This window comes from Lonchura striata, chromosome 37, assembly GCF_050655825.1.
Source record: "Lonchura striata isolate lonStrDom1 chromosome 37, ASM5065582v1, whole genome shotgun sequence".
Classification (NCBI taxonomy): Eukaryota; Metazoa; Chordata; class Aves; order Passeriformes; family Estrildidae; genus Lonchura; species Lonchura striata.
The window spans coordinates 3689264-3759662 of NC_140739.1; positions in this window are offsets into that span (position 1 = coordinate 3689264).

Consider the following 70399-nt stretch of genomic DNA (forward strand, 5'->3'; position numbering starts at 1 on the left):
CTACAAATCACTTGGAATAAAAGTAATCTTTGATATTTCTTGTTGGTTGCATTGTGGTGGGTTTTTTTTCACTTTGTTTTAGTTTTCACATGTTGTCCACAAAGAAAAGCCATTACTCGTGCCATTTCTCATTTTGTTTCTGTCCACCTTCCCTGTGCCCACAGAATGTGTCAAGGAGGGTCTGTGCTCTTGGTGGCTTTAAAGGAAATAAAGGATCTCCCAGCAAAGTTTTTCTCCAGAGTTACCCCTTTTGTTGCCTTCTCTGGAGCTGCAGCAGCAATGTCTGTGTGCAGAGCTGGGGCAGATCAGTGCTGGCACAGCAGCTGTGCCCAGGAGCAGCAGCACTTGGTGCTGCCAGTGCTGCTCCTGTGCCACTGCCCCACTGCCCTGGTGGCCCTGGTGTTGCTGCAGGGCCTGAGTGCTCTTGGGGCCGGGCACAGTCCTGGGGGTGGCAGTGCCGGGGCTGCAGCAGGGACAGGCCATGGGCACTGCTGGGGCAGTGCTGATGCCTCAAGCCAGGGCCTGGGGGCTCCAGGCTCCTTGCCCAGGCTCTCACAAGAACATGGCCAGGCCAATGCTCTGCACAGCAAACCCCTGTGAGCAGCCCCAGGGTGGCTGTTGGCAGGCTGTGGCCAAACAGCATGGCTGGTGCTCTGCAGGGTCCCTGAGGGAGATGGGAAGGAACAGAAGATCAGGGGCTGATCCATCCCCAGTGCACTGGACAGCCCAGGGCACCATGCCAGAGCATCCTCATGGATCTGTCAACAATAACCACCCTCTGCAGCCCTGGCATCTCCCCCAGCTCACACAGGTGCTTTGTCCTTGCAGGCACAGACACGGCAGGACAGGCTCAGCAGCCCCTGTTTGCATTGCACACAGCAGGTGGAAGCATCCCCACGGTGTCGGTGTAGGGACTTGAACCTGAGGCAGCACAAATGCCATCAGCCCCAGGGGTCAGGAAGGGCTGGGGCATGGCAGGGAAACCACTCAGCTTTGTCATGGCCTCTGCAGTCAGCCAGAAAGTTTGTTCCCATCAGCTGGGAGTTTCCTGTCCCACTGCAGACGCTGCTGCTCAGAGCCAGGGCTGCCTGGCAGCCACCCCCAAACTGCCCTGAGCATTTCCTTGGCTTCACCTTTGCTTTCTTTATTCCTCCTGCTACAAATTTCTTCCTGTTGCCCACTGCTTTTCCCTCTCTTGCAGGCAGCCCATCCCTGTTTGCCCTTTCCACTTTGGCCTCACTCCCAAAATTGGCACCATGGGAATGTCCCCTGGGGAACAGGATCATCCTACAAATGCTTCAGGAATTGTCTGGAGGCTCCTGCATGCCTCATGCTGCTCTCTTGCCAGAGGCACCACAGACCAGGGGGGCACATCTGGGCTGCTGTGTCTGGCTGTGGGGCTCCCGGTTCTGGGCAATCCTGCAACTGCTCCAAGGGTGGTTTCAGAGAATAACACAACCAGCAAGGTTGGAAAAAACCTTGGACATCAAAAGTCCAACCTAGTCCCTGACACCGCCTTGTCTCCTCTGAGCCTCCTCTTCCTCAGGTTAAACAACAAGAGATCCCTCAGCCACTCCTCACATGAATTGTGTTCCACACACCTCAGCAGCCTTGTTACCCTTCTCTGGACATGCTCCACCCCTCCATGTCCTTCCTAAATTGGTGGCCCAGAACTGGACACAGCACTCGAGGTGCTGGCCAACCTGTGCTGAGCACACAGGAAGAATCACTGCCCTGCTCCTCCTGGCCACACCATTTCTGATCCAGCCCAGGAACCATTGGCCTTCTTGACCACCTGGGCACACTGCTGGCTCATGTCCAGCCTGCTGTCCATCAGTCCCCCCAGGTCCCTTTCTGCCTGGCCGCTGTCCAGCCCCTTTGTCCCCAGCCTGTAATGCTGCAGGGGATGTTGTGGTCAAAAAAGCCCACAAAATATTCTTGACTAAAGAAGAGTAAGAACTACTGATAAGATTGGAGGCTCAGTTTGAGGGGAACAAAAACATCAATAAACTCATTGCAGAACACACATCACAACCAAAATGGCTAAATAAATCAGGGACAAAATAAGATTTCTGCCGAAGAAACCAGCTGAACATGTAGATAAGAAACCTGGGATGAGGCATGAAACCAGGAGAGCCTCTTTGGGCCTGAGAAGGGACTTGGACATTGATCTTGAGAGGAGTCAGATGCCTGGGAGACCAGTGACTGGAAGGAAAACAGATCCCAAGATCAGTCACCATTCTGATAAGGATAACAACAGCTGGGAAACACTAAGGGACAGAGAGAGGGGCACCTGCAGGCCCATTATCTCAGAACCCTCAGTGAAATGCTATCAGCTGGGACAATTCACATGTTCCTGAAGACATTCAAGCACTTATTAGGTACCCACAGCAGCCTTGGGGCTCTGTGCCCCATGGCCTCCCTGCTGGGCAGCCTCTGCCAGCTCCTGCAGAGCCCGTGGCACCTGTGGGGCTGCACAGACAGCCCTGCCCGGGCTCTGCCGGCCTCTGGGCCAGCAGAGAGGCAGCCAGGGCTGGCCACGGCCGGGAACAGGCCCTGAGCCCCGCAGGAGGATGGAGCTGGGCCACAGCCAAACTCAGCCCAGGGTAGAGCTGGGCTCAGCAGCCAGGGCTGCCAAGGGCTGGCACAGACAGAGGCTGGCGCTGACAAATATCCTGGGCCCCCTCCCTGCTCTGTCCATGCCCCCAAGGGCACAGAGCAGCCTCCTCTCTTGGGCACTTGCCTGTTTTCAATCCCTTGCATAGGCAAAAGGATGCTCCCTGGATGCCTGGATTATGGACAAATTCAATTGGGGAGGCCAATTACAGATAAATCAACTAACAAGAATTTATTAAGCAAGCAGTATTAAGCAAAAAAGGCAGCTCTGGGTGGCCGGGGAGTCTCCTCTCCACCATGGCACGCACCCTCCCCCTTTGACGTTTTTGTTTTTATAGTCCTTTTTTTCTTTTTCTTTTTTTTTTTTTTTATGGTAGAGATATTTTTTTCTCAATGCACTCTGTGCCAGTGCAATTAGTTGCTAGGAGGTCTTTTTTTTTCTGCCCTTGGTGGTCATAGGAATGAAGGCTCCTCATCTGTGGGAACTCAAAATGTCTCTCAGACATTTTTAGAGGCTCCAGGCCTTTGTCAGAGGCACTCTAGACCCCAGCAGGCAGCTGGAATCAGCTGTGATTTTGAGTTTGAGCCATGGAATGAACTACCAACTTTGAAGGTGGAACAAACAGTCAGAAAGGGTTAGATAGTATAGTAAAAGTAGTTACAAAGTAGAGGGGAAATTTTTTTAGTATTGTACAGAGGGGTTTTAGCACATGTACAGGGGCGGGGTTTTCTATTGTACATGGGGGTCAGAAGTTCTAAGATGGAGGAAAGTGGGCTGATCCCATTCTTCCTCTTTCTTCTTCCTTACCTCCATGTTCTTGGTGATGTTGGCACTCACAGATTGGTTTAGAGTAGAAAAGCACCTGGTAATATAGGAGTAGGTATTGGGGAATAATTGTAAACATGCTATGCGTAATATATCTTATAAAAGATAGCAGCAGCCCTGGGCTGGTAGAGAGAAGAAGACACCGGACAGTCAGGGTGTCAGGAGTGTGTGCATCTCTGCCCGGGCCGCTGATCAAACAGCCGCAGCCCGAGAACATAATCTGTTAGATAACTAGCAATAAATCGTCTTTAGACCGAATAACAAGAGACTGCGGAGTTTTTCTTTGGACGCACGGGTTGGAGGAGAAGCTTTACCACCACACGAGACCCCAAACCAAACCTGGGGTTCTCACATCTGGCGTCCCTTTGCGGGCATCGGCAAGAAGACCGAAAAGAAACATCAAACAACCTCCAACCTGCATCAGCGGAGAAGAAAAAAAAGAGAAGAGCAGAGCACACACACTCGCAGCAAATTCCAAGAAGAGAGGGAGCAGACAGCTCGAGATAAGAACCTGACCTTCACTGAAACAAGTCATCTCGGGGACTTTCCAGGGAGGAGACGACCCAGAAGCGCACCTGGGATCTCTCACCTGTGACCTGCTGGACGGTGATCAGTGCCATCTCCGGACTGACCTCGAGCCGACACAGCTTTTGGTGAGAACGGTCAAAATTAAGAACATGGTGGGGGAATTCTCCCAAGAGGAAAAAGAAATAGTATCTGCCTTCCAGGGCATCATCTCTGCCCATCCGGTGGAGATTGCTCAAAAGGAGATGAAAGATTTATTATTGTGGGTGAGGTGTAACTTCCCACACTCAGATCCAGATTTATCGTTTGAGCCAAATTTTTGGCAGGAAATTAATAAGCAATTATATTATCAGGCTATAAGAAATAATAAGCTTGCCGCAAAACTTTTATCTTCAGCAAGAACAGTTTTAGAGTCACTCTCACAACGCGGCAGCTCAAGCCAGGCAGCTACGGCTCCTGGTGACAAACAGAGTGGGGGACAGTCCAGCCAGCAGCTCAGGACATCCCCTCTCACCACAGACACAGGACAGGCAGGATTGCTTCCTGTGGAACATCAGGGAGATGATACCCCATCGCGTCCCGTGTCCCCGGGTTCTCACTGTTCCTCAGTTTCCCAAGAGTCCCTAAGCTCCTCCGATGCAGAAATTCCCCAGACAGAGGCGGGCGAGCCAGGCACAGCCGCCACCCTCGGTGGGAGGAAGACATTGCCCAAGTCCAAACTCATGGCAGGGGTGGCAGCGGTGGCGGCTCCGGTGGGGGAAGGTGCGAACGTGAGTGCAGAGCAGGGGGAGGAGGGAGAGGAAAGCGCCTCCACATCTGCGCAGGCTGGGAGTTCAAAACAGCCCGCGCAGAAAGCGAGGCCGGGGAGAGCGGCGGGGGCGGGACGGATCGGGGCAAAAGCGGGGAGTGCGAGTGCGGCGGTGGTACGCTTGGAGCGCCCGGTGACACGTTCAATGTCGGGAATCTGTGAGGCCGCAGAAGCGGCCGCCCAAAGGGTGCGGGAATTTGGCTCCCTGACCGCGGCAGCCCGGGCTGCTGAGAAAGCGGCAGAGGGACAGCAGGAGGCGTTCCTCACTGCAGCTCAGGCGGCGGGCACGTGTGTGAAGGTCGAGCAAAACCCGACAGCCACGGGTGGAGGGGATTTCTCACATTTCGAACGCGCGGGACGGGCACACAGGGGGCAGAGCTGGCGCGCGCGGGCTGTGGGTGCTGGCATGGAGCCAGGAGACGGGAAAAGTGAGACGGAGACATCAGGGCTGGAATGGGAACAAGAGGGAGGTTGCGTCAGCCTTGTGGGGGACGGCAGTGGCTCTGATTCGGAGGCGGTGCGGGGCGGAGCGAGGCCAAAGCATAGCCAGGGTCGGAGCAGGAGCGATCACTCCCCTGAGATGATGCAGGCAGGGATGGGGCGTGGCCAGGAGGTAAACATTCCTCAGGGCACCGCTCCATCACAGTTCCCATGGCAACAGACAGCCCAAGCCCACGGCCAATCCCTGTCGGCTTCTGACATGACCAAATTGGAACAGTTATTGCAACAAGAGTCAGTTTCACCAAATGCAAGGATTGCAAACGTGAATCAGTTATTAGGAGAAATGCTCAAAGGTTTATCAGGAATTATTGCGGGATTTGCAAATGTAAATCAATTGTCAGAAGAAATGCTCAGATGTTTATCGGAAGTGCAGATTGAAGAGCAGAGTGCGGTTCCCACCTCAGCTGGTCAGGCGGCAGCGCCATCTAGCGGCGGAACCACAACATTGCAACAGGCTTCGCAGAACTTGTCCGGTCACGGCACTGCGCCACCCAGTGGTGGGACTGTGACATTGCAGGACTTTTTTCCAGTTTCTTATAAGAAAAACTCCAGGGTGAAAAAGGTCACATCTGCACGGCAGCAGGAACCTCCACTGACACCAGAACAGTGCGGGACTCAGGACACTTCTGCTGAGGTGCAGCAACGGGATGAAACGATACGCATCACCGCTTTGAAAGGTGTCCCAGCTTGGACAATTCCAAAATCAAGGTCTGCCAAACTTTCGGGGCAGGGAGAGTCAATTTTAATATCAAAGGGGGTTGTTGAATTTCTTTTACGATATTTAAGCACAGCCTTGGAGTCACAGCCAGAACTGTTGGTTCATCTTCCAAAAATTTTCCAAATAATGCAAGGCAGTCGTGTGTTCTCCTCCACAGCAGATGCTTCACTTTTCTCCAGAGACTTCCAGCCTTCATCTTCGCAGATGCTGCAGACGCCGTTGGTATCGGTGAGTGCTGCTGCACCAGAGCTGCAGCCACAACAGATGACTCCACTCTACAGGCAAGTACCCACTGAATTTACAGCTTTGCAGAGCGCAAAAGTGGACTGGCAGGACATTCGAGCAGAGTTGGAGAAAGAGAAAGGTTTATTGCAGGGCTCAGGAAATATAATGATGGCCGTGAACTAGGACGCTCAGGGCCAAAACCCAAGATGGGAACGCCTGGATCGTGGAGCAATCAAAGATTTAGCTAAGGCCATTAGGGACAATGGGTTGTCATCACCATATTTCAAGCAGATGTTAAAAAGTATTTTTGGCATGTATGATTTAACACCATACGATCCTAAATATCTTGCGACATCAGTTCTTACAGACACCCAAGCTCTTGTGTGGCAGAAGGCGTGGAGGAGATCCCTGGAGGAGCTGAGAGCCAGATACCAGGGCGGGCCGAATGCAAACCTCACCATGGCGCAGCTTGCTGGTGATCCTCCTGAGGATGATCCAACTCAACAGGCGGTGAGGCTCCTGTGTCACGTGCTCAGCGACATCAAAGAGGCAGCATGGAGGGCAATTCTTCAGATTGCTCCAGCGGGGGTCCAGGACACCATCTACACTGAGATCAAACAGGGTCCTTTGGAGCCGTTTTCTTCATTTGTGGATCGTCTTTCTCAGGCGGTGGAGCGGCAGGTGAGCGAGGAGGGAGCGAAACCACATCTGACCAAAAGCCTCGTGTTCTCCAATGCCAATCCGGAGTGCAGACGGATCATCAGCATGATGCCGCACCAGGCCACCTTGGCAGACATGGTCGAGGCGTGCAGCAAGGTGGGGACACCACAACATGTTGCTTCCATCATGGAGGAACACTTGGGGGATCAAATTGAAAAACGTGTTAGGGAAGCTCTTGCAAATTATACAAAGGGCAACTCCAATGCAGAGAGACAGTGCTTTGGGTGTGGGACACAAGGACATATTAAAAGGAACTGCCCACAACTTGCAAAGCCCAACAAACCACCAGACCTTTGCCCTCGATGCAGGAGAGGGAAACATCTCACGAGTGTCACTCACAAACAGATGTGGATGGGAAACTTCTTCCGATTCCGGGAAACAGGAAAAAGAGCGCGAATCAACGCCAGCGCGCTCAGGCAAAAATCCTGGCGGTGACACAGAACCAGCAGGAACAATCCTCGGGGAGCAACAAACAGAACCCCTCAGCAGAGCAATCTCCAAAATCCCCAGCGACCCAGACTTGGTACCACCCGGATTCCAATGCATCTTGGCAACCTCCAAGTTGACGTGTCTTTTGGACAATAGCCATGCAGTGATACCTACAGGTGTCACAGGGACTTCTTGGAAAAGGCAGGACTTTTTAATAATGGCCAGGGACAGGAGCAGTATCCTTGGACTTGTTGTTTATCCATCTTTGATTTCAGCAAACCGTAATGAGGAGTTGATGGTCACGGCAAAAGCCTTGCGACCACCTCTGACAATTCCACAAAACACACCGATTGCTCGAGCCATGGCTTTGCCATCTCATCCAGAAAGGCAAGCCATGCCGGTGTTTTACAAACGGGACTCTTTTCCTGGTGATCAAGCAGAGGTGCATGCATCTTGGGTGAAACATTTGAGCCGGGATCAGCCCATTGTTACTTGTCAGTTGACTTGTAACGAGAAGACAATTGCTATTACAGGGATGCTTGACACAGGAGCGGATGTTACAGTTATTTCATACATTTTTTGGCCTTGGGAATGGGACTTGGTTGCACCTTTGGGTTCTCTCACAGGCATAGGGGGGAGTTCCCTGTGCATGCAGAGTGAGAACACAATTGTTGTCACAGGCCCAGGAAAAAAGACAGCAGTTATCCGTCCTTTCATCATGCAAAAGCCCATCACAGTGTGGGGAAGGGACCTTTTGGCACAATGGGGACTGAAATTAGAATTGGATTTTTAACAGGGGTCACTGTGGCACTCGCCACTCTGAAATTGACCTGGAAAACAAATGATCCTGTTTGGGTGGATCAGTGGCCCCTGGAGCGGAAAAAATTGAGTGCATTGAAAAAGTTGGTCCAGGAACAGCTGCAGAAGGGACACATCAAACCAACAGACAGCCCATGGAACTCCCCAGTGTTCGTCATTTGCAAGAAAACTTCAGGGTCTTGGAGAGTGCTTCATGATCTCAGGAAAATCAACGAGGTCATCAGGACATGGGGCCACTGCAGCTTGGGCTTCCATCTCTCTCGATAATCCAGAGGGACTGGTCGCTTGTAATCATTGATCTCAAGGACTGTTTTTTCAGCATTCCACTTCATCCAGATGATGCTTCACGCTTTGCATTTTCTGTCCCAAGCATCAACAGAGAAGAACCTCTGCAAAGACACCACTGGACGGTTCTTCCTCAGGGGCTCAAAAATTCTCCAAGCATTTGCCAATGGTACGTGGCCCAAGCTTTGCATCCAGCACGAGAAAAACATCCAAAAACAAAAATTATCCATTATATGGATGATTTTCTCATTGCAGCACCAACAAAACAGGAGGTGCAAGAGGTTCATGACTGTGTGATTGTGCAGGTGCAAAAATCAGGACTGGAAATTAGTACACCAAAAATACAGGAAATTGCACCTTGGAAATACCTGGGATGGAAGATCACAAAACAAACAATAAGGCCACAGAAACTGAAAGTCAACACAAAGGTCATCAATCTCCAGGACTTGCAACAGCTTTTGGGGGAGATAACTGGATGAGACCGATCCTGGGAATCACCAATGATGACATCTCGTCGTTGCTCGACCTTTTGAGAGGGGACAACAATATCAAATCTCCCAGAACTCTGACGCCTGAAGCAAAAAGAGACCTTGAAAAGATCACAGACATGATTCAGCAGAGACAAGCACATCACTTTGTAGAATCATTGCCTTTTCATTTAGCAGTGTTGGGGGAAATGGCACAGTTATATGGGTTGATTTTTCAATGGGATTTGTCTCAAATGGACCCTCTTTTGTTGATAGAGTGGGTTTTCTTAGCTTACAGGCCCTCAAAAACAATTCTCACAGATCTAGAAATGGTAGCACAGATTATTATCAAGGTGAGAAACAGGTTGCTGACAATGTCAGGCAGAGATTTCTCAGTTATTCATGTTCCTTTGAAAAAAGTGTATTTTGAATGGGCGATGCAGAAATCACAGGATTTTACAATTGCTTTGTTGGGTTATCCAGGAATTTGTACAGTTCATTTTCCAGCTCACAGGATGCTGAATGCGAAAGTAAGTTTCAGGGAAAAGCCAAAAATAAGCCAGGAACCAGTGGATGGGGTGACAGTATTCACTGATGGTTCGGGAAAAACTCACAAATCAGTAGTTACATGGCAAAATTCAAAAACAGGGGAGTGGAAATCAGACATAAAAATGGTACAGGGTTCACCACAAATTGTGGAATTGGCAGCAGTGGCCAGGGTTTTTCAATTGTTTCAGGAACCTCTCAATCTGGTCACAGATTCAGCATATGTTGCAAATGTGGTCAAACGGTTAGAGGGATCACTTTTGAAACACACTGACAATGAAATTTTATATTCATATTTGTCATGCATGAGGACAATTCTGGAAAATAGAGAACATGAATATTTTGTTACACATATCAGGGCACACTCATCACTCCCACGGTTCTTAGCAGAGGGAAATGCTCAAGCAGACAGACTTACAATGACCATATCTCAGACATTGCCGGATATTTTTGAGCAGGCAAAATTGAGCTATGCTTTTTTCCATCAGAATGCACAGGCATTGATGGAATCCTTTTGCCTCTCCAAAAGTCAGGCGAGGGAGATCATCAGTGCTTGTCCAGACTGTCAGCTTGTGCAGCCTCCTGCGTCTACAGGAGCTGTCAATCCAAGGGGATTGCAGAGTCTTCAGCTCTGGCAAGCTTATGTCACAAAATACCCATCTTTTGGGAGGCTCAAAAATATCCGTGTCTCAGCTGACACATTTTCAGGGGCGATTTTTGCATCATTACATACAGGGGAAACCGCAGAACATGCCTGCAGACACTTTTTACAAGCATTTGCATCACTCGGGATGCCACAAGAAATAAAAACAGATAATGGTCCAACTTATACAAGCAAGGTGCTTGACAAATTTCTGAAAAAATGGGGAGTGAAGCACATTTTTGGTATTCCTTATTCTCCCTCAGGTCAAGCAATCATTGAAAGAACACATCACACCCTGAAATTCCTTTTGGATAAACAGAAAAGGGGAGAGGCAGGCTCAACACCTTATATGCAGCTGAACAAAGCTCTGTATGTGTTGAATTTTTTAAATGGTTCTTTCTCAGAGCCCACACCACCAATTGTTAGGCATTTTACAAACAGTGCACAAGCAAAGTAAAGGGAAAATCCTTTGGTTTTGATCAGAAATCCAGAATCAGGACAAATTTAAGGTCCATTTACATTAATAACTTGGTCCAAGGGTTTCGCTTGTGTTTCCACAGAGCGAGGACCGAAGTGGGTGTCGGCGAGGCATGTGAAACCTTTTCGGGTGCAGACACAGGTGGACACAGACCCGAGGAGCAAAGAAGAGAGCATGCAGACGGAGGCAGACAAGGACGCTGCAGACGTCTCGTCGGACAACGATTGATTATTCAGAGACTTGGGGTTTTTTCAGGGAAATTAAGTGTCATTTGAACATTGCTGCATTGAGGGGTTTTTCACAGAGGTTGGGGACATGGACATGGAGTTTAGACAGGCAGTGTTCATGTGTCTCATTCTCTTGTCTGTTGCTTTGGACAATGAGACAGACTTTCCCATGAAACAACTGAGGGAAAATGTGTGGGAAACTTTGGCAAAGGCAGCGGGTCTGGACAGTATTTGTCTGACTCATTCAAAGCCAGGGAAACCATTTTCAACATGTTTGGTAGGTGTGCCAGTGAAGGAGTGGCCAATTCCAAAAAATATCCCTCCAAAGGTTTTGAAAACCTTTTCGGATCCTGTGGAAGGGTGGCATGTTTGGACACAATACCTTCCTGTGGCTCACCTGGAACCCCCAGAGTTAGACATTTTTGGGTCAACAAAAATGAAATACTGTATCAAATTTAATCCAGTGGGAGTGGCAAAGACAGATAATCATACAATAGATGTCACTTCGAATCAGTCTTTTTATAAAAATGCATCATCCTGGTGCAATTACACCAAGGTGACGAGCAAAGCATCCCTTCAACACCCAGTCACTTTACCAAAGGGAGTGTTTTTGATTTGCGGGGACAGAGTTTGGCCTGCTATCCCTGCAAAAATCAAGGGTGGTCCATGCAGCATTGGGGAGCTCTCATTGATAACGCCTGATTTGAAAACTTTAAAGGAACAGACACGCAGGGGAAAAAAGATCCCTTGATCAATATAGTCCGAATTGTGATGATGATGTTTATACCTGGGACAAGGCTCAGAGAATTGCAGTTGCAATTTTCTCACCCCAAACATCATCGGGGGTGGCCTTGACACAGTTGAACCACATAGCTTGCTGGTTGAGCAAACACAGTCATGCCATTTCGTCTGCACTGAGTGACATGTTAACAGATATCAGCAGTGCAAGACAGGCAGTGCTTCAAAACAGGGCAGCAATTGATTATTTGCTGCTGTCACATGGGCACGGATGTGAAGAATTTGAGGGGATGTGCTGCATGAATTTGTCCGATCATTCAAAATCCATTCATGAAAATATAAAACAAATAGAAAGTAGTATCACCAAGTTGAAAAAAGTAACAGGGTCCGGGTGGGATGATTTCTTTAACCTTTTTGATCTCTCACCAGTGTGGAAAGAAATTTTGAAAATAATATCTTACATTCTTATAGGGCTTGTAGTTCTTCTGCTTATTATGCCATGCATTTTCATGTGTATTCGAAGGGCCTTGAACAAAGTGGCAAAGCAGGTGTTTTTGGTTCAAACAGGGAGGGGAGATGTGGGAACTCAAAATGTCTCTCAGACATTTTTAGAGGTTCCAGGCCGTGGTCAGACGCAGTCTGGACCCGGCAGGCAGCTGGATTTAGCTGTGATTTCGAGTTTGAACCATGGAATGAATTACCAACTTTGAAGGTGGAACAAGCAGTCACAAAATGCTAGATAGTATAGTAAATGCAGTCACAAAGTAGAGGGAAAAATTTTTTGGTAGTGTACAGGGGTGTTTTAGTGCATGTACAGGGGGGTTTTTACTTTGTACATGGGGGGTCAGAAGTTCTAAGATGGAGGAAAGTGGGCTGAACCCATCCTTCTTCTTTCTTCTTCCTTACCTCCATGTTCTTGGTGATGTTGGCACTCACAGATTGGTTTAGAATAGAAAAACACTTGGTAACGTAGGTAATAGGTATTGGGGAATAATTGTAAACATGTTATATGTAATATATCTTATAAAAGATAGCAGCAGCCCTGGGCGGGGAGAGAGAAGAAGAAGACACCAGACAGTCAGGGTGTCAGGAGTGTGTGCCTCTCTGCCTGGGCCGCTGACCAAAGGGCCGCAGCCCGAGAACCTAATCTGTTAGATAACTAGCAATAAATCGTCTTGAGACCGAGCAAGAAGAGGGTGCGGAGTTTTTCTTTGGGAACACGGGTTGGAGGAGAAGCTTTACCACCACACGAGACCCCAAACCAAACCCGGGGTTCTCACACATGGGTCCCACTGAGGGACAGGACTGAGAAAGTGTCCCCAGGTTCCAGTCAGAGCACAACACTGGAGGCACTGATGACAGCTGGAGACAAGCAAGGGAAAGGTGTCTCTGGTGCTGAGCAAACCTGGATGTGTTTCAGGGATGCAAAGGGCCCAGGCCTGAGCCCCAGCCCCTGGCAAGGCAGATCCTGTCCCTCCCTCATTGCTCAGGGCTCTTCCCGGGATGGGCACTGGCATGTGGGGATGTGCAGTGCCAAGGGCAGGACCATGGGGCGGCCCCTGCCAGGCTGCTGAGCAGGAACAAGGAGGCACTGAGGCCCCAGGGCTGCAAGGGTCACTTGTCCCCTCGTGGCCTCAGGCCCAGGGCCAGCAGCCATGGCCAAAGGGCTGCACAGGTTGGCTCTGTCAGGGCCTTGCAGCTGCTGCACATCCCTGAGCCCTCTGCAGCCCAGGCTGTCCCACGGTGTCCCTGCCCTGCGCCTCTGTCCCTGCAGGCTGTCGTCACCCCCGGCTGCCCCACCTCGCTGGCCCTTCCTTTGCTGGCAGCTCTGCCTCCTGCTGCCCCTGCCTGGCCACACAAAGCCTTGGGCTGCTCCAGGCTCCTGCTGGGGACGTGCTGCACCACAGCCCTGCCCTGGGAGGGAAATTCCTTTCTCCTCCTGTGTCCAGTCTGGATTTCCCCAGCTGCATTTGTGGAATAATTTCTCTCCCTGCCTGATTCCCACTATGGAGAAAAGCTCCACCATTTCGGAATCCACCTTTCAAGCCCTGCCAGGCCACTCCTGATCTGTCCTCAGTCTCTTCACAGCTGAGCCCAGGCACATCAGCCTCCATACATGGGTTATGTTCCTGAGGCCTGCAAAACCCAGCTCGGGAGATCTCTCGGCCCTCTCCAAGGTGTTTGCAAAGGAAAACCTTCTGCTCATATCACCAGAGGCCAAGGCCAGGCAGAACTGTCTGTCCTGGCAGCTTTTGTCTGGGAGCAATCCTAGGATAGATGGAATTTTGGCGGCCACATTCCAGTTCCTGCCATGGCCCCTGGACAAGAGGGTCAGTTCTTTTCTGCAGGAAGGAAGGCACAGAGCCCCAGTGCTTCTGAGGCAACTGAGATGTGACCATCAGAGGCCAAGGCCAGCCAGAGCTGGAAGGTTTTTTTCTGGCAGATACCCTTGCATACAGGAAATTTTTTCGGGGAAATACCAATTTTGTCCATGGGTGTCTGAAAAGAGGGACAGTTCTTTTCCATAGCAAGGAAAGCACAGAGCCCCAGTGGTTCATGGGCAGATGAGAAGCAGCCCTTGACATTCCAAGATCAGCCAGACCTGTCAGGTGGTCCCTGGGAGGCCAAGCCTGCCAGACCTGTTCCCTGTTCCCCTCATTCCATGGAGCCTGGTCCCTTGTTTCCAGAAGGCCCTGAAGTGTCACAATGCCCCCTTGGTGACACCAGGCCCTGAAGGGTCGGAATGGTCTCCATGGTTCCACAAGGCCCCACAGATTCATGGTGGTCTCTGGGTTCCATGGAGCCCCACGGTGTCACCGTGGCCCCAAAGTTTCACAATGGACTCCATGGTTCCTCCAGGTCCTCATCATGCCACCATGCTCCGCACAGGAAGGGAACAACCCAGCCCCAGTGCTGCAGGGGCAGATGAGCCACAGCCACCAGAGGCCAAAGGCAGCCAGATCAGATGGTGCTGGCAGATTTTGTCCTTGGATATAGGGAATTTTAGAGGTGGAATGCCAGTTTCAGACCTGGCTGCCTGGAGGAGAAGGACGGTTCTTTTCCATAGGAAGGCAAGCACGGAACACTGGTGTTTCAGGGGCAGATGAAAGGTGACCATCAGAGGCCAAGGGCAGCCAGACCTCTCCGTTGTGGTATTTTTTTTGTCTGAAAGCAACCCTTGGATATAGGGAATTTGGGAGGTGGAACCCCAGTTTCAGCCATTTCTGCATTGTTAAGAAGGATGGTTCTTTTCCATAGGAAGGAAAGCACTGAGCCCCACTGTTGCAGGGGCAGAAGCAGAGAGAGAAGGCTCCTGGGAGGCCGGGCCAGCCAGACCTGTTTTTCCTAGCAGCTTTTGTCACTGAGAAATCCTTGGACCTAGGGAATTCTGGAGGAGGATTCCAAACTTTGGCCATGGGCATCTGGTCGAGATGGATGGTTTTTCCCATAGGAAAGAGAAGCGTGGAGCCCAGGTGTTTTGGAAGGAGATGAGAGGTGGTCACCATAGGCCAAGAGAGCCAGACCTGTCTCTCCTGGCACCTTTCATCTGGGGGAAATCCTTGGATATTCAGAATTTTGAAGGTGGAATCTCAATTCTGGCCATGGGCACCTGGGCAGGAAGAAGAGTTCTTTTCATCATAAAGGAAAGCACAAAGCCCCAGTGTTTCAAAGGCAGATACGGATCAGCTCTTTGGAGACCAAGGCCAGCCAGACTTGTCTCTCCTGGAAGCTTTCACCTGGGAGAAATCCCTGGATATAGGGAATCCTGGAGGCGGATTCCCAACTTTGGCCATGGGTGCCTGGATGTGAAAGGTGCTTTTTTCCCATAAGAAAGAAAAGCACAGGGTCCCAGTGTTTCACAGGAAGATGAGAGGTGGCCCCTGGGTGGCCAAGCCAGCCAGGTCTGTCTGTCCTGGCAGGTTTCATCTGGGAACAATCTTTGCATAGAAGCAAACTAAGAAGAGGAATACAAATTTTGGCCATGGGCACCTGGAAGAGAAGGATAGTTCTTTCCACAGGAAGGAGAGCACCGAGCCACAGTGCTCCAGGGGCAGATGAGCAGCAGCCCTGGACATGCCAAGGTCAGCTGGACCTGTCAGGTGGCCCCCAGGTGGCCCAGCCAGCCAGGCCTTGATGCCTTGAGAGGCCACCTAGAGCAGAGGCTGGACAGTGTTACAGGAGTAAAGTGGGGATTTATTAAAAAGGCCTTCAAAGGATTCACCTGGGCAGTACAAGGGCCTGGCTGAGGGTACACCCAGGATGGACGCAGGTCACACGTTTACACACTTTTGTAAGATTTGGTTCATTTCCATATTGGGGTTAATTGTCCAATTATACCTTCAGGTTATGCAGCCCCACCCTCCCAGTCTGCTCTCCTCAATTCGCTGGTGTTTTCAATTTTTGGGCCCGAAGCTGCAGCAGTGTCTATGGTTCTCGGGCAGGAAAAGGATTTTTTGTCTGACTACACTGTAAAAGAACTTGCTGACACTCTGCATGAAGTTCAGAGTTACAGACTGATACAGCACAGAATTGGGAAAATATGGAAGCTAAAACTTAAGGCATCAGCCTGTCCCATGTTCCCTTGGTTCCATGGGGACCTACAGTGTTAAAATGGCTCCTCCATGACACTCTGGGCTGCACAGTGTCACCCTGGGCCCTTGGATCCATGGGAGCTTCCCAATGGTCTCCTCTGATTCCACGAGGTCCTCACAGTGTCACAACTGATCCATGGCTCGATGAGGTTCCCCAGTGTCACCACGGTGTCCTTGGACCTGCCTTGTCACAACTGACCCATGGCTCCATGAGGCTCCATGAGGTTCCCCAGTGTCACCGTGGTCGCTGTCAGAGGCTGGATGAGATCAATGTCTCGAGACACCTTGGGCTGAGCTGTCAATCAGTCACTCTGCTGGGACAGCGCTGACCCAGCTCTGAACACCTGAGATATCAGAAGTCCCAGCTGGGGGGAGGCCCACGAAGGCCCAGGGGCTTAAAACCAAGGAGCACAAGGTCAGCCCCTGGTATGGACTCTGCCTTCTCCTGGGGTTTGTGTCTCACCCACACTGGAGCCCCGGGAGCTGGGAGCCACATGTGTGTCTTTCTGTGGAGCTTCTGTCTTCCTGCCTCTCTCTCTTTCCTCTCCTTCTAATGCTCTTTATATGGAACAGTTTTGGGTACCTGAACAACTGCAGTGTTTAGGGGTTTCCAGGTTAAATGGGCTGAGGGAATGAAGTTACAGCTGTGACAAGTGATTTAAGTTGGATTTGATTTGTATTAAATACTTTTCCAAAGTTCCTTGTTCTTTTGTACTTTGCCAGTAAAATTTTGGGGGTCCCGAATGGGCGCTGAGGGCACTTGGGGGTCCCGGAGGGTCTGGGGGACACTGATGGGACAGATGGGGGCGGTACCGGGGGTTCTGTGGAGCGCGGGGCATGACGGGCGTTGTAGTCCCGGCTTTAATGGGGCTCTATGGGGCCGCAGAGCATGACGGGAGTTGTAGGCAAAAGAAAAGATGGCGCAGGCCTTAGGCCCCGCCCCCAAAGCCGTGATCCCACGCCCTGATTGGTTGGAATCGTGATAGGCGGGAGCCTCGGCCAATGGGAGGCAGTGCGGGTGGGAACAGCCATTCAACCCCTCCAGTCCCTCCCAGCACAGTCCAGTTCATCCCCAGTACAGCCCAGTACAGCCCCAGTGTCCCTCCAGTCCCTCCCAGTACAGCCCAGTCCCTCCCAATACACCTGAGTTCATTCCCAGGCCCTCCCAGTCCCCCCAGTGCCATCCATATCCCGCTCCAGTGTCCCCCAGTCTTCCCCACAGCGTTCCCACCCATTGCGGGGCAGCGGCGCAGACGGAATGTCCTGCGGCCCAAACCTCCTGCTCCTGCCACACAGCGCCAGCCTTCTCCCCTCCTCCTCCTCTCCCAGCACGGCACAAATTCCAGCTCGGAGGAGGCTTCCCCAGAGAGGGCTGTGGCTCCTGTCTCAGTCCGAGTGTCCCTGCAGAGGAACAGGGCATCTTTCAGGCACTTCCACAAGCTCAGGGTTCCCATTTCATGGGGAATCTGGGATGAAAATGGCCTTTTTCTGAAAGACAAATGCAGAGGAGATGGATTAGAAATTATTTGGGAAAAGTGACCCTTCTTCCAGACAAAGCTCACCAAGTCATTGCCTGCATTTCTCCTTTTCAGGTTCTTACAGTCATCTCCTGAAAGGTCCAGATTGTTCTGGTGCTTTTCATGAACTGATTGAACTCTTGATAGATATCAGTGCATGAGATGTGGAAGCTTCTAAAATGAACACAGAAACAAACTCCCTCTGTCAGCCCATTTTCATCTTCTACATCACTTTCAAGCTGTCCATAGGGGTGTTGGAATGATTATCACAGAGCTCCCCATTTCTGGCTGCAGGCTCTGGAGATTCTTTCTCTGCATTCAGTCAGGCTTGCATTCCCTGACAATTCCTGGTAGCCCATCATGGTTTCTTAGGGCAGAACAATAACAGTGAGAATCTCACCAATGGCCCAACTGCCCAGCCCACAAGGAAAAGAAAGAACAAGTTGTAAAATTCTTCAACTATTTGTCCCACTTTTCTGCAAGAGTCGAGCTGCACACACGGTGTGGAAAGCCAAGAGAAGCTGCAGCTGGTGGCACATCTTGTGACAGAAGCTGCTCAAAGCTTCCTCGTTCTCCAGCCAAGGTTCTTGGAAACAGCAAACAGGACTGTGGAGAAGATTCTAGGAAAACTGAAACAGCTTTTAAGAAATGAAATGAAAATGGAAAGAAACAATCCAAGATGTTTTTCTCTGTTTATTTTTATGCTACCCTTTTCTATCTTTCACTACTTCTCCTTCCCACTAATTGCAAGTGGATCTCACTTCTATGATCCACAACGTGGCAAGTTTTAGACAGTGTAAAATACCATGATCTACACACAGTTTGCCTTCCCCTGTTTTGGTTTGTTTTTTTGGGGTTTTTTTTTTTTTTCTGGATATCAGTGCTGGGGACTAAGTGCAGTTCTTGGGTCAGGTACAAATTCAGCATTGAGGGAATGTGCTCCAAGAGTGTTTGACCCTCAGCAGGGACAATGCACAGCCGTGACCGAGGGGATTCCTGTGCTCCTGGGCAGGAGTCCAGGCTCTGGGTCTGGGCTGGACACGGCAAAGTTCCCGTGTTTGGACAGGCTCAGGGGCTGCCCTGGGGAGCGCGGGGCTGGGCGCGGGGGTGAGCGGGCAGCGGATACACGGACACGGGACACACGGACACAGGGACACACGGATATGGACACACGGACACGGGGACACACGGACACAGGGACACACGGACACGGGCAAACACGGACATGGACACACGGACATGGGGACACACGGACACGGGGACACACGGACACAGGGACACACGGACACGGGGAAACACGGATATGGACACACGGACACGGGGACACATGGACACGGGGACACACGGAGCTTCAGCTGCAGCGGCAGCAGCGGCAGCGAAAGCAGTGAAAGCAGCGAAAGCAGCGAAAGCAGCGAAAGCATCCGGCACCGGGGCGAGCTGGTGAGTGAGAGGGGCCAGTGGCAGAAGCCGGGCCGTGCCGGGCGGGGATGAGCCGGGGCCCGGCAGGGTGGGAGCTGCCAGGACGCCTGGAGGGAGAGCGGGCGTGGGGCCAGCGCAGGGCGCAGAGCATCCCGGGCTGGCTGAGGGGTTCCCGACCCCCGGCACGGCATCAGCCCCACTGACGGCATCGTGCTCCTCCCGCAGCCCCACGGCACCAGCGCAGCCCTGGAGATCGTGCTGCTGGACAAGGTCTCCTCTGGCTGTGCTGGTGTCATTGAGCTCCTGGAGTGGCTTCAGCTCCCCGACAGCTTTGTGCTGGTGCTGGAGCATCCGGAGCGGTGCCAGGACCTGTCGGGTTTCCTGGCGGAGCGGGGGTTCCTGCCGGAGGAGGAGGCGCGGGGGCTGCTCTGCCAGGTGCTGGAGGCTGCAGCATCCCCCTGATGAACTGTGTCTGTGTTCCACAGGAACCCTGTCCTACAGCCCACCAGAGGGGATCCACCAGCAAGGCTACCACGGCGAGGCAGCAACGATCTGGTCCCTGGGCCTCCTGCTGCACCACCTGGTCAGGGGGACGCTCCTGTTCAGGAGGGGCCAGGAGATATCTGGGGGCAGATCTTGTTCCCAGGACGGCTCTATCAAGGTGGATCCTCATCCAGCATGGCCTGGGGACAGGAACAGGGGCAACTTCTCCAGCTGACTGGTGATTGCTGGTTTCTCTCCCCAGAGTGCCAGGATGTCATTAAGAGGTGTTTGTCCATGCAGCCCTTGGACAGGCCATCCTTAGAAGAGCTTTTCCGTGATCCTTGGGTGCAGGGAGTTCCTCTGCCCTAGAAGATGGGAGAGATCCAAGTGCACAGTTGGATCCAGGGGCCTGGCAGGTAACAGCTCCACACATCGCTTGGCAAGCAATGGCAAAGCCAACCAGACAGGTTTTGTCCTGCCTGTAGCTCTGAGCAGGGGTCAGCAGAAGAGAACACGCAGCTCATGGGCTGGAGCTGAGCTGGAGACCTGGTGTGGAAAGCACTGCGGGCCACCATCCCCCTGGTTTTGCTTGCCATGGTTCGTGGATGGCTGGGGCCCTGGGCAGAGCCCTGACAGCCTGGTCTGGCCCAGGGAAGGAGAAGGAGCCCCTGGAGAAGCTGTCCCAGGTGGGGCTGCTGCTGCTGGGGACAGTGAGGATGATGTCAAGGATGACAACCTCTTGCTCCACCTGACCACCGGCAGGCTGAAGATGGTGGACTTTGATTCTGACACCTCCTCCAAAGCCAGGCTCCACAGGGAGTTTGCAGATGAGTCCACACACAGGGGGATGCTCCCAGATTTGGGCATTGCACAGCCTGGCCGGGAACCAAAGGTTCCCCCTTTGCTGGGGCGGATGCAGCTGATCCTTCAGTCGGCTGCCAGGCTGCTTTTGGAAGGGCTGGGGGCATGGGCTGGGGTGGGTACAAAATGGGAGTGGGCTCCTGGCCCTGCCAACAGCCCCCAGCACCCACCGTGCCCCGGGCTGGGGCTGGGCTGGGGCAGCCAGCCTGACACAAACAAACCCCCATGGTGGGAGCAGAGATGGGACTCCAGACCCTGTGCAGGGGCTGCTTTGCTTTGCAGGCAAGGAAGGGCTTGGGCTGCTCCACTGCCCTTGTTTGCTTTGGGATCACCATAGGGGTAGTGCAGGGGAAGGGAGAAAGCCTGGGATTCCCTCCCCCATGGTGGGTTTTTCCCTGGCACGCAGGGGTTGGGCCTTCCTTAGGGCCCTGACAGAGATAAGATTTTTGACCTTTTTTCTTGTTCCCCTTTTTGTCTGTAATCTATTTTCAATAATTTGATGTTTGTTTTTCTAGAGGAAGCATTCCAGGTGGAGATCCGGTCTGGATCAGGATGTGCTTGGGAGCAGCTGCGGCGTGGATGGGCCGTGCCCTTGGAGAAGGCTGAGGGCATCGTTTGGGAGCAGCTTTTCTTCCAGCGGGGGATGGCGTGAGGTGGGTCCTGTCTGCTGGGGATGGTGGGATCAGAGCTTTGGGGAGATGGCAGCGAGCACAGGAGCGTCCTGCTCTGGGCAGCTGCTGAGGGCTGGAGGTGCCGTGCTGGCTGCAGGCTGGGCACATGTCCTGCCCTCCTGCTCTGCTCCCAAAGGCAGCAGTGATGGGCAGCTCTGGGCACAGCTCTGGCACGGCCAGCATGGCCTGGGCACCGTGGGCGGCTGGGACAAGGGGACAGGAGCCTTCAGCTGACGGCGCTTTCTGGTTTCTCTCCTTGCATCCGGGCTCTGTGGGTGCTGAGGCTGCTCTGGGCTCTTCCAGGGCTCTGCTGGAGCTCAGCACCGGGCCGTAATCAGCCAAAGAAGAAATGGGGTGACCTGCAGCACAGACTGGCTTGAGCATTTCAGCAACACAGCTCAAGAAAACATGCAGCCACCCAAAAAATAAACTTGTTCAATAACTTCTGAAATGAAATCAATCTGGGATGACCCCAAATGACTTTTTGCAGCTTGCTCAAGCAGTAGCTCAGCCCTTCTCTGAACTGTTCTCTCTTCTCCCTGCCTTTTACTTCCCAACTGCTCCCTCTTTTCCCGCAGTGAGTTCACAGCCCATTCCAGTCTCCATCACACTGTTGCCTTCCCTGGTGCCCCTCACCATGAGGAAGGCCAAGCCCCAGGCTTATGGACTCATCCTGTCACTGGCTGAGGAGCAGCAATGTCTCAGAGGTCCGGTGGGATTTTAGTGTCATTGAGAGCTGCTCTCCAGCCCCCAGCTCTCCTCACTGCTGAGTTCCCGCTCCCTTTTCCTCATCCTTGCAGCAGGATGAGCTCTGTGAATCCCCTGGAGCCTCCCCACTCTTCCCAGCCCATGCACCCACCTCAGTTAGGCTGAAGCTGCAGCTTCTCTGTCTCCTCTGGCACACCAGTGCAGTCCCCTGTGCGGGGAGCCCCAGCCCCAGAGCACAGCACTCAGCAGTGCATTCGGGGCTGGAGCAGCTGCCCTGCAGCCCTGCCTTGGCTCTTTGTGGCAGGGAATGCTCCCTGTTTGCAGCTGTCCCTGCAGGATGGCCCCAGGGCAGAGCCCAGCCGGGCTCCCACTGCAGCCCCTGAAGCTTGGGGCAGACAGTGGTCCCAGAGCTGAGGTTCCCGGGGAGCTCCCGGAGCTGTGCCTCGCACTCTGTTGCCGTGTGTCACCGTGCAGGCTGGCTTCTACAGGGTGAATGTACCAGCCCTGCTTTGACTGACAGGGGCCGGGCCCATCACATCTCTCCCAAGGCTGCAGGCATTGCCAAGGGCCAGAATCTGAAGGGGCACAGAGATCAGAGCAGTGAAATCATCCAGACTGGGTTTTCAAAGGCCCTTTAGGAGGAAGGGCTTGAGAATAAACGTGCTCTGTTTGCCACACAAACATCAGGGTGAGTGGTCTCTTTGGCTCCAACCCACTTTCCTCCCCGAGCCAACGTCACCCACTCCCTCACACGTGCCCCCCGTGCCTTCCCACTGCCTTGTCCTGTCAGGGCTCCCACAGCCCCTCATCCCTTTGTGGCCCCATCCCCTCAGGGTCTCCCCAGCCCAGCCAACCTGCCCGGCAGCAGCGCTGCAGCCCCACAGGAGCTCCAGAGGAGCCCCACCAAGAGGCACCTGGGAGCCCTCAGCAATCCAGCCAGCAACACACGGGCAGGAGGACACGGATGGCGCTTCCTGCCTGGGACAGGGCTTGTGGCCATCTACAGGCACTGCTCTCACAGAGATCCCCACAGCTCCAGCCCCTGCCCATCTGCTCTGTGGGCAGCACAAAGGCTTCATCAGAGCCACCAATGGCCAAGGGGCTTCTGGCCATTTTCCCTGCAACCCTGCAAGCCTGAGCAGCTTGCTGAGCCCAGGAACCCTTTTCTCCCTCTTCCCCTTGGCCCTGCAGAGCCTGGGCAGCCAAAGAAAGATCCTGGGAGTCTGTCTATAGCAACACATCCTATATTAACATGCTAAAGAAAAACAAAAAGAAAGAAAAGAACAATCTTAACGAAACAAAACATTCCTGCTGGCTCAGGTGGCCCCAGCAGACAGAGCCTCTGGAATTAGCTCTGTGCAGAGCTGCAGCAGCGCAGCCAGCCGAGCCCCGACAGACGAGGCCGTCTCCTCCATGCCCTGCAGAGCCGATCACGCAGGCTGTCAAAGATGGAATATGGAGCTCTCTCTGCTTCCTGGACGATGTACGGTGTTTGAACTGCCAGGCTTGCGACATCGACACTGATGTCATTTTCCAAGCCTTCAAGGGCTGAAAGAGAGAGGAACAGAGCCATGGTCAGTTCCCACATCTGAGGGGACCCGAGGGGACTCTGTGCCAGGGCCATCCCAGCCGGCTCTGGCCATGGCCAGAGGGACCAGGGACCAGCTGGATCAGCCCGAAGCTGCTGGCCACGAATCCCCCAGGTGCCCTGAAAGCTCTGTGTGCTCTGCCCACGCCGGCCCTGGTCCGCACAGGGAGCAGAGCGCTCCGCAGCCGGGGCAGGGCTCGCAGCGCCCCCGGCAGCCCCCGCTGGCAGCCCGCTGCCCTTGGTCACCCTCAGAGAGGAGCTGGAGCTCTTCCTTCCTCCCGCTCAGGTGCCACCCGGCTGTCCCTGGGAACACAGAGCCTGTCAGGCCCAGCGGCACAGCTCCCTGCCAGCGGCTCTGCCAGCCCTGTGCCCACACGCCCTCCTGGCCCGGCTCGTGGCTCACCCATGAACCTGATGGCCGCCTCTCGCAGGGGCTCCTGTGGGCTCTGCAGGTAGGGCAGGGCCCGGCGCAGGTGCTCGGCCACGCTGCTGCTGTCCTCTGCCAGCTGGAGAGAGCAGCAGGAGGGAAGGGTTGGCCCCGCAGCCCCCCGGGCCGGGGCTCCATGGGCACCCGGCTCGGGCCGCAGGAGCCTGGAGCAGAGCCCGCGCAGCCTCGGGCTGCAGCAGCGGGCAGGGGCACAGCTGCCAGCCCGCACACCGAGCACCGCGCTCAGGGGCTGCTCCAGGCTGGGGCTGCGACTTCCCGGCCCTCCTTACCAGGCACTCGCTGAACTGCCACAGCTTCTGGTTCTGCACCAGCTGTACAAGATCCCTCCTCTTGAGGAACTCGGCCGCACAAAGCAGTGTTTCCTGAGAAGCCTGGAGAGCAGCAGAGATGCGGAGATGGCCCCACAGCCCAGGGCGCAGGACCCCGTCCCTGTGCCAAGGCCAGCAGGGGCTGCAGCCTGCGAGGCGCCAGGGCAGGGCCAGCCCAGCCCCTGCCAGGGGCCAGCGGCAGCTGCCGAGTCCTCACCTCTGCCACTCGCTGGTTCTCATCATGGCAGTGCATGGAGAGTGGCAGCAGGCTCTGGCGCACGTGTGCATCCAGGGTCTTTTTTTCCTCTTCTGGAAAAAAATCCAGCATCTCCCGGAAGATAAACATGGAGCACAACTGCACCTGGCTGTCCTCCTGTATGAAAGGAAGGAAGAAAGACCTCATCATCAGCTGCTTCAGGCCCACCTGGGCACAGCCTGTGAGTACACAGGGCACAAAGTGTGCGGGCAGCACCCGCTGGCTGTGGCTGGAGGCGCAGAGCCTTACGTTGTCAAAGAGTGGCAGGAGCGCCTCAGCCAGCTGCAGGGCGAGGGCGCTGGTTATTGGGGCACCATTGCAGAAAAATAACGCTCTGAGGAGAACCGTGGTCATCCTGAGCATGGTGCTGTCATCTTCCTTCAGGAGTTCCACGAGCCTCTCATGCAGGCTCCACATCCTTATGGCCATCTACTTGTGGAACACAAGTGTGTGAAACACCATCCTGCTGGCACAGGGCCCAGGGGCCAAAGGCCTGTGCCAAAGCCCTGGGGCAGCTGCAGCAGGAGGCAGGAGAGCTGGCAGCAGCTGCCCCAGTGCCCTAAGGCCAGCCAAGCCCCAGGGACTGCCTTCCCCAGCCCCACGCTGGCAGCACGGCTTCAGCCCCTGCGCTCTTCTCACCGAGACACTGGTGGTGCCGAGCGCCACGAGGCCTCGGAGTGCCAAGCGACGCCTCCCCCTGCACTCGCTCTGCAGGTGCTTGGAGAAGAACTGCAGGATGCTGTCACGGCACTCACTCACATTCAGGTGCTCCAGGATCTGAAAGGCACAGGCCGGTGACGGGGGAGCGGCCGGCGGGAGCCCAGAACCGCCCAGGGCCGGGCCCAGGCAGCAGCACAGGGCGCGGGCTCCGTCCCAGGCACTGCGGCCAAGAGAGGGCAGAGAGCCAGGAGGCAGCTCAGCAAGGCAGCGCCGGCCTTCAGGCTCACCTCCACAAGGAACGCCAGGGTGGCCAAATCCCGGCACAGCGTGTCCTTGCTGAGCAGCCCGAGCAGGTGGAACGCAATCCCGGAACACACGGCTTCGGATGCGCGGTGCATTTCTCTGACAGGAGGAAACACTAGTCAAAGCCCTCAGCCAGCGGGGGCAAACCTCTCCCAGGACTGCCTCACAGCGTCTGGCCTTTCTCCACCACCCTGCAAGGGGCAGCTGAGCCCTCTGGGAGGTTGCTGCTCTTGGGCACGCTCCTCTCCCAGCCTTCTGCAGCCTCCTTGGCCATCCCTTGGTGACAAGGCCTTCTGGCCCACGGCCACGGGGACTGTGTGGGGCACCTCGGGCACAGGGCACACATGCCGGGGACAGCTGGGGAGCAGGGGGTCTCACCTGGCCAGCACGCCCACAGCACAGTGGTGGGTGTCAGCACAGAGCAGGGTATCCCAGCCACGCTTGTCTTCCATGGCCACCACCACATCCTCATAGTGAAGTTGGCAGAGCAGGGCCTTGAGGGTCTGCTCTGCAAAGCTGTGCACAGAGCAAAGCTGAGGTTACACTGGGAGCACTGGCCCCTGCCCTGGGCACATGGCAGGGACAGGAGGACTGGCATGGAGCACCTGCTGGGGCTGGTGGCAAGACCGTGTTGCTGCTGACATCCCTTCCAGAAGGTATTGACCTCCTCTGGCACATCCAGAGTGCTGAAGAGCACTTGGAAGAGCAGATGCACAAAGAGGCCGGGGAAATGCACGGTGACTACATGTGGCACACAGGGCAGCTGGAGGATCTTCCACATCACCACGGTTGCCTGCAAAGGACAGAGCAGCCTGAGACAGCGCTCAGTGCCGAGGTGTCCGTGTGGCAGGGCCCGAGCACGGGAGGGAGAGGCCCGGAGAGACGCAGGGGGAGCACCGGGCCTGGTGGCCCTGGAGCTGCCCCGAGGCCAGGTTTCAGCCCAGCGCCTGAGGCAGGGAGACGCCGTGAGGGAGGGAGGATGGAGAGCTGCTGGAAAGGTGGCCTTGGGGCCAGCAAAGGCAGAAACTCACAGCCAGGGCAAGGACAGCCGTGTGGTCCCCATCGGAGGTGCACGTGCTGTGCTCTGGCCAGCTCCCCAGCACATCCAGGAGCACGAGCATGGCTGGCTCTGCAGTCCTCAGCGAGCACATGATGCTCTTCCACATGGCCAGAGCAGCTCTGTGGGGTCAGAGCTCTGTCTCAGAGGAGTCTGGGACACAGCAGCGTGGCCTGGGCGGCAGCGGGGAGCTGAGCTGCTCTGCCAGCCCTGCCTCTGCCCACTGCCCCTCACTGGCAGCACGCAGGCAGCCCAGCCCTGTGGGCACTGGCCCCTGAGGGGCAGGGGGGAAGCATGGCAGCACGCTGGGGGGCTGGCAGGGGCCAGGGCTGGCAAAGGGAGCAGCCAGAGGGCCCTGGAATTCTCTGTGTCAGACACCTGGGACAGGCTGCACAGGGGGAAGGGCTGCTGAGCCCCGAGCCCTCTGGGCAGGTGGGCCCCGTACCTGTCACACAATGGGGCCACACGCAGGAGAGCCATCACCACGTCAGAGGGCTGTGCCTCTGTCAGATCCAGAAGGGGCCTGTACAGATTGTATTCAGGAAACTCATTGGCCACGAGCCACTGGTGGATGTACCTCACCATGGCGGGCACCTGGAGAAGGAAGGGGAGACTTGGAAAGCTGCTGGAGGAAGGAATGTGCCCAGCTGCCCCAGAGAAGTGCTTCCCTTGCCACCACACTGCCATGGCCTCAAAGGCTCCCAGGGAGCAGCAGGTGTGGCTTGGGAGGCCAAGCAATTGCTGGGAGAAGAATAGCCAGGCCACAGGCTGCTTACTTGCTTTGGGCTGGAAGGACCCTCCTCCACAAGCATATCCAGCAGGGCAGCGCTGGTCTTGGTTTTGAAGATGGGAGAGTAGACTCTGAGCACGGTGCCCATGGCGCTGCTCTCTTCCTCCCGAATCCTCTTCATGAATTTGCAAACCATCTGCAGCAGAAGGGCAAGAAGCCCGGGATGCTGCATGGAGTGCTCCGAGCACAGTGCTGGGCTGAGCAGTGCCAGCAGGCCCAGCCCAGGTGGGGATGGCTGCAGGTACCTGCGCTGTTCTGCGGAAGCGGCCACGGGTGCGTTCCTGCTCTCGTGTGCGCTGCACGGCTGCACCTGGCAAAGACCGAGCGCAGCCCGAGCTGAGGGGCTGCGGGAGAGGCCGGAGAACACAGCCCAGCCCTGCGCTGCCCAGGCAGGGACAGCCCCGCGACGGCCCAGGGCACGGAGCACGGCTGTGGGGTGTCTGCCCGGCCCCTATTCCATCCTGTCCATGAGCATGGCCCCAGGGGATGGGATGGGATGGGATGGGATGGGATGGGATGGCATGGCATGGCATGGCATGGCATGGCATGGCATGGCATGGCATGGCATGGCATGGCATGGGGCCAAGCAGGCTGCAGGCACCAGCCCTGTGGCCCAGCTCTGCCACTCACCCTTCTGCCGTGGCTGGAACTGCTCCAGCTCTTCAGGCTGCTGTGCTGGGGCAGCTCCAGGGCCTTCTTTCTCCTCCTTCCCCCAGGCCAGCTTGGGCACGCTCACAGGTCTGTGCTCTACGACACTGCCTGGATTCATGGCTGCTTGCAGAAGGTGAAAAGGAAAAGGTCCGAGTCAGCAAGTGCTGCAGTCGTGCCTTGAGGGCACCTGCAAGAGTGAAGACTTGGCAAGGCTACAGGACAGCAAGTCCTGCACTCTGCTCTTGGGGCTCCAGCCACAAGGACAGGAGACTCCTGTCAAGGACAGTGAAAAGCAAATGCCACAGTCTGCCCTCGAGGGCAGCTGCAGAAGAGATGCCTCGGGAAGGCCAGGGGTCACCAAGTGCTCTGGTCTGGCCACGAGCTCACCTGCAGGAGTAATACCTTGGGAAAGCTCTGGGTCAGCAAGGAACGAGTGGCTGTGCGAGGGCTCCTCACAGCACCGCTCTCTCGCGTCCTCTCTCGTCGTGTGCACCGAGCACTGTGGAGTGTAACTGTAACTTGTAACTGCCAACACCTCTGCCAGAGCGTGTCACCAAGGGCCCTTGGAATCCCTGTCCTGTTCCATTCCACGGTGACCATGCTGCACGGTGTCACCAAGGGCCCTTGGAATCCCTGTCCCGTTCCATTCCACGGTGACCATGCTGCACCGTGTCACCAAGGACCCTTGGAATCCCTGTCCTGTTCCATTCCACGGTGACCATGCTGCACCGTGTCACAAAGGGCCCTTGCACGCACTGCCACCTGCCCTGGGGCCAGCCCCAGCCCCCCAGAGTGGCCCAGGGTGGAAGGAATGCCTTGGCCCAGGTGTGTCAGACAGCCCAACAGGATCTTTAGGAAGGGCTCAGCCCATCAGCAAACGCTGCCCTGCTCTGCAGGCTCAGAGCAGCAGGAGCCCCCGCAGCTGCCGACGCAGCCGCGGCGGGAAGGGCACGGGGCCTCCACAGAAGCTGGCACGGCCTCCTCGGGACACGTCCCACATGGTGGCCATCCTAAGCACGGCCGTGGGACACAGACCGGGAACGTGTGGGCCAGGGCAGGAATGCTGCTCTGAGCCCTGGGGCCCGGGCAGCGCTGACAGCAGCAGGTGAGGCACAGTCCCCGCCCAAGCAGAGTTCCCCCGAGCCCTGGCAGCACCGGTGCCCGTCTCCTGCCCAGAAACCTGTGCCCCAAAAGGGCTTCTCTGCCAGAGGGCAGCCAAAGCTGGTGTGCACTGGGGGCTGTGCTCTGTCCTACAGGGGCTATTGGTAGCAGCACCTGGAGCAACTGGGGGCAACACTTGGTGCGTGTCAGATGTTGTTGCTCCTTCCTGGGATGATTTTTTCATGGAAGGGATTAGCAGGAGCACAGAAACACCAACAGCTACTGAACTTCACAGGACAAAGAGACTCCACCAAAACACTGTCGTGTTTCCTTGTGCTTTTGTGTCTTTCTTGCACTCTGAAAGAAAAAGAATTGGCCCAAGCCCTGCTATTCAAATCTCCAGCTGCTGTGTGTCTTCCTGTGGCAGCTCTCTGCAAACAAAACTGGCTGCCTGCTCAGCTGGGCAATGGACAGCCACAAACAGGGAGGGCCCTGGTGAACATCTCTTTGGTCTCGTGGGGCAGCGAGGGCACAGGAGACAAAGACTGCTCCTCCCGAGTTCATGGGGCAACAGAGAGATTTTATTTCCCAAGCCCCCCCTTACACAGGGCATTTGAAAGACCAGGCCTGGAAGCTCTCATTGGTTTGAGCTCCACGCCCCTTCAGGTTCTGGCCTGTGAGGTGCCTGCAGTTTTGGGAGATATTTCATTGGTCAAGACCCCTGTCAATCATGGTAACACCTCACTGTGGGATGAGTAAGCTCCTGTTGCACGGTTGGGGTGTAGGGAGGCAGAGATCTCTGAAGCTTGCTCTTGGGGAGAGAGGTTTATTCAAAGATTCAGGAATGCCCAAGCCTCGTGCTCTCAGGCGTAGCACGTGGCTGGGCTTAGGAGGACGGGGGAGGGGAGAGAGAAACGGAGGGTTTAGGAGAGGGGAAGCCCCAGGGAGGGAGGGAGTCCAAGAGAGGAGGAGAGGGCCAAGAGAGGAGAGGGCCAAGAGCGGAGAGGGCCAAGAGAGGGAGGAAGTCCAAGAGGCCGCATGGCTGCTTGGAGCCCCCTTTTCAGGGGCTCCCAGGTGGGCTGGGACAAGGCATGGGCCAATGGGGTTACAGACTCCGATGCTTCAGGGGCAGGTACAGAGGTGCGGGATGAACCACAATCTCTTGCGGGGTGGGATGGAACAGTCCATTTCACTCCAGGATTCATCCAAGGGTAGAAGTGACATTCGGCTAGCTAAGATAACAATCATATCTATCTATCCTCTACAACAATTGCCCCTTTTCGTTAAACTTTTTAAAAGGTAAATACAGACTTAATTACTATTTTTGCACAACTTGGGGTACATAACATATTGCTAATGAAACTACACTTATTATTCTTAAAACAATCAAGCTTACTTTACAAAGTTCCTTCAGCCAAGATGCAGAGCTCAAACCTTCAGATAAACTGTTTAGCTAGATTATTAATTGTAATCAAGGTGGCGTTTATTTCTTTACTGATTGAGCATTTTAACCATTTGAATACTTTAGTCTAATGGAAGAATTTAACTGAGGTAGTGTTATTAAAACCTTTTGGGGAAGGTTCTATAATTGACTAGGTTGAAAAAGTCTATTAGAGCTTTGTATCAGTTAGAGATATGGTATCAGAGCTTGCAGTCTTGGCCAGAGCTACCCAGGCATTTGTCTTTGGTTAACCTATAGGTGAAATCTCAATACAAAAATTTGAAATAAGAGAACAAATGTAACAAGGGTACAAAATTAACATGCATGTGAAAATAAATGTCCATAGTCTTGAATTGTTTCTGGCAGGTAGTTTTCATCTCGTCTTAGCACAGTTCAAATCTGAGCGCTTGCTTCTTGGTTTGCACCTGCAAAGTCACTGCCATTGGTGAGGGCACTGCCAGATTTCGGTGTATGGCCTTACATTCTTTGCCGGGGTCCATCTGAGTCCTTCGCCTGTAGAGACACAAGCAAACCCTCTCTCCCACGTTACAAGGTTGCATGGGCTTTCTATTTGTCCTGTGACTGAGGTCTTGATCAAGACTTTTATTTTTACTTTTTTGTTGTTCAGGAAGTGTCTGTAAATGGGGATGTCAGGCTGTCCTATACAGCAATTTGAAAAATTGTATGCATATGGGGCTTTGCTGAACCTATTTTGGGGTGTGGCCTTATATATTCCCCTTTTCTGTTTTAATAAGCTGCTTTCTAGGGCTTTAGATGTCTTTTCTATGGTACCCAACAGCTGGTAACCATAGGAGAAATGGAAGCTACTATCTCCTGCCGCTACTAGGAATTCTCTCTTGTCCAGAGATGGGACAGCCGTCCACTCTCTGGGACCATGAGGCTTGGATATATGCCTGTCCATCAGTTGGAGGCCATCAATGATCCCCTGAGCATCCTGGGAAACTGAGGCAGCAGGGGTGGTACTGGTAGGGCTAGCACAGTTCTCCGTGGATCCTGTACTCGTCAAAGCAGCTGCCAGGTGCTGTTTCTCTTCCCCTGGCTGCATGCTAAGCTGTGAGTCAGCTACAGCTGCCAACAGCTGGGGCAGAGGGGCAGGAGTGGAGACTGTCAGCAAAGGCTCATGGGAGAAACCTGAGGATGTGGAGGGCTCTCTCCAAGCTGAGGCTGCAGCTGTGGAATGTGGATGCAGCCTAGGAGAGGAAGCAGGGGCATCCAGGGACTGCAGGGGCGGCGGTGGGGCGACGAGAACTACCTGTTGCGCGGCTGGTTGGAGTTCTGGGCGGGCACCCGGTACGGAGGGCTTTAGCGGCAAACCCGGAAGTGACTGGGGATTCTCCAGCCGCGGCAGCGGCGGTGGAACTCCTTCTGGCGGCTCCGGGGGTTCTGCCGGCGCCGCCGCTGAGCTCGGGGGTTCTGGTTGATTGCAGACCGCGGCACGGGGCGCGGGGGGATCAGCAGGCTCCATCGGCAGCGCGGCAGAGGCGGCAGGAACTGGCCGGACCGGGGGCACCGTGAACCGCGCATGCGGGGAGGGCGTCGCGTGGTCCGCCGGCCGAACCAACATGGCGGCCGCGTCTGCCGCCCCGCCGGAGCCCGCTGACGATGGGGACGTTCCGCGGGGGGGTTGCCGGGGGGTGGGGGGTGACGGGGTCGCGGCGCGGGGACCCGGGGTGTCCCCCCGTGGCCGCGGCTCAGGCTGGGGTGGAGGCGCCGGGCTTCCCGGTGCTTCCTGCCGCACGTCCGGGATTGGGGGCGTGGCCACGCGCTCTCCCGGCGTGGGCAGCGGCGGCAAGGCGGCGGCTGCGAGAGCCGGGTCGAGCGTGTGTAGAAACGCGGCGAGGGTGCTTTGTAAGGAGCCAACGAAAGTAGCAACAGCCGCTGCTAGGGGGGTTTCGGGGGGAGCCGGGGCGGGCACAAGCCCCGCGGTCAGTGGGGGGGGCGGGGCGGCCGCGGGGGGTGGGGCGGGGCCGGGGCTGATCGCGGCGGAGGCGGGAGGGGCGGGGGCGGCCGCGGCGGGGGCCGCCGAGCCCGGCGGCAGGCGGCGCGGCGCGGGGATCGGGGGGGTGCGGGGGGTGGTCGCGGGGGCCGGCGCAGCCGCGGCGGGGGCGGCCGAGCCCGGCGGCAGGCGGCGCGGCGCGGGGATCGGGGGGGTGCGGGGGGTGGTCGCGGGGGCCGGCGCAGCCGCGGCGGTTGGGGGTGGGGTCGCGGTCGCGGCGGAAGCGGCAGGGGTGGAAGCGGCCACGGGGGCCGGCGCCCGGCGGCGCGGCGCGGGGGTTGGGTGGGGGGTCGCAGGGGCGGGGGCGGCGGGAACTGCGTCACTCAGGGGGGCGGCCGCGGCGGTTGCGGCCGGGGCCGCGGCGGGAGGGGGAGGGGCGGGGCGGAAGGGGATCGCGGCGGGGCCGTCAGCAGCCGCATGGGCCGGCCACATGGCCGGGACCGGCTCTCGAGGAACGAACAGTTCGGCCACAGCTCTAAAAGCTGGGAGTAACCTGCAAGCAACGGCGTCTCTCCTGGAAATCTCAATAAAAAGCTTATCACTTACTGAGTCCCAGAATTCTTTGGTAAAGGCGGCTGATGGATCAGCATGAGGGAAGTGGGGCAGGACCCATTCCAAAAGGGATTTTAACTCTTTCTTAGGCAAAGTACTATTATGACTACGTAACAGATGGTTCAATTGTTTGTAGAGATCTCTATCTTGGGTAGAGTGGGATTGTCCCATATTTTAGATCTGTGTAGCTCACCTCGAGTTCGCTAAAGCAGAGACCCTCTCCTCAGGACTCTGCGCAGGTCCCCTCAGAGCTCCGGGCGTCTCTCCGGACGGCTTTTCCGTGCTCGGGACCTGCAGACCTCCCCCCTCGGGGCTTCCAGCGCAGGCAGTGCTGGGCAGTGCTCGATGCGCTCTCTTAACGTGGCCACGTGCCACCAGCTCACAGCTCCTTGCTCGGGCAGTCCCAAGAGCTCCAAAAGCCCGCTATTCACAGGCGATGGTGCTTGAGGGTAAAATGCCTCGGCAAACTTTAAAGAGATAAGGCTTCTACGTTGCTTAGCAACGACAGCCTGTGCTCAGAGCGAAGAGGAGGCTATCACAGGTAATTACCGTGCATGGAGGTGTCGAAATTCGTGGATTCCTTTTTCTTTCACGTTGGGCGCCAGTTGTGGGATGAGTAAGCTCCTGTTGCACGGTTGGGGTGTAGGGAGGCAGAGATCTCTGAAGCTTGCTCTTGGGGAGAGAGGTTTATTCAAAGATTCAGGAATGCCCAAGCCTCGTGCTCTCAGGCGTAGCACGTGGCTGGGCTTAGGAGGACGGGGGAGGGGAGAGAGAAACGGAGGGTTTAGGAGAGGGGAAGCCCCAGGGAGGAAGGGAGTCCAAGAGAGGAGGAGAGGGCCAAGAGAGGAGAGGGCCAAGAGCGGAGAGGGCCAAGAGAGGGAGGAAGTCCAAGAGGCCGCATGGCTGCTTGGAGCCCCCTTTTCAGGGGCTCCCAGGTGGGCTGGGACAAGGCATGGGCCAATGGGGTTACAGACTCCGATGCTTCAGGGGCAGGTACAGAGGTGCGGGATGAACCACAATCTCTTGCGGGGTGGGATGGAACAGTCCATTTCACTCCAGGATTCATCCAAGGGTAGAAGTGACAATCGGCTAGCTAAGATAACAATCATATCTATCTATCCTCTACAACACCTCACCCTTCTTTTCTTTATAAAATTCTGTGTATTGTTCTCTGTCACCCATCTGCAAGGGCCCTTTGCCAACATGGGGACAGAGGACAGCGTGCATCTAATTTGCACTGGAGCTGCAGCATTCCCCTCCAGGAACTGTTAGGGGAGAACTCAAGCCACAGGCATAATGCTTCTTGGTTACAAATTGAACTTATCTCTAAAAGCAGAAAGCTATTTAACCCTGAGCCCATTTAACCCTTAGAGAAAAACCCAATTTTATAAAACAACCTTTAAGCACTTGATCCCTTGGGGAAAAACTGAACTCCCAGAAAACAATCTGTAAACAGAAAAACTGTTTGTAAACATGAGAAATAATTTGTAAACAAGTAAAGTCCTTATATGAACTGTCCATGAGGCAGGTGATCATTTGTAATGTTGTCTGTGGTTTCCAGTGTCCATATTTTAGGCAGCTGTATTGTACTGTTGTAGGATTTATTGTAAAACATGAGAACAGACTCAGAGGGGAGGAAGGTGTACCCTCAATCCAACCCCTTTCCCCTTTTTTCTTTGTCTAAGAAATAATCATAGGATTAGAACATGGATTTCGAATACTATTAACTTATGCAAAATTTCATCCACGTTTACTGATAATATTTTTCTTTACCAGCCAGGTTCACAGCGAAGAACTTGATTGGGAGATGTTTTGATCAGGACAAGGAACTTGGTTGGGAGACATTTTCTGTATTTCTATTTTTTCTAGTGCAAACCATATACTTTTTTCCCTTTGTTAGAAGTTAGAAATTTTGTTGTTGACTTTAATAGCTGACTTTTAAAATGATGACAAGTGGCAGAATTTCAGTGAAAAAACTTTGCAACTGCAATTTGCTTATGATAAATCGATGTTCTATGTGTACCTCAGTGGATATTCTTTGAATCATACCAGTTTATCTTGAAACAATGCAAGAATAATTACTAGAATATTAAGAAAAGACATGTTAATACACATACTAGGACATCTTTAAGACAATGATTTACTGAAATATGAGTATCAATTTAATATCGATATCCAACTGAGATGGACAAAAACTCTCTAAGGGTTTAAAGTTAGAAAGTGTATGTTTATTGAGACAGCCAGGCAGTACATGGGATAATTCCCTAATGCACACTGCAAAAATCACAGGTATTACAAAGCTTTTTTATTTGCAGAAGTCTTGAATACACAAATATGAATGCATATTCATATCCCTGTCACTTCCTCTGCTCCGTTTCATGTGCTAATTGGCAAAAAGGCAATTAAGCATGTGTAGTTCTGTTCCCTGAAATGAGTTGGGGGTCCATTTTGGGGAGGGGTCTCCAAAATGAAGAAGCAAAATAAGTCTTCCTCGTTCTGACCTTTCTGCCTTTCCCATGCATACGTGACAAATGAATCCTTGCCGTTTTCCTGTGCTTAATGGATCCCTAAAGTATGGGAAGTCTGCAACTGTTTTTGTGCCCCTGAAATCTATCACCAGGAACGGGGCTGGGATGTGACCTGGTGCCTGGACATCAACAGGAGCAGGGCTGGGATGTGCCCTGGTGCCTGGGACATCACCAGGAGCGGGGCTGGCTCTGATGCTCTCCAGTGTCTGGGACATGACACGGGGCGGTGCTGGCTGGGGTTTGTTTGGTGCCTGTGCAATCCCAAGGGCAATGTCACAGCGGGGCAGCTCTCAGTGTCCCCAGCAGGTCACAGTGTCCAGGGCAGCCCGTGCCAGCGGTCACTGCGCACACGGGGCAGGCTGGGCTGGACAGGGGACGGGGCAGAAACGCTGCCCCGGGACTGGGGTCTCCCCCTGCCTCTGGGGCCCAGCCCCTGCTGGGAGCACCTTGGGCAGGGCACGGGGCTGCTGCTGGGCCAGGAGGACAGGCCATGCCCCCTGTCCCCTGCTGCTGGGCCAGGGGGACAGGCCATGCCCCCTGTCCCCTGCCGCTGGGCCAGGGGGACAGGCCGTGCCCCCTGCCAGCTGCCCAGGCCCCTCTGATGCCTGTCCCATGTCCCTGTGGCTCCTGTCTCCTCCATTCCCCACCACCTTCACTCCCTCTGTCAAAGCCCCACTCAACCCCTTCACAGTGACCTCTGGAAAGAAAGAATGAATGAAGGAAAGGAAGTGTTGTCTGTTCACCCTGGCTGGATGTCAGGCACCCACCAAAGCTGCTCTCTCACTCCCCTCCAGAGAAGGACAGGAGGGAGAAAACAGAATGAAGGCTTCATGGGTTGAGCTAAGGACTGCGACAGATCACTCAGCAAATGCCATCATGGGCAACCCATTTTCAAAATTGGAGATATTAATGGAATTTTTGCTATCTGGATCAGGGCAGGATAGTGAGAAGTAAAACAAAGCTTTAAAAACACCTTCTGCCTTTTCCTCCCTCCTTCCCAGCTCTACCTCCCCCCACAGTGGGTGCAGGGAGACAGGGAATGGGGGCTTTGGTCAGTTCATCCCCTGTTGTTTCTCCTGCTGCTTGGGGAGAGGAGTCATTCCCCTGCTGTGCCAGGGGTCCCTTCTGGAGACACTTCTCCATGAACTTCTCCACGGTGAGTTCATCCCACGGACAGCAGTTCTCCACAAGCTGCTGCAGCGTGGCTCGCTCCTCCATGGGCTCACAAGTCCTGGCAGGGCCCTGCTCCAGTGTGGGCTCCTCTCCAGGGGTTTGCAGGTCCCTGCCAGGTCCCTGCTCCAGCACAGGTTTCTCATGGGGTCGCAGCCTCCGCTCAGGCATCCCCCTGCTCCAGCATGGGCTCCTCCAGGCGCTGCAGGTGCATCTCTGCCCTCCGTGCCCTCCATAGGCTGCAGGGCAGGCTGCAGGGCCCAGCTGCCTCCCCAGGGACTGACCAGGGAATCTCAGGGCAATCAGCTCCAGCAGCTGGAGCAGCTCCTGCCCCTCCTGCCCTGCCCTGCCCTGGGGGTGTGCAGAGCTGTTCCCCTCACAGGTCCTCACCCTGTTCCTCCCTGCTCACAGCCACAATTCCAGGATCACCCATTTCCTTAAATCTCTTATTCCAAAGGTGTTACCACCATTTCTAACTGGGCCAGCCTTGTCCAGCAGCCAGTCTGTCCTGGAGCCAGCTGGAATTGACTCTGTGGGACATGGAGGAACAGCTGCTCTCACAGAAGCTGCTCCTAGATCCCCTGCCTTACCAAAACCTGGCCATGCAAACCTGGTATAAGTATGGTAGGGTTTTTATTACCACTATTAATTCTTATTATTTCTATTCTCTCAATTTTTTGCTATTAATGGTACAGTTGTTATTATTATTACTAGTATTTTTAGTCTTTTGGACTCTATATTAATAGTGGCTAGATTAGAACTGGAAACAAAGGTACTTCATTGCAAGTAGCAGTTAGAGTTTTGTCAGCCTCTTGCCCTGCCCTGTTCTCTGTCATTGCTGTGTGTGAAGCTGCTGCTGCCAGGCCTCCCTATTTCCCTGGTTTGAGAAATTCCATGGCATTGCTCACATGTCAGAGTGGGCTTATTCCATTCAAACACATGCTCTTAGCTCTTCGAGTCCCATTGTTGGAAGCTTGTTTTCTAACATTGTTGACTTTCTCAGCTTCTGTTAATATTTGTGATTTTATAACAAAATGTTCTTGGGTGTGATTGTGCAAGATTCTCTAATCAGCTTTCAGTTTGCTCTTGGGTTTCTTACCGGTGTGTCCGAGCTGAAGGCAGCATTTTGGGTGGGAGGCTTCAGTGGGAGCTGGCATTGCCTCGGCAGCAGCTGGTTTTGCAATGTGAGCAGCGCTGACAGAGATTCCGTGCGCTGAATATTCCGCCTGGAGCCGCAGTGCCCGGCTGGAGGGAGCCGCGCCGGGCGCTGCGGGTTGTGCCGGGCCCTGTCACTGCCCTGTGCCTTTCAGGTCCTGCATTGCCTGGACTTGAGTGCATGCAGTGACAGCATCATGGATCTCTTGTCGAGGCACTTGCTGAGTGAGCACACGGAGATGCGCCGCCAGGTTCTGAGAGCCCTCCTCTTGGTCAGGGATAATCCCTCGCTGGTAAGGAGGGGGCAGCAGCTGAAGCCGTGCAGGCAGCGTGGTGCTGGGGAACACAGTTGCTGGTCTTCAGGCACTGGGTCAGCCGCTCCCAGCTCTCCTGCCTCCCACTTCAGCTGCCCGAGGGCTGCGGGACAGGCCTTTGGCCTCTAGGCCCTGTGGCAGCAGGGTGGCCTTTCACACACTTTTGTTCCGCACAGGCCAAAAGAATGCGGAGCCTGACCGAAAGCCTCGGGGAGCTCCTGCAGGAAAATGATACTGATGTGGTCAGGATGAGCATTGTTCTACTTAGTGATTTGTTCCTGGATAATGACACCCCAATACCCAGCCCCATCGCCCTGCAGCTGGCTAAGGTGCTCCTGCCACTCTTTGAACACGTAAGGCTCTGTGCCCTCAGCCACGGCCACTGGCTGCTGCCCAGACACTTGGTGCCCTGTGGAGATGCAGGCCTGCGCCAAGGTGGGCCAGAATCAGCTGATGCCAAGGTCTTGTTTCCTTCCTGTTACACAGGATGACTGGCATGTGCAGTGGATCTCCATGTTTGTATTTCGAGCCTTGCTGTCTGCTGTAGTAGAAGAAGAGAAAAAGCTCCTGATGACACAAGTGTGTCACAGCCTGCTGCCACTCTTCTTCCACTGCCATGATGAGAATCAGAGTGTGGCAGAGGTGAGGACTCACGGGCTGCTGCTGTCGCCCTGGGAGGGGGCTCGGCTGCCTCCTGCCCTGGCGCCTGGCAGGCTGCATCCTCCTCCTGGCCCTGGCACAGGGATGCTGATCCTGGGCTGTGGGGCCATTTCCGTGTCTCTACTGCTCTCCAGGCTTCTTGGGAAACCCTGCTTTGTGTGGCCAAATTCTTAAACAGGAGAGATCTTGAAAAACCTGTAAAGAAGGAGAAACTGTGGAGGTTCATTGAGATCCTGGTAAGGAGGGCCGGGAAGCCGCAGCCCCAGCCTGGAGCAGCCCCTGAGCGCGGTGCTCGGTGTGCGGGCTGGCAGCTGTGCCCCTGCCCGCTGCTGCAGCCCGAGGCCGCGCGGGCTCTGCTCCAGGCTCCTGCGGCCCGAGCCGGGTGCCCATGGAGCCCCGGCCCGGGGGGCTGCGGGGCCAACCCTTCCCTCCTGTCGCTCTCTCCAGCTGGCAGAGGACAGCAGCAGCGTGGCCAAGCACCTGCGCCGGGCCCTGCCCTACCTGCAGAGCCCACAGGAGCCCCTGCGAGAGGCGGCCGTCAGGTTCATGGGTGAGCCACGAGCTGGGCCAGGAGGGCGTGTGGGCACAGGGCTGGCAGAGCCGCTGGCAGGGAGCTGTGCCCTGGGCCTGACAGGCTCTGTGTTCCCAGGGACGGCCGGGCGGTACCTGAGGGGGAGGAAGGAAGAGCTCCATCTCATCTGTGAGGGTGAGTGAGGGCAGCGGGCTGCACGCGAGGGCTGGCGGGGGAGCTGCGAGCCCTGCCCCGGCTGTGGAGGGCTCTGCTCCCTGTGCAGACCAGGGGCAGCGTGGACAGAGCACACAGAGCTTTCAGGGCACCTGGGGGATTCGTGGCCAGCAGCTTTGGGCTGATCCGGCTGGTCCCTGCTCCCTGCTGGCCATAGCCAGAGCCGGCTGGGATGGCCCTGGCACAGGGATCTCCTCGGGTCCCCTCAGATGCGGGAACTGACCATGGCGCTGTTCCTCTCTCTTTCAGCCCTAGAAGACACGGCCAATGACATCAGTGTCGCCGTTGCGAGCCTGGCAGTTCAAACATTGTCTGTCCTCCAGGGAATAGAGAGAGCTCGATATTCCTGCTTCCACAGCCTGCATGATCGGCTCTGCAGGGCATGGAGGAGACGGCCTCGTCTGTCGGGGCTCGGCTGGCTGAGCTGCTGCAGCTCTGCAGAGAGCTGATCCCAGAGGCTCTGTCTGCTGGGGCCACCCGAGCCAGCAGGAATGTTTCGTTTCTTTAGGATTGTTCTTTTCTTCTTTTTGTTTTTCTTTAGCATAGAAATATAGGATGTGTTGTAATAGACAGACTCCCAGGATCTTTCTTTTGCTGCCCAGGCTCTGCAGGGCCTAGGGGAAGAGGGAGAAAAGGGTTCCTGGGCTCAGCAAGCTGCCCAGGCATGCAGGGTTGCAGGGAAAATGGCCAGAAGCCCCTTGGCCTTTGGTGGTTCTGCTGAAGCCTTTGTGCTGCCCACAGAGCAGATGGGCAGGGGCTGGAGCTGTGGGGATCTCTGTGAGAGCGGTGCCTGGAGATGGCCACAAGCCCTGTCCCAGGCAGGAAGCGCCATCCGTGTCCTCCTGCCCGTGTGTTGCTGCCTGGAATGCTGAGGGCTCCCAGGTGCCTCTTGATGGATCAGGTTGGCCAGGCTGGGGGAGACCCTGAGGGGACGGGGCCACGAAGGGATGAGGGGCTGTGGAAGCCCTGACAGGACAAGGCAGTGGGAAGGCACGGGGGGGACGTGTGAGGGAGTGGGTAACGTTGGCTCGGGGAGGAAAGTTGGTTGGAACCAAAGGCACCACTCACCCTCACAAAAATATCACCAAAAGTCCTCACAAAAATATCATCAAAATCCCATAAAAATCCCCCCCAAAACACCCAAAACCCAACTAAAATCTTCCTAAAAAATCCCCCAAAACTCCCCAAAATCCAATAGAAATCGACTCAAAATCCTCACAAAAAATCCCACCAAAAATACCATAAAATTCCCACAAAAATTCCACTGTAGATTCCTTGAAAATGCCAGAAAAAACACACAAAATCCCAGGTAACTCTCCACAAAAATTCCACCCAAAAGCCCACAAAACTCACCCAAAAAAATCCACAAAAAATCACCCCAAGGCTCACAGAAATCCCTCAAAATCCCCATAAAAATCGCCCCCAAAATCCCCTTAAATGCCACACAAAAATCCCACAAAAAGTCCCACTAAATCCCCATGAAAATCCCACAGAATCCACAGAGAAAAATCTGTACAAAAATGCAGCCAAAAATCCCCCAATCACACAAAATCCATACAAAAAATCCCACCAAATCACCCAAAATATCTGACCAAAATTTCCCTAAACCCCCGCAAAATCCACACCAAATCCACTCAAAAAATCCGCGCCAAAATCCCACCAAACCCCTCTCAAATTCCCCTAAAAATGCCCCCAAGTCCTATCACATCCCACCCAAAGTCCGAGGAAATCCACCCAAAAAATCCCCACGAAAACTTCCCTCAAAATCCCAGCCAAACCTCCCAGAAGCAGCCCAAGAATCCCGCAGAGATCGCTGCGAGTGCCCGAATCGCCCGGGACAATCGCCGAGCCATCCCCGCCCGGCCCCGCGCTCCGGCCCCGCTCTCTGTGGGGCCGGGGCCTCTCCCCCCTTGGCTCTGCGCTGGTCCCGTTCGCGCTCCGCTCCCGCTCCCGCCCCACCAGCGCTCCCTGCCCTGGGCCGCGCTGGCCGAGCCCGGCCGGGCGCGCTGGATCCGCTGGGACGGCGCATCCCGGCCCCGGCCCCGGCCCCGCGGGGCTCCCGGGGCAGCTCCGGCCGGGATGCGGCACTGCCGCGGGGCTTTGGGCTTTCCCGGCGCTGCCCGGCGGCTCCCGGGGATCTGCGGCTTCCCGAGGGACTCGGGGAGCTTCCAGAGGGGACCTGGGCTGGCTCCGGGGGGATTTGGGATCACTCCGGGGGGAGCTGGGGACGGCTCGGGGGGTTTGGGGTTGTTCCCGAGGATTTTGGGGGGATCTGGAAGAGGCTCCAGAGGGGATCTGGGGCTTTCTGAGGGATCTGGGGGAATTCTGAGGGGATCTGGGAGAGTTTCAAGAGGGATTTTGGGGTCTTCCAAGGGATTTTCAGAAGTTCGGAGGGATTTGGGGATGCTCCAGAATGGATCTGGGGCAGTTCCAGAAGCAATCAGGGACGTTTTTGAGGGATTTTGGCAAGTCCTAGAAGGAATTCAGGGAATTTCAGCAGGATTTTGGGGTAATTCAGAGGAATTGGGGAGGTTCCAGCAGGGATTTGGGGTCATTCCCAGGGGATTGGGGGGTGGATTTCTGGTGAGATTTCCGTTTCTTCCCCAGATTTCAGGCTTTTTCCCAAGATTTCCTGTTTTTTCAAGAATCTGTGGATTTTTCCCTGAATTTGGGTCTCACTGTGGGGTAGAAGGGGAAGGTTTAGGAGATTCAGGGTGAATTCTTGGGGGCTCCTGGACGGATTTTGGGTGGGTTCCCAATTGAATTTTGTGCTTTTGTCCCAGAATTACAGGATTTTTCCCAAAATTTGGGGATTTTCCTGAAGATTCTGCTATTACCACAGGTTTGTCCCGGAAGGGGAAGCTTTGGCGGGTGGGGGGGGGGGGGGGGGGGGGCGTTAGGGTGAATTTTAGGGATAACTGAGGCTGGATTTGGGTTTTTTCCCAAGGATTTTGGAGTTTTTCCCAGAATTTCAGGATTGTTCCCAAAATCCCAGGACTTCTACTCTGATTTGTCTCTTACCATGGACATTTGGTAGAAGGGGAAGCTTTGGGGCGGTTCCTGGTTGGATTTTGGGGATATTTGAGGCTGCATTTTGAGTTTTCCCCCCAGGAATTCAGGATTTCTCCCAGAATTTCAGGATTTTTTCCCAAAATGTCAGGATTTTCCCAAGGATTTGGGTCTCACCATGGACTTGTCATAGAAGGGGAAGCTTTGGGGGGTTCCTGGTTGGATTTAGGGGTGTTTCCAACTCAATTTCAGGGATTCTTGATGGGATTTTGGGGGGAATCCTGGTTGGGTTTGTTTTTTTTCCTCAGGATTTTGGGTTTTTTCCATGAGAATTCCAGGATTTCACCCAGCATTTCTGTCTTACCATGGGCTTGTCATAGAAAGGGAAGCTTTGGGGTGCTCAGGGTGAATGAATTTGGTGGGATGCCAAGTTGGACTTTGGGGGTATCTGAGGCCAGAGTTTGGCGTTTTTTCCCCAGCATTGCAGTTCTTTCCCCAGTGCCAGAACTCCCCCAGTCGCTGTCTCCCCACGGGTTGGCCGCAGGAGGGGAAGCCCTGCAGGGAGCGCAGGGCGTTGGTGGCGCTGCTCATCTCCCTGAAGGTGAGGAAGGCCTGGCCCCGCAGGCCGAGACTGCGCCGCACCAAAATGTCCAAAATCTGCCCAAACGGCGAGGAAACGGCGCAGAGGGACTTCTCCAGCTCGGGGACACCCAGGGGACAGCCTGAGCCCCTGGGGACAGGCACGGACACTCTCAGAGCCCCCAGGACCCCCCAGCCATCCCCGTCCTCCTTGGTGTCCCGGTTCAGGTGGTTGATGGAGATGCTGGGCTGGGGCCGGGGGTCCTGCACCGCCAGGACCGGGACCCCTCTGTGGGGACAGGGGGGCTTCAGGGGGCGTCTGGGGGGCTGCGACCCCTTCACCCCCTGGCACCCCTTTAGGTGTCCCCAGAGCCCCAAATCCGCCCCAGACCCACCTAAAGCCCCCAAATTACCCTCAGATCCCCCCACTTTACCCCAAAATTGACCCCAGAGCCACCTCAGAACCCCCAGATCCCCCCAGTTCCTCTCACAACTCCGCCAAAGTCCCCTCGGACCCCCGCAATTACCCTCAGATCCCCCTAAACCCAACGGAGAACGCTCCAGAAGCTCTCAAGCTCCCCCCAAAGCTCCCTAAAGCCCCCTCATTCCCCCAAACCCAGCAGACACACGCCTATTTCCTGTCAGTTCCCCCAGAAATCCCCAGTTTCTCCCCGAGCCGCCCCAAACCCCCCGTTCAGTTTCCCCGGCCCCTCCTCAGCCCCTCCTCAGCCGCGCTCCCCTGACAATTTCCCGCCTGCACCGCGCGCGCGGGCTCCTCCAGCCAATAGCGGCGCGCCCCGTGCCGAACCAACCAATCAGCGCGCGGCTGCAGCCAATCAGAGGGAGCCGGGAGCGGCGCCCCTCCCCCGGCGGCCCCGCCCCCCGGGCTCGGGCGGGCCCTGCGGGCGGCGCTGCCAGAGCGGGGGAGGCGCTGGGAGAGGCGGGAGCCGCGGGAGCCGCGGGGGCCGCAACGCTGGGGAGGGGGCTCCGCACAGGGGCCGGGGGCTGGGAGGGGCTGGGGGGGCTGGGGAGGGGTCCTGGGGGGATCGGGGGCCTTTGGGGAGGGATCCGGGGGGAGTTTAGGGAGGGCTCTGGGGGGTCCTGGATGGCTCATGGAGGAGTCCTCGGGGCAGTCTGGGCGTCCTGGAGGGCTCTTGGGTGGGGGATCCTGAGGGGTCCTGGAGGTGTCAGGGAGAGTCTGGGGAGGGGTCTTGGAGCATTGTGGGGGGACCTGGGGGGTGGGGATGGGTCCTGAGAGGGGCCTGGAGGGGGGGTCTTGGGAGGGTCTGGGCGGAGTTGGGGGAGCGGTTTGGGGGGTCCTGGTGGCGTCCTAGGAGGTTTTGGAGGTTTTGGGGAGGGGCTTTGGGGGATCTGGAAGGGTCCCAGAGAGGGTCTGGGGGGGGTTGGGGGTTTTTGGGAGAGGTCCTGGAGGGATCTGGGGAGAGGCTGGGGGGTCCAGAGTTGGGTTTGGGGCGGGGTCTGGAGGGTCCTGGAAGGGTCCTGGGGGGGGTCTTGGGAAGGGTCTCAGGGGTCTCAGGGGGCATCCCGGGCTGGGTGCAATTGGGGTCTGGGGGCTCTCAGGGGGTCCTGGGCCAACTTTGGGGGGGGGCTCTGGGGAAGATTTGGGGTTCCTGGAGGGGGTCCTATGGAGATCTGGGGGTCCCAGGCAGTCCCAGGCTCACCCTGAATGGGGTATGGGGGATTCGGGGGACGGGGGCACAACAGCGGTGATTTTTAGGGGATTTTGGGGCTTTTTAGTGGAATTTTGGGGGCCTTCATGTAGTAAACAGGGCTCGTGCCTTTATTAATGTTCAGCTCTTTATTCAAAAGATCAGCAGAGCAAGGGAGCTCAATACAGAGCTCACCCCCGCTGTTGTAGCTTTTTCCCAGTAGCCAAAGGGCGAGAAGGCTGCAGAGTCTGTCCCTGGAGTCTCCGTGGCACACTGGTAGCTGGAGGTGAAGAGGTGTGCAGTCTGTGTCTGAAGTCCTGGTAGCCGAAGGGTGAGGGCATGTGCAGAGCCTGCTGCCAAAGTGCAGCAGCAGCTGTCCCCTGTCCTTCCCTCCTGGGAACACTAGGAAGAGTTGTTCCTTTGTTCCTGCTTCCCACAGCCCAGTCCAGTCTGGTCCCCTGCAGGCTATGGTGACAGGTCAGACACAGACCAGGGATGTGGTTCCCTTTTCCCCAAGCAGCGCACCCATCCAGCCCCCTCCACTGTGCCCAGCCTTCCACTTAGGGGTGTTTTCATCCCCAAAACCCCCTCCCGTGATTCCACTGGTCTCTCTATTTTGCATCCCAGTCCTAGAATGGTAGTGTGGGCCCAGTCCTAGAATGGTAGTGTGGGTGGGGGTGTAGGTGATTCCCAGGAGCAATTCGCTAATTAATATTTCAATGTCAGTACTTAGCCCAAACCGAAATGTCTCAGCAAGGCTGTTTTGTTCATAATAAATCCCTCCACTATTTCTTTGATCGGGCTTAAGCCCGCATCAACTTACAGTCTCTGGCTTTTGAGGGTTAGCTTCTTTGGGTAATTCTCTTAATTCCTAGCAACTAAGTGAGACTTAATAATATTCTAACTAAAACTTTCTTCAGTTGACCTGCTTGGCTAAAGGACACTTATTAAAGAATTACAAAGTGTTTAAACTTTTACTGTGGTACTTTAACTCAGAAATGGTTATTACTACCTTACTGTATATCAGCTTCTAGCAAGTTTTTTTAAATTAGTTTTAAGTCTTCGGGTCCCCTAATTACCGTCCATATACAAGAGGAGGTGGGTGACCCTGTTGGGTGTGGTCTGGTGTCTGGTGGAGGCAGATCTTTTTCCAACCATTCTGTTCTGCTAGCTGTCAATCCCACCCGCAGCTTGAGCGCAACCACGAGCACGGCGGCCGTGGAGAGGGGTAGTCCTGATGGCCCCGGGCCGGCCCGGAGCCAGGGTAGACCTTTTGTCCCCCGCCACCGCTCACATCCAGGGCACTGCAATGAACCCAGCAGCCCCGGAGCCAGGGTAGACCTGTTGTCCTGGCCACAACACCTTACGGTCACTCAGCATCGGGGTAGACCTGTTGACCCTGGCCATGAAGGTCCTGCCACGAACCAGGTGACCCTGGAGCTGGGTAGACCTGATAACCCTGGGCCGGCGCGGAGTTGGGGATGACCTGATGTCACCCGTCACTGCCCGTGGCACGGGCACCGCCAAGAGCCGGGAGTCCCCAGATCCTGGTAGACCTGATGGCTCCGGAGACGGGTAGACCTGGTTGCCCCAGGCTTGCCTGGAGCAAGAGTAGACCTGCTGCCCCCTGACAACGCTTGCCGCAAGGGTGCCGACCCAGCACCGGCGGCCCTGGAGCCAGGGGAAGCTCACAGCCTCCTTACAGCCCAGAGCCGGACAGCTCTAGCAGCCCCATCCCAGCCCATAAACCGCCCACTTTCAAGACCAACACATATTTTTGTATTTTTCTGGGTTGTATTTCGTTTTTTGGGGTGGTTTTTTGGAGGGCAGGTGAGGTGCAGGGCTTTTGTTTTGGGTTTTCTGGTTTTGTTTTGGATTTTTTGGGTTTTTTTCCTTTGGGTTTTGTGTTTTGTTTTGAGATTTTTTTGGTTTGGGGTTTTATTCAGTTTGTCTTTAGGGTTTTATTCCCCCCCATTTTCTCCTTTCTTGAAAGAATGGCTCTTCTATTTGCCTGGTATGAGAAACTTAGCCGAAAAAGAAATTTTCTTGGCAGATTTTGTTCAGTTTCCTTTATTATGCAGAGCACCCGCAGGCGAGCCGACGGGCAGCCCGTGCCCTGTGCTCGGGTCTCCTGAGGTGCAGAACTGTGGAAACGGCGTCCCCAGTGCCCCCCGCCCCCCGTCCGGGAGCCGACACAGCCCTGCCCCGCAGAAGAGAATGTCAGCGGGGCCAGCGGGGAAGAGAAGCCCGTCCGTGCGGCGGAAATCAGCTCGCAGCCGCCGGCCCCGGTGCGACTCGGCCCGGCCCGCCCCGCCGCCGGCAGCACCGCCGGCAAGCGGGCGGCCGCTTTGGGGCCGGTTCCTTCAGGGCCCGCAGAGGTCTTCGGTCCTCGGAAGGAGCCTGGGGGGCCGCGGGGGCTCGGTGCCGAGGCGCCCGGGGCCGGCACGAAGCCGCCCGCCCTCGGGCCTCGTTGACACAGAGAGAGAGACAGACACAGGGACACACGCCCGGCTCCTCAGACACCACCGCTCCCCACCGCCCCCGCCGCTCCCGCTCGCACGGCCGCACACTCTCGCATCCCCTCTCTCCCCGCCCCTGCCCTGCCCCTGTCCCTGCCCCTGCCCCTGCCCCTGCCCCTGCCCCTGCCCCTGCCCCTGCCCCTGCCCCTGCCCCTGCCCCTGCCCCTGCCCCTGTCTGTCGCGGCCCCCGCCCAGCCATGGTTGGGAGCGCCCCGCCCTGCCCCATCAGACTCCCTGGCACCGCCTGCAGACTTTTGCCGCCCCCGCCCGGTCTCTCCTTGGCCAGTTCGCACAGAGGCAGGGGTAGGAGGGTACTGAAAACTTTCTCTTCATGGCCAACATCAAAAAATGTGAATATGATAAATTGAATCAAGCAAAACCCTTCCCTCTGCTCCTTGTGACATCCCAGCAGCATCTGACATGTCCACCATCTACAAGGCATTGCCATAAAGGCAGGATTTTAGACAAAGGCATAAGAAGAGGTGATAGGTAAAACTTACAATAAGATGCTGAGTAAGGAGTTATTTAAACTTCTGAAAAATTGGGAAACTCCCAAAAGCTCAAAGCATGAAGCCATTTAAAGGAGATGCATTGGAATGACCAGAGAACAGCTGCAGGAGGAAATCTGGGAGCAATGGGAAGGACATACATGCAGCTGCTCTAAATGAAGAGATGTCCTTAGATAGGGCCATTTAACCAGGAGTCCTGGAAACACCCAAAGGAAGCGCGTCATGAAATATTATACTGAATGTTGGTGGCAGAGGTAGAGGGGAAGATGAGTATTTCTTCTCCTGCCATCAGTAGAAGAAAGCAGTAGAGCCAGGAAATTGCTGTTCTGGGTGGGAAAACATTACCATTTCTTCAAAGTTCTCCAGTGAGCCAGATAATAAAGATTTGCTTGTATGTTATGGAACAGAGAGATATTGAAACCTGCTCCCCTTTCCATGAACAGGCATGTTCTACTTGTTGGGCCCCAGTACCCTGAGGTGCTGAGCTGGGATTGGCATATCTAAGAGAGGAGCTGAGGTAGAGCAGAGCACCTTGCAGGCTGAGGTGTCTGCTGGAATTGCATGTCCTCCCCATGCCACAGCTTCCCTGCATTTCCCTCCTCCAGCCTCTGTCCCCAGCACAGCCATGGAGGCTCTTTGGCCTCTTGACTTTTCCTGCAGGCATCAAGAGCAGCTGAGCTCTGCCTTTGGCACAGTCAGCCCTGGCCAGCGCAGGCCATGCTCAGCAATTCCTTGTCTGTGCCCGGACTTGCTGCCAGCCCCGGCAGCGGCTGCGGGGCCCCTTTGTGGCCCTGTGCTGGCCCAGCCATGGTGCCACAGCCCCTGTGCAGCCCAGGCCAGGACAGGAGCATTGGGGCTGGGAACGGCCCCTGTGCCGTGGGGCCCTGGGCAGCCTTGGGGCTCTGTGCCCCATGGCCTCCCTGCTGGGCAGCCTCTGCCAGCTCCTGCAGAGCCCGTGGGGGCTCCTTCTGCTGCCCTGAGCCTGCAGAGCAGGGCAGCGTTGGCTGATGGTCTGAGTCATTCCTAAAGATCCCGTCGGGCTGTCTCAGACACTTGGGGCCAGGGATTCCTTCCAACCTGGGCCACTTTGGGTGGGCACGGGGTGGCCCCAGGGCAGGTGGCAGTGCGTGCAAGGGCCCTTTGTGACACGGTGCAGCATGGTCACTATGGAATGGAACGGGACAGGGATTCCAAGGGCCCTTGGTGACACGGTGCAGCATGGTCACCGTGGAATGGAACGGGACAGGGATTCCAAGGGCCCTTGGTGACACCGTGCAGCATGGTCACCATGGAATGGAACGGGACAGGGATTCCAAGGGCCCTTGGTGACACGCTCTGGCAGAGGTGTTGGCAGTTACAAGTTACAGTTACACTCCACAGTGCTCGGTGCACACGACGAGAGAGGACGCGAGAGAGCGGTGCTGTGAGGAGCCCTCGCACAGCCACTCGTTCCTTGCTGACCCAGAGCTTTCCCGAGGTATTACTCCTGCAGGTGAGCTCGTGGCCAGAGCAGAGCACTTGGTGACCCCTGGCCTTCCCAAGGCAAATCTTCTGCAGCTGCCCTCGAGGGCAGACTGTGGCATTTGCTTTTCACTGTCCTTGACAGGAGTCTCCTGTCCTTGTGGCTGGAGCCCCAAGAGCAGAGTGCAGGACTTGCTGTCCTGTAGCCTTGCCAAGTCTTCACACTTGCAGGTGCCCTCAAGGCACGACTGCAGCACTTGCTGACTTGGACCTTTTCCTTTTCACCTTCTGCAAGCAGCCATGAATCCAGGCAGCGACGTAGAGCTCAGACCTGTGAGCGTGCCCAAGCTGGCCTGGGGGAAGGAGGAGAAAGAAGGCCCTGGAGCTGCCCCAGCACAGCAGCCTGAAGAGCTGGAGCAGTTCCAGCCACGGCAGAAGGGTGAGTGGCAGAGCTGGGCCACAGGGCTGGTGCCTGCAGCCAGCTTGGCCCCATGCCATGCCATGCCATGCCATGCCATGCCATGCCATGCCATGCCATGCCATCCCATCCCCTGGGGCCATGCCCATGGTCAGGATGGAATAGGGGCCGGGCAGACACCCCACAGCCGTGCTCCATGCCCTGGGCCGTCACGGGGCTGTCCCTGCCTGGGCAGCGCAGGGCTGGGCTGTGTTCTCCGGCCTCTCCGGCAGCCCCTCAGCTCGGGCTGCGCTCGCTCTTTCCCAGATGCAGCCCTGGACCAGACACAAGAGCAGGAACGCACCCGTGGCCGCTTCCACAGAACAGCACAGGTACCTGCAGCCATCCCCACCTGGGCTGGGCCTGCTGTCACTGCTCAGCCCAGCAGCACACCTGCAGCACTCCATGGCTTCTTGCTCTTCTCCTACAGCTTGTTTGCAAATTCATCAAGAGAATTCGGCAGGAAGAGAGCAGTGTCATGAGCCCTGGGCTCAGAGCATACTCAGAGCTCCTCGGACATGAGACCAGTGCCGCCCTGCTGGATTTGCTTGTGCAGAGTGGTGTTCCCAGAGCAGAGCAAGTAAGCAGATGTGGCCAGGCTTCAATTGCCCCATGAGTCACATGGCTTCCCAAGCCACTAGTGCTGGCCCCTGTGAGCCTTTGAGGCCATCGCAGTGCGGCGGGAAGGGAAGCACTTCTCTGGGGACCCTGGGAACGCTGATCCCTCTGGCAGCTTTCCAAGTCTCCCTGTGCCTTCTCCAGGTGCCCGGCATGGTGAGATACATCCACCAGTGGCTCATGGCCAATGATTCTGCTGAGCACAGGCTGGACAACGCCCTGCTGTATCTCACAGAAGCGCAGCCAAATGAGGCAGTAATGACACTCCTGCGTGTGGCCCCATCCTGTGACAGGTATGGGGCCCATCTGCCCAGAGGGCTCAGGGCTCACCCCAACCCATCGCCCTGTACAGCCTGGGCCAGGTTTCTGACCAACAGAGAGTCCCAGAGCCCTCTGGCTGCTCCCTTTCCAGGCCCTGGCATGTCAGCCCCAAGCCTGCTGCCATGCTCCCTCGTTGTCCCACAGGGGCCTGTCCCCACAGGGCTGGGCTGCCTGGCTGCTGCTGGAGAGGGGCAGTGGGCAAAGGCAGAGCCGGCAGTCAACCCGGGCCTCTAGAGATGCCCAGACCACGGTGCTGTGTCTGAGATGCCCTGAGACAGAGCTCTAACCCTGCAGAGCTGCCATGGCCATGTGGAAGACCATCATGTGCACACCCTGGACTGCAGAGCTGGCACAGCAGATACTACTGGATGTGCTGGGGAGCTGGCCAGAGCACAGCATGAGCACCTGCGATGGGAACAGAATGACTGTCTTTGCCCTGGCTGTGAGTTTCTGCCAGTGGACTTTGCTGGCCCCAAGGCCACCTGTCCAGCAGCTCTCCATCCTCCTTTCCCCACTGCATCTCCCTGCCTCAGGCACTGGCCTGAAAGCTGGCCTAGGGACAGCTGCAGGGCCACCAGGCCCGCTGCTCCCCCTGTGGCTCTCTGGGCCTCTCCCTGCCACGCTCGGGCCCTGTCCCACGGACACCTTGGCACTGAACGCTGCCTCGGGGGGCTTTGTCCTTTGCAGGCAACTGTGGTGATATGGAAGATCCTTCAGGAGCGCTGTGTCCCAGATATAGTGGATGAGCATTTCCCGCAGTTATTTGTGCATCTGCTCTTCCAAGTGTTCTTCAGCACCAAAGAGATGCCAGAGGAGGTGGATACCTTCTGGAAGGGATGCCAGGAAGAACATGGCCTTGCCAGCAGCCCCAACAGGTGCTCTATCCCAATCCTTCTGTCCCTGCCACATGGCCAGGGCAGGAGCCAGTGCTCCCAGTGTGACCCGGGCTTTGCTCTGCACTCAGGTTTGCAGTGAGGACCCTGAAGTCCCTGCTGTGCCAAATGGACTATGAGGATGTGGTGTTGTCAATGGAGCGCAAGCGTGGCTGGGACACGCTGCTCTGTGCTGACACCCACATTTATGCCGTGGGTCTGCTGGCCAGGTGAGACCCCCTTCTCCCCATTGCTCCCGGCATTTGTGCTCTGTGGCTGGGATATCCCACTCAGTCCCCATGGCCATGGGCCAGAGGGACGAGGGACAGCCAAGCAGACTGGGAAAGGCTGGGAGAGGAGGGTGCCCAGCAGCAGCCACATCTCAAAGGGCCCAGGTCCCCCTGCAGGGTGGGGGGTAAAGACAAGAACTGCATCAGTCTGTCCTGGGAGGGGCTTCCCCCCCCGACTCAGGGTCTTAGTGTCGTAGGAGCGGGCCCCCGGCCAGTAATTATCACTGACTCCATGTATTTCAGAGGTCCGATCAATAATAATTATTATTAAGAAACCCATTGTTCTTATAGATAGTTATGATATAGGTTGATTTAATGTGTTTTCTAGTCTAAACACTATACCATTAGTTACTTAAGAAAGCACATTTTGGTAGACAAATCTCTGTAACATATTCCGAATGTTCACAATGCCAGGTGCAGCATGTTAAGATAAGAATGTTTTTTCATTCTTTCCTCTGATCTTCTCAGACTTTCTCAGGCGATGCCTGGGAAAGTTGTTTGTTTCTCTCTGAGGCCAGAGAGCTGCTGCCACATCTTAGTGCCATTTTCTGCCTTCCAGGGAGATGGGCAAAGAATCCATCGATGAGTGTAAAAGCATCTTAGACTATCTCCTTCAGTTGCTCCGCAAAGAGATGCCATACTGGCACTTCCCTGCCCTGGCATTCCTTGTGGAGGTGAGTCTGAAGGCCGGCGCTGCCTCCCAGCTCTCTGCCCTCTCGTAGCCGCAGCTGCCTGGGATGGTGCCCACGCCCTGCGCTGCTGCCTGGTCCCCGCCCTGTGCGGTTCTGGGCTCCTGCCGGCCGGGTCCCCTGTCACTGCCCTGTGCCTTTCAGGTCCTGCATTGCCTGGACTTGAGTGCATGCAGTGACAGCATCATGGATCTCTTGTCGAGGCACTTGCTGAGTGAGCACACGGAGATGCGCCGCCAGGTTCTGAGAGCCCTCCTCTTGGTCAGGGATAATCCCTCGCTGGTAAGGAGGGGGCAGCAGCTGAAGCCGTGCAGGCAGCGTGGTGCTGGGGAACGCAGTTGCTGGTCTTCAGGCACTGGGTCAGCCGCTCCCAGCTCTCCTGCCTCCCACTTCAGCTGCCCGAGGGCTGCGGGACAGGCCTTTGGCCTCTAGGCCCTGTGGCAGCAGGGTGGCCTTTCACACACTTTTGTTCCGCACAGGCCAAAAGAATGCGGAGCCTGACCGAAAGCCTCGGGGAGCTCCTGCAGGAAAATGATAGTGATGTGGTCAGGATGAGCATTGTTCTACTTAGTGATTTCTTCTTGGATAATGACACCCCAATACCCAGCCCCATCGCCCTGCAGCTGGCTAAGGTGCTCCTGCCACTCTTTGAACACGTAAGGCTCTGTGCCCTCAGCCACGGCCACTGGCTGCTGCCCAGACACTTGGTGCCCTGTGGAGATGAAGGCCTGCGCCAAGGTGGGCCAGAATCAGCTGATGCCAAGGTCTTGTTTCCTTCCTGTTACACAGGATGACTGGCATGTGCAGTGGATCTCCATGTTTGTATTTCGAGCCTTGCTGTCTACTGTAGTGGAAGAAGAGAAAAAGCTCCTGATGACACAAGTGTGTCACAGCCTGCTGCCACTCTTCTTCCACTGCCATGATGAGAATCAGAGTGTGGCAGAGGTGAGGACTCACGGGCTGCTGCTGTCGCCCTGGGAGGGGGCTTGGCTGCCTCCTGCCCTGGCGCCTGGCAGGCTGCATCCTCCTCCTGGCCCTGGCACAGGGATGCTGATCCTGGGCTGCAGGGCCATTTCCGTGTCTCTACTGCTCTCCAGGCTTCTTGGGAAACCCTGCTTTGTGTGGCCAAATTCGTGAACAGGAGAGATCTTGAAAAACCTGTAAAGAAGGAGAAACTGTGGAGGTTCATTGAGATCCTGGTAAGGAGGGCCGGGAAGCCGCAGCCCCAGCCTGGAGCAGCCCCTGAGCGCGGTGCTCGGTGTGCGGGCTGGCAGCTGTGCCCCTGCCCGCTGCTGCAGCCCGAGGCCGCGCGGGCTCTGCTCCAGGCTCCTGCGGCCCGAGCCGGGTGCCCATGGAGCCCCGGCCCGGGGGGCTGCGGGGCCAACCCTTCCCTCCTGTCGCTCTCTCCAGCTGGCAGAGGACAGCAGCAGCGTGGCCGAGCACCTGCGCCGGGCCCTGCCCTACCTGCAGAGCCCACAGGAGCCCCTGCGAGAGGCGGCCGTCAGGTTCATGGGTGAGCCACGAGCCGGGCCAGGAGGGTGTGTGGGCACAGGGCTGGCGGCGCCGCTGGCAGGGAGCTGTGCCGCTGGGCCTGACAGGCTCTGTGTTCCCAGGGACGGCCGGGCGGTACCTGAGGGGGAGGAAGGAAGAGCTCCAGCTCATCTGTGAGGGTGAGTGAGGGCAGCGGGCTGCACGCGAGGGCTGCCGGGGGAGCTGCGAGCCCTGCCCCGGCTGTGGAGGGCTCTGCTCCCTGTGCGGACCAGGGGCAGCGTGGACAGAGCACACAGAGCTTTCAGGGCACCTGGGGGATTCGTGGCCAGCAGCTTTGGGCTGATCCGGCTGGTCCCTGCTCCCTGCTGGCCATAGCCAGAGCCGGCTGGGATGGCCCTGGCACAGGGATCTCCTCGGGTCCCCTCAGATGCGGGAACTGACCATGGCGCTGTTCCTCTCTCTTTCAGCCCTAGAAGACACGGCCAATGACATCAGTGTCGCCGTTGCGAGCCTGGCAGTTCAAACATTGTCTGTCCTCCAGGGAATAGAGAGAGCTCGATATTCCCGCTTCCACAGCCTGCATGATCGGCTCTGCAGGGCATGGAGGAGACGGCCTCGTCTGTCGGGGCTCGGCTGGCTGCGCTGCTGCAGCTCTGCAGAGAGCTGATCCCAGAGGCTCTGTCTGCTGGGGCCACCCGAGCCAGCAGGAATGTTTCGTTTCTTTAGGATTGTTCTTTTCTTCTTTTTGTTTTTCTTTAGCATAGAAATATAGGATGTGTTGTAATAGACAGACTCCCAGGATCTTTCTTTTGCTGCCCAGGCTCTGCAGGGCCTAGGGGAAGAGGGAGAAAAGGGTTCCTGGGCTCAGCAAGCTGCCCAGGCATGCAGGGTTGCAGGGAAAATGGCCAGAAGCCCCTTGGCCTTTGGTGGTTCTGCTGAAGCCTTTGTGCTGCCCACAGAGCAGATGGGCAGGGGCTGGAGCTGTGGGGATCTCTGTGAGAGCGGTGCCTGGAGATGGCCACAAGCCCTGTCCCAGGCAGGAAGCGCCATCCGTGTCCTCCTGCCCGTGTGTTGCTGCCTGGAATGCTGAGGGCTCCCAGGTGCCTCTTGATGGGGCAGGTTGGCCAGGCTGGGGGAGACCCTGAGGGGACGGGGCCACGAAGGGATGAGGGGCTGTGGAAGCCCTGACAGGACAAGGCAGTGGGAAGGCACGGGGGGACGTGTGAGGGAGTGGGTAACGTTGGCTCGGGGAGGAAAGTGGGTTGGAACCAAAGGCACCACTCACCCTCACAAAAATATCACCAAAAGTCCTCACAAAAATATCATCAAAATCCCATAAAAATCCCCCCCAAAACACCCAAAACCCAACTAAAATCTTCCTAAAAAATCCCCCAAAACTCCCCAAAATCCAATAGAAATCGACTCAAAATCCTCACAAAAAATCCCACCAAAAATACCATAAAATTCCCACAAAAATTCCACTGTAGATTCCTTGAAAATGCCAGAAAAACCACACAAAATCCCAGGTAAATCTCCACAAAAATTCCACCCAAAAGCCCACAAAACTCACCCAAAAAAATCCACAAAAAATCACCCCAAGGCTCACAGAAATCCCTCAAAATCCCCATAAAAATCGCCCCCAAAATCCCCTTAAATGCCACACAAAAATCCCACAAAAAGTCCCACTAAATCCCCATGAAAATCCCACAGAATCCACAGAGAAAAATTTGTACAAAAATGCAGCCAAAAATCCCCCAATCACACAAAATCCACACAAAAAATCCCACCAAATCACCCAAAATATCCGATCAAAATTTCCCTAAACCCCCCCAAAATCCACACCAAATACACTCAAAAAATCCGCGCCGAAATCCCACCAAACCCCTCTCAAATTCCCCAAAAAATGCCCCCAAGTCCTATCACATCCCACCCGAAGTGCGAGGAAATCCACCCAAAAAATCCCCACGAAAACTTCCCTCAAAATCCCAGCCAAACCTCCCAGAAGCAGCCCAAGAATCCCGCAGAGATCGCTGCGAGTGCCCGAATCGCCCGGAACAATCGCCGAGCCATCCCCGCCCGGCCCCGCGCTCCGGCCCCGCTCTCTGTGGGGCCGGGGCCTCTCCCCCCTTGGCTCTGCGCTGGTCCCGTTCGCGCTCCGCTCCCGCTCCCGCCCCACCAGCGCTCCCTGCCCTGGGCCGCGCTGGCCGAGCCCGGCCGGGCGCGCTGGATCCGCTGGGACGGCGCATCCCGGCCCCGGCCCCGGCCCCGCGGGGCTCCCGGGGCAGCTCCGGCCGGGATGCGGCACTGCCGCGGGGCTTTGGGCTTTCCCGGCGCTGCCCGGCGGCTCCCGGGGATCTGCGGCTTCCCGAGGGACTCGGGGAGCTTCCAGAGGGGACCTGGGCTGGCTCCGGGGGGATTTGGGATCACTCCGGGGGGAGCTGGGGACGGCTCGGGGGGTTTGGGGTTGTTCCCGAGGATTTTGGGGGGATCTGGAAGAGGCTCCAGAGGGGATCTGGGGCTTTCTGAGGGATCTGGGGGAATTCAGAGGGGATCTGGGAGAGTTTCAAGAGGGATTTTGGGGTCTTCCAAGGGATTTTCAGAAGTTCGGAGGGATTTGGGGATGCTCCAGAATGGATCTGGGGCAGTTCCAGAAGCAATCAGGGACGTTTTTGAGGGATTTTGGCAAGTCCTAGAAGGAATTCAGGGAATTTCAGCAGGATTTTGGGGTAATTCAGAGGAATTGGGGAGGTTCCAGCAGGGATTTGGGGTCATTCCCAGGGGATTGGGGGGTGGATTTCTGGTGAGATTTCCGTTTCTTCCCCAGATTTCAGGCTTTTTCCCAAGATTTCCTGTTTTTTCAAGAATCTGTGGATTTTTCCCTGAATTTGGGTCTCACTGTGGGGTAGAAGGGGAAGGTTTAGGAGATTCAGGGTGAATTCTTGGGGGCTCCTGGACGGATTTTGGGTGGGTTCCCAATTGAATTTTGTGCTTTTGTCCCAGAATTACAGGATTTTTCCCAAAATTTGGGTATTTGCCTGAAGATTCTGCTATTACCACTGGTTTGTCCCGGAAGGGGAAGCTTTGGCGGGTGAGGGGGGGGGGGGGGGGGGGGCGTTAGGGTGAATTTTAGGGATAACTGAGGCTGGATTTGGGTTTTTTCCCAAGGATTTTGGAGTTTTTCCCAGAATTTCAGGATTGTTCCCAAAATCCCAGGACTTCTACTCTGATTTGTCTCTTACCATGGACATTTGGTAGAAGGGGAAGCTTTGGGGCAGTTCCTGGTTGGATTTTGGGGATATTTGAGGCTGCATTTTGAGTTTTTCCCCCAGGAATTCAGGATTTCTCCCAGAATTTCAGGATTTTTTCCCAAAATGTCAGGATTTTCCCAAGGATTTGGGTCTCACCATGGACTTGTCATAGAAGGGGAAGCTTTGGGGGGTTCCTGGTTGGATTTAGGGGTGTTTCCAACTCAATTTCAGGGATTCTTGATGGGATTTTGGGGGGAATCCTGGTTGGGTTTGTTTTTTTTCCTCAGGATTTTGGGTTTTTTCCATGAGAATTCCAGGATTTCACCCAGCATTTCTGTCTTACCATGGGCTTGTCATAGAAAGGGAAGCTTTGGGGTGCTCAGGGTGAATGAATTTGGTGGGATTCCAAGTTGGACTTTGGGGGTATCTGAGGCCAGAGTTTGGCGGTTTTTCCCCAGCATTGCAGTTCTTTCCCCAGTGCCAGAACTCCCCCAGTCGCTGTCTCCCCACGGGTTGGCCGCAGGAGGGGAAGCCCTGCAGGGAGCGCAGGGCGTTGGTGGCGCTGCTCATCTCCCTGAAGGTGAGGAAGGCCTGGCCCCGCAGGCCGAGACTGCGCCGCACCAAAATGTCCAAAATCCGCCCAAACGGCGAGGAAACGGCGCAGAGGGACTTCTCCAGCTCGGGGACACCCAGGGGACAGCCTGAGCCCCTGGGGACAGGCACGGACACTCTCAGAGCCCCCAGGACCCCCCAGCCATCCCCGTCCTCCTTGGTGTCCCGGTTCAGGTGGTTGATGGAGATGCTGGGCTGGGGCCGGGGGTCCTGCACCGCCAGGGCCGGGACCCCTCTGTGGGGACAGGGGGGCTTCAGGGGGCGTCTGGGGGGCTGCGACCCCTTCACCCCCTGGCACCCCTTTAGGTGTCCCCAGAGCCCCAAATCCACCCCAGACCCACCTAAAGCCCCCAAATTACCCTCAGATCCCCCCACTTTACCCCAAAATTGACCCGAGCCACCTCAGAACCCCCAGATCCCTCCAGTTCCTCTCACAACTCCGCCAAAGTCCCCTCGGACCCCCGCAATTACCCTCAGATCCCCCTAAACCCAACGGAGAACGCTCCAGAAGCTCTCAAGCTCCCCCCAAAGCTCCCTAAAGCCCCCTCATTCCCCCAAACCCAGCAGACACACGCCTATTTCCTGTCAGTTCCCCAGAAATCCCCAGTTTCTCCCCGAGCCGCCCCAAACCCCCCGTTCAGTTTCCCCGGCCCCACCTCAGCCCCTCCTCAGCCGCGCTCCCCTGACAATTTCCCGCCTGCACCGCGCGCGCGGGCTCCTCCAGCCAATAGCGGCGCGCCCCGTGCCGAACCAACCAATCAGCGCGCGGCTGCAGCCATCAGAGGGAGCCGGGAGCGGCGCCCCTCCCCCGGCGGCCCCGCCCCCCGGGCTCGGGCGGGCCCTGCGGGCGGCGCTGCCAGAGCGGGGGAGGCGCTGGGAGAGGCGGGAGCCGCGGGAGCCGCGGGGGCCGCAACGCTGGGGAGGGGGCTCCGCACAGGGGCCGGGGGCTGGGAGGGGCTGGGGGGGCTGGGGAGGGGTCCTGGGGGGATCGGGGGCCTTTGGGGAGGGATCCGGGGGGAGTTTAGGGAGGGCTCTGGGGGGTCCTGGATGGCTCATGGAGGAGTCCTCGGGGGAGTCTGGGCGTCCTGGAGGGCTCTTGGGTGGGGGATCCTGAGGGGTCCTGGAGGTGTCAGGGAGAGTCTGGGGAGGGGTCTTGGAGCATTGTGGGGGGACCTGGGGGGTGGGGATGGGTCCTGAGAGGGGCCTGGAGGGGGGGTCTTGGGAGGGTCTGGGCGGAGTTGGGGGAGCGGTTTGGGGGGTCCTGGTGGCGTCCTAGGAGGTTTTGGAGGTTTTGGGGAGGGGCTTTGGGGGATCTGGAAGGGTCCCAGAGAGGGTCTGGGGGGGGTTGGGGGTTTTTGGGAGAGGTCCTGGAGGGATCTGGGGAGAGGCTGGGGGGTCCAGAGTTGGGTTTGGGGCGGGGTCTGGAGGGTCCTGGAAGGGTCCTGGGTGGGGTCTTAGGAAGGGTCTCAGGGGTCTCAGGGGGCATCCTGGGCTGGGTGCAATTGGGGTCTGGGGGCTCTCAGGGGGTCCTGGGCCAACTTTGGGGGGGGGGCTCTGGGGAAGATTTGGGGTTCCTGGAGGGGGTCCTATGGAGATCTGGGGGTCCCAGGCAGTCCCAGGCTCACCCTGAATGGGGTATGGGGGATTCGGGGGACGGGGGCACAACAGCGGTGATTTTTAGGGGATTTTGGGGCTTTTTAGTGGAATTTTGGGGGCCTTCATGTAGTAAACAGGGCTCGTGCCTTTATTAATGTTCAGCTCTTTATTCAAAAGATCAGCAGAGCAAGGGAGCTCAATACAGAGCTCACCCCCGCTGTTGTAGCTTTTTCCCAGTAGCCAAAGGGCGAGAAGGCTGCAGAGTCTGTCCCTGGAGTCTCCGTGGCACACTGGTAGCCGGAGGTGAAGAGGTGTGCAGTCTGTGTCTGAAGTCCTGGTAGCCGAAGGGTGAGGGCATGTGCAGAGCCTGCTGCCAAAGTGCAGCAGCAGCTGTCCCCTGTCCTTCCCTCCTGGGAACACCAGGAAGAGTTGTTCCTTTGTTCCTGCTTCCCACAGCCCAGTCCAGTCTGGTCCCCTGCAGGCTATGGTGACAGGTCAGACACAGACCAGGGATGTGGTTCCCTTTTCCCCAAGCAGCGCACCCATCCAGCCCCCTCCACTGTGCCCAGCCTTCCACTTAGGGGTGTTTTCATCCCCAAAACCCCCTCCCGTGATTCCACTGGTCTCTCTATTTTGCATCCCAGTCCTAGAATGGTAGTGTGGGTGGGGGTGTAGGTGATTCCCAGGAGCAATTCGCTAATTAATATTTCAATGTCAGTACTTAGCCCAAACCGAAATGTCTCAGCAAGGCTGTTTTGTTCATAATAAATCCCTCCACTATTTCTTTGATCGGGCTTAAGCCTGCATCAACTTACAGTCTCTGGCTTTTGAGGGTTAGCTTCTTTGGGTAATTCTCTTAATTCCTAGCAACTAAGTGAGACTTAATAATATTCTAACTAAAACTTTCTTCAGTTGACTTCCTTGGCTAAAGGACACTTATTAAAGAATTACAAAGTGTTTAAACTTTTACTGTGGTACTTTAACTCAGAAATGGTTATTACTACCTTACTGTATATCAGCTTCTAGCAAGTTTTTTTAAATTAGTTTTAAGTCTTCGGGTCCCCTAATTACCGTCCATAGACAAGAGGAGGTGGGTGACCCTGTTGGGTGTGGTCTGGTGTCTGGTGGTGGCAGATCTTTTTCCAACCATTCTGTTCTGCTAGCTGTCAATCCCACCCGCAGCTTGAGCGCAACCACGAGCACGGCGGCCGTGGAGAGGGGTAGTCCTGATGGCCCCGGGCCGGCCCGGAGCCAGGGTAGACCTTTTGTCCCCCGCCACCGCTCACATCCAGGGCACTGCAATGAACCCAGCAGCCCCGGAGCCAGGGTAGACCTGTTGTCCTGGCCACAACACCTTACGGTCACTCAGCATCGGGGTAGACCTGTTGACCCTGGCCATGAAGGTCCTGCCACGAACCAGGTGACCCTGGAGCTGGGTAGACCTGATAACCCTGGGCCGGCGCGGAGTTGGGGATGACCTGATGTCACCCGTCACTGCCCGTGGCACGGGCACCGCCAAGAGCCGGGAGTCCCCAGATCCTGGTAGACCTGATGGCTCCGGAGACGGGTAGACCTGATTGCCCCAGGCTTGCCTGGAGCAAGAGTAGACCTGCTGCCCCCTGACAACGCTTGCCGCAAGGGTGCCGACCCAGCACCGGCGGCCCTGGAGCCAGGGGAAGCTCACAGCCTCCTTACAGCCCAGAGCCGGACAGCTCTAGCAGCCCCATCCCAGCCCATAAACCGCCCACTTTCAAGACCAACACATATTTTTGTATTTTTCTGGGTTGTATTTCGTTTTTTGGGGTGGTTTTTTGGAGGGCAGGTGAGGTGCAGGGCTTTTGTTTTGGGTTTTCTGGTTTTGTTTTGGATTTTTTGGGTTTTTTTCCTTTGGGTTTTGTGTTTTGTTTTGAGATTTTTTTGGTTTGGGGTTTTATTCAGTTTGTCTTTAGGGTTTTATTCCCCCCCATTTTCTCCTTTCTTGAAAGAATGGCTCTTCTATTTGCCTGGTATGAGAAACTTAGCCGAAAAAGAAATTTTCTTGGCAGATTTTGTTCAGTTTCCTTTATTATGCAGAGCACCCGCAGGCGAGCCGACGGGCAGCCCGTGCCCTGTGCTGGGGTCTCCTGAGGTGCAGAACTGTGGAAACGGCGTCCCCAGTGCCCCCCGCCGCCCGTCCGGGAGCCGACACAGCCCTGCCCCGCAGAAGAGAATGTCAGCGGGGCCAGCGGGGAAGAGAAGCCCGTCCGTGCGGCGGAAATCAGCTCGCAGCCGCCGGCCCCGGTGCGACTCGGCCCGGCCCGCCCCGCCGCCGGCAGCACCGCCGGCAAGCGGGCGGCCGCTTTGGGGCCGGTTCCTTCAGGGCCCGCAGAGGTCTTCGGTCCTCGGAAGGAGCCTGGGGGGCCGCGGGGGCTCGGTGCCGAGGCGCCCGGGGCCGGCACGAAGCCGCCCGCCCTCGGGCCTCGTTGACACAGAGAGAGAGACAGACACAGGGACACACGCCCGGCTCCTCAGACACCACCGCTCCCCACCGCCCCCGCCGCTCCCGCTCGCACGGCCGCACACTCTCGCATCCCCTCTCTCCCCGCCCCTGCCCCTGCCCCTGTCCCTGCCCCTGCCCCTGCCCCTGCCCCTGCCCCTGCCCCTGCCCCTGCCCCTGCCCCTGCCCCTGCCCCTGTCTGTCGCGGCCCCCGCCCAGCCATGGTTGGGAGCGCCCCGCCCTGCCCCATCAGATTCCTTGGCACCGCCTGCAGACTTTTGCCGCCCCCGCCCGGTCTCTCCTTGGCCAGTTCGCACAGAGGCAGGGGTAGGAGGGTACTGAAAACTTTCTCTTCATGGCCAACATCAAAAAATGTGAATATGATAAATTGAATCAAGCAAAACCCTTCCCTCTGCTCCTTGTGACATCCCAGCAGCATCTGACATGTCCACCATCTACAAGGCATTGCCATAAAGGCAGGATTTTAGACAAAGGCATAAGAAGAGGTGATAGGTAAAACTTACAATAAGATGCTGAGTAAGGAGTTATTTAAACTTCTGAAAAATTGGGAAACTCCCAAAAGCTCAAAGCATGAAGCCATTTAAAGGAGATGCATTGGAATGACCAGAGAACAGCTGCAGGAGGAAATCTGGGAGCAATGGGAAGGACATACATGCAGCTGCTCTAAATGAAGAGATGTCCTTAGATAGGGCCATTTAACCAGGAGTCCTGGAAACACCCAAAGGAAGCGCGTCATGAAATATTATACTGAATGTTGGTGGCAGAGGTAGAGGGGAAGATGAGTATTTCTTCTCCTGCCATCAGTAGAAGAAAGCAGTAGAGCCAGGAAATTGCTGTTCTGGGTGGGAAAACATTACCATTTCTTCAAAGTTCTCCAGTGAGCCAGATAATAAAGATTTGCTTGTATGTTATGGAACAGAGAGATATTGAAACCTGCTCCCCTTTCCATGAACAGGCATGTTCTACTTGTTGGGCCCCAGTACCCTGAGGTGCTGAGCTGGGATTGGCATATCTAAGAGAGGAGCTGAGGTAGAGCAGAGCACCTTGCAGGCTGAGGTGTCTGCTGGAATTGCATGTCCTCCCCATGCCACAGCTTCCCTGCATTTCCCTCCTCCAGCCTCTGTCCCCAGCACAGCCATGGAGGCTCTTTGGCCTCTTGACTTTTCCTGCAGGCATCAAGAGCAGCTGAGCTCTGCCTTTGGCACAGTCAGCCCTGGCCAGCGCAGGCCATGCTCAGCAATTCCTTGTCTGTGCCCGGACTTGCTGCCAGCCCCGGCAGCGGCTGCGGGGCCCCTTTGTGGCCCTGTGCTGGCCCAGCCATGGTGCCACAGCCCCTGTGCAGCCCAGGCCAGGACAGGAGCATTGGGGCTGGGAACGGCCCCTGTGCCGTGGGGCCCTGGGCAGCCTTGGGGCTCTGTGCCCCATGGCCTCCCTGCTGGGCAGCCTCTGCCAGCTCCTGCAGAGCCCGTGGGGGCTCCTTCTGCTGCCCTGAGCCTGCAGAGCAGGGCAGCGTTGGCTGATGGTCTGAGTCATTCCTAAAGATCCCGTCGGGCTGTCTCAGACACTTGGGGCCAGGGATTCCTTCCAACCTGGGCCACTTTGGGTGGGCACGGGGTGGCCCCAGGGCAGGTGGCAGTGCGTGCAAGGGCCCTTGGTGACAGGGTGCAGCATGGTCACCGTGGAATGGAACGGGACAGGGATTCCAAGGGCCCTTGGTGACACGGTGCAGCATGGTCACCGTGGAATGGAACGGGACAGGGATTCCAAGGGCCCTTGGTGACACGCTCTGGCAGAGGTGTTGGCAGTTACAAGTTACAGTTACACTCCACAGTGCTCGGTGCACACGACGAGAGAGGACGCGAGAGAGCGGTGCTGTGAGGAGCCCTCGCACAGCCACTCGTTCCTTGCTGACCCAGAGCTTTCCCGAGGTATTACTCCTGCAGGTGAGCTCGTGGCCAGAGCAGAGCACTTGGTGACCCCTGGCCTTCCCAAGGCAAATCTTCTGCAGCTGCCCTCGAGGGCAGACTGTGGCATTTGCTTTTCACTGTCCTTGACAGGAGTCTCCTGTCCTTGTGGCTGGAGCCCCAAGAGCAGAGTGCAGGACTTGCTGTCCTGTAGCCTTGCCAAGTCTTCACACTTGCAGGTGCCCTCAAGGCACGACTGCAGCACTTGCTGACTTGGACCTTTTCCTTTTCACCTTCTGCAAGCAGCCATGAATCCAGGCAGTGTCGTAGAGCACAGACCTGCGAGTGTGCCCAAGCTGGCCTGGGGGAAGGAGGAGAAAGAAGGCCCTGGAGCTGCCCCAGCACAGCAGCCTGAAGAGCTGGAGCAGTTCCAGCCATGGCAGAAGGGTGAGTGGCAGAGCTGGGCCACAGGGCTGGTGCCTGCAGCCAGCTTGGCCCCATGCCATGCCATGCCATGCCATGCCATGCCATGCCATGCCATGCCATGCCATGCCATGCCATGCCATGCCATCCCATCCCCTGGGGCCATGCCCATGGTCAGGATGGAATAGGGGCCGGGCAGACACCCCACAGCCGTGCTCCATGCCCTGGGCCGTCACGGGGCTGTCCCTGCCTGGGCAGCGCAGGGCTGGGCTGTGTTCTCCGGCCTCTCCCGCAGACCCTCAGCCCTGGCTGCGCTCGCTCTTTCCCAGATGCAGCCCTGGACCAGACACAAGAGCAGGAACCCGCCCATGGCCGCTTCCACAGAACAGCACAGGTACCTGCAGCCATCCCCACCTGGGCTGGGCCTGCTGTCACTGCTCAGCCCAGCAGCACACCTGCAGCACCCCATGGCTTCTTGCTCTTCTCCTACAGCTTGTTTGCAAATTCATCAAGAGAATTCGGCAGGAAGAGACCAGTGTCATGAGCCCTGGGCTCAGAGCATACTCAGAGCTCCTCGGACATGAGACCAGTGCCGCCCTGCTGGATTTGCTTGTGCAGAGTGGTGTTCCCAGAGCAGAGCAAGTAAGCAGATGTGGCCAGGCTTCAATTGCCCCATGAGTCACATGGCTTCCCAAGCCACTAGTGCTGGCCCCTGTGAGCCTTTGAGGCCATCGCAGTGCGGCGGGAAGGGAAGCACTTCTCTGGGGACCCTGGGAACGCTGATCCCTCTGGCAGCTTTCCAAGTCTCCCTGTGCCTTCTCCAGGTGCCCGGCATGGTGAGATACATCCACCAGTGGCTCATGGCCAATGATTCTGCTGAGCACAGGCTGGACAACGCCCTGCTGTATCTCACAGAAGCGCAGCCAAATGAGGCAGTAATGACACTCCTGCGTGTGGCCCCATCCTGTGACAGGTATGGGGCCCGTCTGCCCAGAGGGCTCAGGGCTCACCCCAACCCATCGCCCTGTACAGCCTGGGCCAGGTTTCTGACCAACAGAGAGTCCCAGGGCCCTCTGGCTGCTCCCTTTCCAGGCCCTGGCATGTCAGCCCCAAGCCTGCTGCCATGCTCCCTCGTTGTCCCACAGGGGCCTGTCCCCACAGGGCTGGGCTGCCTGGCTGCTGCTGGAGAGGGGCAGTGGGCAAAGGCAAAGCCGGCAGTCAACCCGGGCCTCTAGAGATGCCCAGACCACGGTGCTGTGTCTGAGATGCCCTGAGACAGAGCTCTAACCCTGCAGAGCTGCCATGGCCATGTGGAAGACCATCATGTGCACACCCTGGACTGCAGAGCTGGCACAGCAGATACTCCTGGATGTGCTGGGGAGCTGGCCAGAGCACAGCACGAGCACCTGCGATGGGAACAGAATGACTGTCTTTGCCCTGGCTGTGAGTTTCTGCCAGTGGACTTTGCTGGCCCCAAGGCCACCTGTCCAGCAGCTCTCCATCCTCCTTTCCCCACTGCATCTCCCTGCCTCAGGCACTGGCCTGAAAGCTGGCCTAGGGACAGCTGCAGGGCCACCAGGCCCGCTGCTCCCCCTGTGGCTCTCTGGGCCTCTCCCTGCCACGCTCGGGCCCTGTCCCACGGACACCTTGGCACTGAACGCTGCCTCGGGGGGCTTTGTCCTTTGCAGGCAACTGTGGTGATATGGAAGATCCTTCAGGAGCGCTGTGTCCCAGATATAGTGGATGAGCATTTCCCGCAGTTATTTGTGCATCTGCTCTTCCAAGTGTTCTTCAGCACCAAAGAGATGCCAGAGGAGGTGGATACCTTCTGGAAGGGATGCCAGGAAGAACATGGCCTTGCCAGCAGCCCCAACAGGTGCTCTATCCCAATCCTTCTGTCCCTGCCACATGGCCAGGGCAGGAGCCAGTGCTCCCAGTGTGACCCGGGCTTTGCTCTGCACTCAGGTTTGCAGTGAGGACCCTGAAGTCCCTGCTGTGCCAAATGGACTATGAGGATGTGGTGTTGTCAATGGAGCGCAAGCGTGGCTGGGACACGCTGCTCTGTGCTGACACCCACATTTATGCCGTGGGTCTGCTGGCCAGGTGAGACCCCCTTCTCCCCATTGCTCCCGGCATTTGTGCTCTGTGGCTGGGATATCCCACTCAGTCCCCATGGCCATGGGCCAGAGGGACGAGGGACAGCCAAGCAGACTGGGAAAGGCTGGGAGAGGAGGGTGCCCAGCAGCAGCCACATCTCAAAGGGCCCAGGTCCCCCTGCAGGGTGGGGGGTAAAGACAAGAACTGCATCAGTCTGTCCTGGGAGGGGCTTCCCCCCCCGACTCAGGGTCTTAGTGTCGTAGGAGCGGGCCCCCGGCCAGTAATTATCACTGACTCCATGTATTTCAGAGGTCCGATCAATAATAATTATTATTAAGAAACCCATTGTTCTTATAGATAGTTATGATATAGGTTGATTTAATGTGTTTTCTAGTCTAAACACTATACCATTAGTTACTTAAGAAAGCACATTTTGGTAGACAAATCTCTGTAACATATTCCGAATGTTCACAATGCCAGGTGCAGCATGTTAAGATAAGAATGTTTTTTCATTCTTTCCTCTGATCTTCTCAGACTTTCTCAGGCGATGCCTGGGAAAGTTGTTTGTTTCTCTCTGAGGCCAGAGAGCTGCTGCCACATCTTAGTGCCATTTTCTGCCTTCCAGGGAGATGGGCAAAGAATCCATCGATGAGTGTAAAAGCATCTTAGACTATCTCCTTCAGTTGCTCCGCAAAGAGATGCCATACTGGCACTTCCCTGCCCTGGCATTCCTTGTGGAGGTGAGTCTGAAGGCCGGCGCTGCCTCCCAGCTCTCTGCCCTCTCGTAGCCGCAGCTGCCTGGGATGGTGCCCACGCCCTGCGCTGCTGCCTGGTCCCCGCCCTGTGCGGTTCTGGGCTCCTGCCGGCCGGGTCCCCTGTCACTGCCCTGTGCCTTTCAGGTCCTGCATTGCCTGGACTTGAGTGCATGCAGTGACAGCATCATGGATCTCTTGTCGAGGCACTTGCTGAGTGAGCACACAGAGATGCGCCGCCAGGTTCTGAGAGCCCTCCTCTTGGTCAGGGATAATCCCTCGCTGGTAAGGAGGGGGCAGCAGCTGAAGCCGTGCAGGCAGCGTGGTGCTGGGGAACGCAGTTGCTGGTCTTCAGGCACTGGGTCAGCCGCTCCCAGCTCTCCTGCCTCCCACTTCAGCTGCCCGAGGGCTGCGGGACAGGCCTTTGGCCTCTGGGCCCTGTGGCAGCAGGGTGGCCTTTCACACACTTTTGTTCCGCACAGGCCAAAAGAATGCGGAGCCTGACCGAAAGCCTCGGGGAGCTCCTGCAGGAAAATGATAGTGATGTGGTCAGGATGAGCATTGTTCTACTTAGTGATTTCTTCTTGGATAATGACACCCCAATACCCAGCCCCATCGCCCTGCAGCTGGCTAAGGTGCTCCTGCCACTCTTTGAACACGTAAGGCTCTGTGCCCTCAGCCACGGCCACTGGCTGCTGCCCAGACACTTGGTGCCCTGTGGAGATGCAGGCCTGCGCCAAGGTGGGCCAGAATCAGCTGATGCCAAGGTCTTGTTTCCTTCCTGTTACATAGGATGATGGCCACGTGCAGTGGATCTCCATGTTTGTATTTCGAGCCTTGCTGTCTACTGTAGTGGAAGAAGAGAAAAAGCTCCTGATGACACAAGTGTGTCACAGCCTGCTGCCACTCTTCTTCCACTGCCATGATGAGAATCAGAGTGTGGCAGAGGTGAGGACTCACGGGCTGCTGCTGTCGCCCTGGGAGGGGGCTTGGCTGCCTCCTGCCCTGGCGCCTGGCAGGCTGCATCCTCCTCCTGGCCCTGGCACAGGGATGCTGATCCTGGGCTGTGGGGCCATTTCCGTGTCTCTACTGCTCTCCAGGCTTCTTGGGAAACCCTGCTTTGTGTGGCCAAATTCGTGAACAGGAGAGATCTTGAAAAACCTGTGAAGAAGGAGAAACTGTGGAGGTTCATTGAGATCCTGGTAAGGAGGGCCGGGAAGTCGCAGCCCCAGCCTGGAGCAGCCCCTGAGCGCGGTGCTCGGTGTGCGGGCTGGCAGCTGTGCCCCTGCCCGCTGCTGCAGCCCGAGGCTGCGCGGGCTCTGCTCCAGGCTCCTGCGGCCCGAGCCGGGTGCCCATGGAGCCCCAGCCCGGGGGGCTGCGGGGCCAACCCTTCCCTCCTGTCGCTCTCTCCAGCTGGCAGAGGACAGCAGCAGCGTGGCCGAGCACCTGCGCCGGGCCCTGCCCTACCTGCAGAGCCCACAGGAGCCCCTGCGAGAGGCGGCCGTCAGGTTCATGGGTGAGCCACGAGCCGGGCCAGGAGGGCGTGTGGGCACAGGGCTGGCGGCGCCGCTGGCAGGGAGCTGTGCCCTGGGCCTGACAGGCTCTGTGTTCCCAGGGACGGCCGGGCGGCACCTGAGGGGGAGGAAGGAAGAGCTCCATCTCATCTGTGAGGGTGAGTGAGGGCAGCGGGCTGCACGCGAGGGCTGGCGGGGGAGCTGCGAGCCCTGCCCCGGCTGCGGAGGGCTCTGCTCCCTGTGCGGACCAGGGGCAGCGTGGACAGAGCACACAGAGCTTTCAGGGCACCTGGGGGATTCGTGGCCAGCAGCTTTGGGCTGATCCAGCTGGTCCCTGCTCCCTGCTGGCCATAGCCAGAGCCGGCTGGGATGGCCCTGGCACAGGGATCTCCTCGGGTCCCCTCAGATGCGGGAACTGACCATGGCGCTGTTCCTCTCTCTTTCAGCCCTAGAAGACACGGCCAATGACATCAGTGTCGCCGTTGCGAGCCTGGCAGTTCAAACATTGTCTGTCCTCCAGGGAATAGAGAGAGCTCGATATTCCCGCTTCCACAGCCTGCATGATCGGCTCTGCAGGGCATGGAGGAGATGGCCTCGTCTGTCGGGGCTCGGCTGGCTGCGCTGCTGCAGCTCTGCAGAGAGCTGATCCCAGAGGCTCTGTCTGCTGGGGCCACTCGAGCCAGCAGGAATGTTTCGTTTCTTTAGGATTGTTCTTTTCTTCTTTTTGTTTTTCTTTAGCATAGAAATATAGGATGTGTTGTAATAGACAGACTCCCAGGATCTTTCTTTTGCTGCCCAGGCTCTGCAGGGCCTAGGGGAAGAGGGAGAAAAGGGTTCCTGGGCTCAGCAAGCTGCCCAGGCATGCAGGGTTGCAGGGAAAATGGCCAGAAGCCCCTTGGCCTTTGGTGGTTCTGCTGAAGCCTTTGTGCTGCCCACAGAGCAGATGGGCAGGGGCTGGAGCTGTGGGGATCTCTGTGAGAGCGGTGCCTGGAGATGGCCACAAGCCCTGTCCCAGGCAGGAAGCGCCATCCGTGTCCTCCTGCCCGTGTGTTGCTGCCTGGAATGCTGAGGGCTCCCAGGTGCCTCTTGATGGGGCAGGTTGGCCAGGCTGGGGGAGACCCTGAGGGGACGGGGCCACGAAGGGATGAGGGGCTGTGGAAGCCCTGACAGGACAAGGCAGTGGGAAGGCACGGGGGGGACGTGTGAGGGAGTGGGTAACGTTGGCTCGGGGAGGAAAGTGGGTTGGAACCAAAGGCACCACTCACCCTCACAAAAATATCACCAAAAGTCCTCACAAAAATATCATCAAAATCCCATAAAAATCCCCCCCAAAACACCCAAAACCCAACTAAAATCTTCCTAAAAAATCCCCCAAAACTCCCCAAAATCCAATAGAAATCGACTCAAAATCCTCACAAAAAATCCCACCAAAAATACCATAAAATTCCCACAAAAATTCCACTGTAGATTCCTTGAAAATGCCAGAAAAACCACACAAAATCCCAGGTAAATCTCCACAAAAATTCCACCCAAAAGCCCACAAAACTCACCCAAAAAAATCCACAAAAAATCACCCCAAGGCTCACAGAAATCCCTCAAAATCCCCATAAAAATCGCCCCCAAAATCCCCTTAAATGCCACACAAAAATCCCACAAAAAGTCCCACTAAATCCCCATGAAAATCCCACAGAATCCACAGAGAAAA